The sequence below is a fragment of the Marmota flaviventris genome, chromosome 1 (assembly GCF_047511675.1).
Source record: "Marmota flaviventris isolate mMarFla1 chromosome 1, mMarFla1.hap1, whole genome shotgun sequence".
Taxonomy (NCBI): Eukaryota; Metazoa; Chordata; class Mammalia; order Rodentia; family Sciuridae; genus Marmota; species Marmota flaviventris.
In genome coordinates, this window is record NC_092498.1 from 19,950,095 (window position 1) to 20,022,183 (window position 72,089).

A 72,089-nucleotide genomic window follows, 5' to 3' on the forward strand; every position below is an offset into this window, starting at 1 on the left:
CAGGAACCAAACCTGCAAGGGCCTGTGGGTTCCTCTGCCTGTCCGCCATCTTGCTTCATGACATCGCCGTTTACCCTGCTGAAAAGCCTGGCAGTCCTGCTGGGCTTCTCCCTCTTCCTCACTGCCCTTCCCTTGTCACTAGGTTGCCTTCATTGTTTTGGATGTGGTTCTTACAACCATATCCTAGGCCACAAGATTCCTTCCCCCACCACCTGTTTGAGACCACCTGTGTCATCTGTAGCTGGATGTCTACACTGTCCCTTTGGTGTATCTCCCAGCCAGGGTACCCCAATCCAATCCACCCACTGCCCTGGCTCCTCTGCAGTTGGGCCCAAGCCCTTCACACTGAGGCCAGACTTCTGGTTGGGCATCAGTGTCTGATCCCCTCCCCTCACAGAACCTTCCCTCCGGCCACACTGTGGATTTGCCATTTTCCCACTATACCTGGGTCTCTGAGTCCTGTGAACATTGCCTCATGCTGTACCTCTACCTGAGCTCGCCAAGCCTGGTCCTGGAATGGACCCCTTTTGTGTTCTGTTCTGCAGGTCATGGCAGGCTTTGGTAAGTGCTGGTCTGCCCACCTAGTCCCTGCCCACACATGACTCCCACAGGCCTGTGTTTGTACTGCTGGAACATGATGCGTTACACTAATAGCTAATCCTAGATGCTACACTCATTTCAAGTTTGAGAGTTTTCTTAGGGACATTTGTTCATCTGTGCATTTCTAGGGCCCAGCCTTGAGTGGAATCAAATCAATCATCCATGTGAAAAGCATCCATTCCAACATCCCAAAGGAAAAGCTGCATCTACCCCTCTATTGTGCACTCTCTACTCTGTCCCTCAGGCCAGAGCCCTCCAACCAGGTCCTGGACTGGCCTACTGGTGAAGGAGATGATCCCTTTCTTGTTCTTCATAAAGGTTAACCAAAGACAGCTTAACAAGAGAACAGCAGAACAAATTTATTTGGTCATGGTTTTATATGACGTAGGAACCTTCAAACTGAAGACCCAAAGACCCAGAGTGAACTATCTGTGTTAGTCAGCTTTCCGGTACTATAAAACTACCTCAGATGGGAGTTAGGAGACAGGAGTTTGCCTAGGGTTGAACCAGAGGAGCTACTCCTGTGAGTAAAGGGAGGCACTGAGGTCTTCGTCTCAGCAGTTGCTAAAGCTCCTTTTTCTTCGGGGAATTCCCACCTTCTCTCCCTGAATGGTACGGATTGCTCTTTCCTAGTTCACTTTGAGAAAAAGTAAACTGAACTCAGTAAATAGGGATACCTTTGGCCATCTGCATGATCCCTGCCCTATGTACGCCTTGTCCAGTCACCTGCCATCTGCCACTGTGGAAGTCTGGACTGCTCTGATGCTGAATACTCTCAATTGTCCACACCCCACCTGGTAGAGAGCAAGGACTTTAGGTTACACCCCCCCCCCCAACTTCACTCTTTCAGCAGGAAGAAGCTTGGAAATGTTGCCCATTTTCCCATAGAAATGGAATGTAGCAGTTGACAGTGGGGAAATGTAGCAGTGGTCCACTTTATGCTTTGAATATAACCCTTGCTTCTCTGCCACTGCCACTTATTTTTAAAATGGACAGTTTCTTTCTCTTCCTCTCTCTCTGCTCTTCCCTAGTCTCTCCTCCTCTCTAATCTCAGGGAAAACAGGATCACCTTTCTTCCCCATCCTAGGTAGATTTATCTGTCCCTGAGCGCACACCCACCATAGGGATGAAGTGATCCAGACCTTAGGGATGGCACCAGAAGATCTCAGAAATGAGAACACGTGGAATGTAGCCTTTGAATCACCTCTTTAACACCCCCCTGCTGAGGGGCAGAATCACAGCCTCTGGGACAGGAGTCCCCTGTGTTTCTCCTTAGCTAGCAAAGCGATAAACCTTCTTTTTCCTTTTTCTTGAAAACAAAACAGTGACAACAAACCGAATACCTCAGATGATCAATTTATAAAGAGGAAAGCTTTATTTCAGTTTATGGTTTTAGAGTTTCAGTCCATGAATGGTTAGTCCTGTCGCTTTGGCCTGTGACAAGGAGGCACATTGTGGAGGGATTGCATGGCAGAGCAAAACCACTCACATCATGTGGGAGCCAAAGAGAGAGGAAGAAACTCTCCCCTTCAAGGGCCTCCCCCAAATCCCTGAAGACCTCTCACTAGGCCCCACCTCCCCAGAGCCAATCTGAACACATGGGGAAGCCAGCTTGAACACATGGGTCTTTGGGGGGACATTTTGGATCCAAGCTCTGTTTTCATGCTTAGGTTCCATGAAGCATGGACAACCATATAGGAAAAAAAAATTGCGCAAAAAGAATGTGATCTAACAGCAATAGATTAAGGCAGGAAAATGCAGCAAGGCCTGCCTGTTGGGATTCCTCTTGGCCCCTGAGTTGTGGCATCCCTTCCCTCGGGGTATGGGGCAGCATTCTTTCTGGAATGAGGGTTTAATAACCTGTAACCAAACAAAGTAAGGGACTTTCTTTATGGCCAGATCTTACACTGAAAGTTGGGGGAAAGTTACAGTCCTAAAGTTTTTAGGTTTTGTGGCTAGCTTTGAAGAAAGGGGTTCTGGTTTCTATGACCTGCCTTGGGGAAGAGGAATTCTAGTCTCCATGACTTGTGTTGGGCAGAATCAAGGGTTAGAGGCAGGAGAGCAGAAGGGTGGAGAGGCTGTACCAAGGCCTTAACCTTGGGCTATTTGTTTTCTAGCCCCCATAGCTAGACTGTTCTGGCTGGGAGCCAGGTCCTGCCCGATGGGGACCTCTGACTCAGAGGAAGCATATTTCTGCCAGGCCACCCAGATTGGTCCCAGAGGCACATCCTGCTCACTCCTATGAGGCCATGCCTCTTGACTCACAGTCAGTCTTCAGACACCAGCTGCTCATGGCCACAGACACCCATGACCTTTAGTGGGAGAAGTCTCCCTGAAAGGGCTCATTTTGCAGCATGGCTTGCCAGGAACCATCTTCCCTCAGCTATCCTGGATCCATCAAGCCTGCTTCAGGCCTATTGTTTGAAAGTTTCTTGAAAGGATTTCATGGACAACTGTTCCCAAGGCTCTAAGATCCTCTAATGGTCAGATTAGGTATGGCTTGGACTCTAATCAGGCTCCTGGGTTGAATATGCTTCTACCATTTTCGGTTGGAGTCTTAGGGAAGTTATTTAGACTCTCCATACCTCAGTTTCACCATCTACAAAAAGTAAAAAGTGAAAGTATTTGTATGTGTCTCAGGTTTATAATAAAATTTCCATCCCTTGGTATTTATCCCAAAGAATTGAAATCAGCATACTATAGTGATACAAGCACATCAGCGTTTATAGCCGTGCAATCCACAATCGTTAAATTATGGAACCAGCCCAGGTACCTGTCAACAGATGGATGGATAAAGAAAATGTGGTATATATGCACAATGGAGTTTTACTCGAGTCATAAAGAAGAACAACATTATGGCATTTGCTGGTAAATGGATGTATCATGCTAAGTGAAACAAGATGGACTCAGAAAGTTGAGGGTTGAATGTTTTCTTTCACGTGCAGAAGCTAAAGCAAAATAAGGGGGGAAAGTGGGGGGTTGGGGGAGAGCGATCCCATGGATGGAAGATCTGTGGAGCAGACAAAGGGAATTGAGGGGGTGGAAGGAGCGACAGGAAAACTGAGGAACTGCAGAATGAAATTGACCAAATTATGCTATGTACACATATGAATATACCATAGTGTATATCTATAAAGCACCACTTAAAAAAGCAATCAATAAAGAGAAGGAAGACCAGTAGAGGAGAGGAAGGAGAACAGGGAGAGGGAGAAGGGGAGGAAAAGAGAAAGTACTGGGGACTGAAATGGAGCAAATTATATTCCATGCATGTATGATTATGTCAAAACGAACCCCACTAATGTGTTTAACTATAATGCACTCATAAACGTATTTGAAAAGAAAGATTAAATAAGTCACTGCATGAACTGCCTCCAGCGCTACCTGACAGGTAGCAGGTTCCGGGGGACAGCCAGACGTGCTGATGGTCATCAGTTAGGATCATGACTCCTCCTCCAAGTCTCTGTTTCTCCTCTGCACAGACTGCCCATTGTGCTGGCCCCAGGGCCTTCTCTGATCTTCCCATGTTCTTCCCTGATAAAGGCAAGATGTTAACCAAGGAGTTGCTCCAGGACCAGGGTTTGCTGCAGATGGCCACAGCAGAGGCATTGTCTGGCCATGTGAATCACCACACTGGACATCTCCGGTTCAAGGACTGGCTCGTCCCCTCCACCTGTATCAGCCTTGCTCCCCTCCTCGGCTCCCTCCTCTCCTTGGGGGCCTCCTTTCTCACTGAGCTGGCCTCCTCATAACCCAGACCACAGCAGCCCCTCTATGCTTATGTTGCTCATGTCTGTATCGTCACCTAGCAACTGTGTGTAAAAAGGTAAATGAGACCGTCAAGACCCCGGCTACTAGCAGGTCTCGGGCTAAATCCAGGGATGAACCTCAAAAATCTCACAGTGGGATGAAGTAACATTAGGATTCAGAAGAGGCTTAGTGCTCAGGCATCTTGTATATCAAGAGCAGAGCTGAGCCTCAGGGCAGCTCTAAGGGAAGCTGGACTGTTCTGCTGTTCTGGCTGGGAGCCAGGTCCTGCCCGATGGGGACCTCTGACTCAGAGGAAGCACATTTCTGCCAGGCCACCCAGATCGGTCCCAGAGGCACTTCCTGCTCACTTCTATCAGGCCATGCCTCTGGACTCACAGTCAGTCCACAGACACCAGCTGCTCATGGCCACAGACACCCATGGTCTCTAGTGGGACAGGTCTTCCCGACAAGGCTCATTTTGCACAGTGGCTTGCCAGAGACCATCTCCTGCGGGTTTCCATCTTGCTCAGCTCTCCTGGCTCCTCCATGCCAACCTCTGCCCTGTGTGGTTTGGAAGACTCTGAAAAGGATTTCATGGACAGCTGTTCCCAAGGCTCCATGGTACTTAGGGGGTTCATATCCCTCCTCTTGACACTATAACCCCACCTTAGATTGATCTCCAACAGTTTTAATAAAGACTTTAGAGAAAAGTAACTACTGGGCTATTTCCTTGAGGCCCCCAGGTATTTGACCTGGGTCTGACACTGCTGGAGAGAGAACAGACCTCTCTCTCCGCCACCCTCCCTGCCCCACTCCTCGCCCTGAAGCCACTGTGGTGAGCCAGTCAGGGAGCTGCTTCTGCTGGGTTCCAGGTGGGGATCTGTGTGCTGCCTAATGCAGCATTGAGCTGTGTTCCTGTCCTGCATATCTAGCTGGACCCACCAACCACATGAAAAGAAGAAGAAAATAAAGCCCCAGGGAGGAAGACACTTCCATTACACTTTAAGAATGGGGGGGGAGGGTCCTGATAATTGGGTGACTCCAGACTGAGGTAAATTAAGAAAGCCCCTGAAAGAAACCAGAGAGTGCTTTCTGAGAGAGGGAGAGTGTGGTCTTTGTCCTGGGGAGCCAGACAGGGCACAGGGGAGTGCTGGACATCTTAGCCGCACTGTACCAACCTTGAGAGAAATGGTAGTTGTGTGTGTGTGTGTGTGTGTGTGTGTGTGTGTGTGTGTGTGAGAGAGAGAGAGAGAGAGAGAGAGAGAGAGAGAGAGAGAGAGAGAGACTGAGACACAGAGAGAGGCATCTGAAAAGTTGTACCAATGAGCACAGCAGCACCTGGGCCCAGGCTTGTACCCTGTCTTTCTCACAGGGCTATCCCCACAACAAGCCTGTGGAGTGTTGCCCTAAGGCCATGGGCATAGGCCCAGGTGGATGCACTCTTCTTGGGCCTGGGGCTTCCAGGGCTTGAGAAGTACAGGTAGCAGGTGGCCGTCAGGACTGAGTCCTGAACGCAGGTGAGCACCTTTGGCAAAAATCAGAGCTGTGTGGGGCAGGGCCACCCCAAGGAACACTGGGTTCCCTGCAGGCTGAGCTCGGGTAATGGGGATGTAAGGTCCACTTGGCTTGTCTGTGATTGAGGGCTGATAAAGGCCTAGGGGTGGCCTTCTATAGTTTTGGCCCTCTCTAGGCCCTCGGGCTCTTGGGTCCTGCTCCTTCTGGTCAGACCTTCCTAGAACAAATCAGCCTCCACCTCTTAGAACTTTCTCAAGGGGGCTCCAGGAGGGGCCTGATTCTGTGGTTCTTTATTTCCTTCTGCACTGGCTCCAGTTTCTTCTGCTCAGCAGGCAAATATGGTGAGCACCTCCCTCACCCCCCACCCAAAGCACTGCCATGCTCAAAGGAATCCTCTCAGAAGCCATTGAAGGGCCTGTCCAGCCTGGCTTCCAAGGCGCCCAATGCCTGCTGGTCAGCCCTAAGTCTACACACAAGCACCATCCAGCCAGGGCATCCTAGGTGATCTTGGCAAGACACCTCACCTCTCTGGGACTAAGTGTCTTTGTTTAAAGTGGGGAGTGGCAGGAGGGATGAGCTGGACCAGACTCTCGCTCTGATTTCCACCAATCTGTCCTTCAGTAATTCTGGGACTCGCTCAGTTAGCAGTACCATCAAAGGCCTGTTTAAGCTTTGGGGAGGTGGATTGTGAGACTCCCATCTCCAGTTACCCAGCCTTGGACATGGCTGCATGGAAGGCCCGGGACTGGATTCCTGCCCTACCCAAGGAGGGCCAGGGGGACCGTTGAAGAAGGGTCTTCATGAACAGGGACCCTGCTCAGATTTGAGATCAGAGAAGGGGCCCACCAGCTCTTCCCCCACCTTGGCCTGGGCTTTGATCACCATGGAAAGCTACACTCAGGTGAAATGTTTTTTTAGATTTTTATTTATTTATTTTCCAAGAACTGTATTTACTTTCCCCCTGGGTTTCTGAAGAAAAGTTCCTTTTGGAAAATTCCAACTCAGCCCCAGCTGAACAAAAAGAAAAGGGGATTTTTCCATAGGGTTGTGGGGGACCAGGGCCACTCATCCGAAAGCTGTGAGGAGCCAGGAGCTGGGTGGGTGGATGGGGCAGGCCTGCAGGACTGGCACTGTGGCCAGAGGCAGGGCCTCCCCCTCCTCTCTCACTGTCACTTTCCCAGCATGCAGACGGGGTTTGCGCTCTCTGACTAGGTCCTCTCTCAGGACCGGGCACTTGAGTCTCATCTGAAACCCAGTAATCCAAAATATGAAATCAACATTCAGTTCAAACTCACATCCCCCCAAAAGAAGCTCCCGCAGGACTTAGTACAGGGGACCTTGGCATTCTTTCCCCTCTCTACCCCTAGGAGCCTCTTCTCCTTCCCCCTGTCTTTTGAAAACTTTCTTTGGTAAGTATTCAAATGCTTTTAAAAACTGAAATATAATTCATCTAATTCACTTAACATAAAATTCACCATTTTAAAGTGGAATCATCTGTGGAATTTAGTAATTCACCATTCCCTGTGACTTCCTATCCCAGTGGCACCCCACCCCCACCCCCAGGAGAGAGCGGAAGGGCCCCAATAGCTGGAAGTTTCCCTGATGTATTTCCAAGGCAACTCCAGGTTGAGGTCCTACGGCCTGCCACACCCCTCTCTGGAATTTCTGGGGGGAAATCCTGCCCATGCAGCAGCTGGACTCTTGCCACAATGGGCAGCTGAGCTCCCCGGTAAATTTTCCACATTTCAGGGCCTCTCCGTCTTCAGGGCCACCAGTGACAGAAGTTCCCTTACATGTCCGTGAAGGCCTGGGGATCCCAGGCCCCACAGGAAGTCAAACTCTGAGAGTGAGTGAGCGAGCCTGGCCAGGGGAGCACCAGGGGAGGACCAAGAGAGGGCCTCCAAGCAGGAGGAAGATGGACCTGGAACGCTGTGGAGACTAGATGGCTCAACTCTCTCCTCCTATAGATGAGAAAACCAAGGCCCAGAGACGCCAAAGTTGCACAACCCAGTAATGACATGACACAGCCAAGACCAGAACCCAGTTTTTCTGCTCCTGGGCCAATTCGTTCTCTGTTCGGAGCTTTCACGGCCCCAACACTGGCCTTAGGTCTGTGTCAGAACATTTCTTGGGGCAAGCCGGTGGGGTGCCAGAGCTGGATCATACCAGCTCACGAGAGTTGATTATTGCAGTTTCAGGAACTTTGCAAAAAGGCATGACTTATTTTAAGAACTAAAGTATATACATTTTATAATTAAAAACTCTATCAGAAACAAAGACAACAAATATACAAAACTTACCACTGCATCTTTTACTACATCTCACTATAATCTATGCTCTGGGGGTTATTTACGATTACATCTTCTATGTTTGGGGACTTCACATTGTGGCTTGGAATAGGCCATAAGGGGAGCATTCTGACCGAAGAAATAGACAAATGCTGCAAACCAAGTTTCACTTTTTTGGTTTGTCAGTCATCAAAAGGTCCACATCACACATATCACCTCCACACTGTCAGACTGCATATAGCCACTAAGCTCTGTTCCTAGAGGCCCCACATGGGCCATAGTGCACAGGAATGAACCAGCTCAGATAGAGTGGCCAGTGCAGAGGTCACCTGGGAGGTGCTGACAGGAGGTGCATGTGTGCTTGCTCCTTCCTTCCTCCTATCCCTTCTGTGTTCTATTCATCAAATATTTGAAGACTCACTGTCAGACACCTTGCTGGTTCTGGGAGAAAATTGAATGGCAGAGAAAGCAGACCTTCCCTCCAGCACTGAATCCTCCCTCTCTGGAAATAAATGGAGTCTTTTGGGCCTGGGAGTCTGTTTTTGTCAGAGAGGGTGGGGAAGGTAGGTTTCTGTTTTATGTAGGGACACAAGGCCCCAGAAATGAACTGGGCTACTCCATACCAAAATGTGTTGGGAAGTGCTCGAGTTCAGCAATTTTTGATTTGACATAAAGGAAAAGTAGTTTAAAGTGCCACATTCCTCTAGTCGCACACGAGGTCATGAATGCTAAGGACTCCCTTGTCCTTCAAGCTTCTGTCTTTTTTAACCATGATGTTCCTCCCTCAGTCCATTGGATTCACTTTTTCATCTTTTAGAATGAATTGATCAGACTTTGGGGCTGTTCATTTAGTGGCTTCTGGTCACTTTCTATTCCCAGGTAATTCTGACGCAATTGGTACCAGAGCAGCATTTTGCAACTGACTAATATATTTATTGTTTGTCCTCTGCAGAAGATTCATTTCTGCTGCTCCGTCCCCACTGTCTTGCTGGCCACCCTCATTAGCACGCTGCTTGAGGTTTCCTCTGCATGTGCTCTCCCTATTAACCCAGTGCTCTAACAAGCCAGGCCTGGGAGCCTCCTTAACCCTGCCAGCAGTGGAAACTGTCATTCAAAATTACACCACTTGGTGGGGCCATTGCTCCACTTTCTTTCTCAGGTCTCTCCCTGGAGTACTGGAAGTTCTGACGTGCTGATGGTTGAGGGTGAGTTTTGTTTTGATTTGCTTTTATCCTTTGTTCCAATCTTTGATTCAGATAGTGAGAAAAAGTTGCCTGGAATAGAAGGTGGAATTTTTCTCCAACTGTCATCATAGATATGTTTTTATATTGGGTTAAAAAAGATGGTCCCAACATGAATGAAGACCAGTATTCGTGATTGGTTGGGAGAGGCTGACAGTGCCTGAGTCATAGGAAGTCACCCCTCTGCTGTCCCTGTAGCTCTAATGCTAAGTTTGCCTACATAGTGTAAGGAAGGAGGCCTAATATTTGTTGAGTACCTTTTGTGTGTGCTGAATACATCATATGCCATTGCATTTAATTCTTGCCATAATCCTTTATTTTCTTTCTCTCTGGGGTGTGGCTGGGTAGACTGCCGAACCAAAGAAAGTAAGATGGAAAGAGATATCTCAAAATCCCAAATTCTTTCTGCAGCACAGTACTGTCTCTGTTCGTTCACTAATCGTTGATATTGGTAACAAGGCCGATTGCAAGTGGTTCTCTCGGAAAAAAAAATTTTTCTCTCAGTCCTCTGCCTACACTCAGAAAGGAAAATACCTAAGCCCCCAGCTGATGAGCAGCACACCCAGAGTGATTCACATCCACCACCAAGGGGGACAGATGAAAAAAATAAATGAGAGGAAGGGAAATGAAGTGCTTTCTTTTTTTTTTTTAAAGAGAGAGTGAGAGAATTTTTAATATTTATTTTTTAGTTCTCGGCGGACACAACATCTTTGTATGTGGTGCTGAGGATCGAACCCGGGCTGCACGCATGCCAGGCGAGCGCGCTACCGCTTGAGCCACATCCCCAGCCCATGAAGTGCTTTCTAATGAGTGGGCAAACATAGCCCAGCCACAGCTCTAATCAATGAAGCAGAAGTAGATGGCATTGGAGCAAGCCAGACTGCAGGCCTCCTGGGCCGGGGAACCTCATCTCCCTCAGTTTCCCAAGGACATTTATGGTCCCTCTCACACCTGCAGACTTCTGCTGTAGCTCCAAAGGACACTGGAGGGGTGTCCTGCAGAAGCCACACAGGATACACAAAACACACAATGTCCCACTGTCTTGTCCTTTCTTATATTTCATGAGGGTGCAGGCAGGGCAGGGCTCCAGGTTAGTTAAGGAACAAAAAGAACTTAAAAGGCTAAATTTAGGAAATACCCAATGGCATTTAGGGAACAATTAAAACCAAGTAAGACATGAGAGGCTAAGGAACCGAGTCTAAGTAAAATAATGAGTAACACAAAAGAAGGTGGGAGTGGAGGAAGCACCCATATTGGTCCCGTTCATGTTGGCACCTGCTTTCTGATTTCAAATGCCTGCAGGTTCTCTCGCCTTACAGGTCTTCCTCCCATATGGTGAGCTAGACAGTTGCACCCATGGGCAGCCCCATTTATTCTCTGAGATCAACCTGCCTTATTTGCATCTCTTTCTACTGCCCTATGGCAGCCCCATCTCAGGACTCCAGACGCACCTAAACAAGACAAAAGGGTGAAAATTTCAACTAAACAACAACCCATTTGGATGGCATGCATCTGAGAGGCCCATTCATTTGGTTTGCTTGGTAGTAAACTGTGTTTGTCAAATCCCATCAATGCACTGGGGAGGGGTTGTGCTCCTGGGTCTCTCCCAGCCACTTGGGAGCTACCATTTGCCTTAAGGTCTTAGTTGTTGCCCAACCTAGATGAGTGGCCTGTGGCCCCAGCCTGTGTGTGTCAGCCATCACTCACACATTTGTTCGCACAAATGGTTATGGAGTGGCCCTCTGTTCCGTTGTCTTCTAGGCACTGGAGATCTCAGTGGTGGGGGCAGCAGGGAGGCATCTGTTCTCATGGAGCTGACATTCTACTGAAGAAGACCAACATATCAGGTGGTCATGAGGGTCAGGATGGGAGAAATGTGAAATGACTCAGGATGATCAAGGGCTTTTTTTATATTCTGTGTGCACCTCCAAGTACCATGCACCAGGTCACCTAGCAGTGGCTCCTGCAGCAGAGAAACCCATAAACAGGCCCAGGAAAAATAGGCAATGTCACTCATTCTTAGTCATGCTACAAGTCCAAGGGGGAGGATGAGAGATTCCTGGAGGACCCCACTCTGGCTATAGTTGGCATGCAAAGGAGGCTGGAAATCAGGAACTGGGAAGTTGTCTCACTGGTTGCAGAATGTTCCAGCTAAAGAGGGCCAAGCCCTCCTTTCACAGATGCAAGGACTAAAGCAAGACAATTGAGGTAGCTTCTCTGAGTCACATTGCCAGCCACCCAACATCTCTTCTCCATCCCCCTTATTTTCTATAAAAGAAATGGACAATAGCTTTGACTGACTTTCTAAATTCCCGGCTCATCCATTTATGATGGTGCTTGAATCAGTTTGGAAGAGAGGATTTCTGTAGTCCTTGTTCTATTGATTTCAAAGCAGTAAAAGTTGGCAGGATCATTGCTATGCAGCGGGAGATCTAGCAGGATCACTGTAGTCACAATAGTCACTATTTATCGACGATCACCTACCATGTGACAGAGCACTGTGCATGACTTGTCTGACACTTTTACAAGCACCTTTCAAGTTGGAGGTTGACTGGTGAGGAAACTGAGGTTCAGGGAGGTGAAGTCACTTACCCAACGTGGCACATTGAAAGTGCAGAGCTGAGATTTGAACACAGATCTTCTTGGCTCCAAGGCTTTATCTTTTTATGCATATCCTATCAAGGAGAGTCCTGGAAAAAAAAATGAGAATAGGGAATTAACTTGTAAACTTTGTTCAAGAAATTAAAGCTGAGACCTCTCGCCCCAGCCTCCTGCAAGTCATGTACTTGGGTGCTGGCACTAAGCAGTCTCCCAGCTATGAACCCTGGCTCAGCCTCTCATAGGATGATCTTGATGCCCTATGGGTGCCCAAGTCCTGTGAAGTGAGCCCAACAGGGGGAAGACATCAGCAAATGTGCCCTGGTAAGTGGTGGATGGCTAGGCGACCCTATTCTTGCTCACAGGCACTCCTGATGGGTGGGTAGGAGGGGTTGCGTTCCTATCTGGGGACAGCTTCATTAGACTGTGAGTAACTCCTTTTTGTGGCACCCATTCTGTGTTAGGTAACAGACACATGTGTCAATGGATTAACTGTGTCACCAGGAGCCATTTCTTATCCATCCTTGTGAGCCATTTCTTATTGGCACAGAATTTTATCCATAAACCACAGTAAATATTTGATGAATGAATAATAAATGCATCAGTGAGGGAAAGAGCAAAGACTGAAAAGGAGATAGGAACATGGGAAAGGAAAGAGCGAGAGGAACAAGATATTTCCCCCAAAGACCAAGTAAACCGTCAACCATTTGATTTTCCCCCACTCCTGAGCTCTTACTTTTTAAAAAAGGAAGGAAGAAAATGGAAAATTGACAATAACTTCCATTGACTTTCTAGATTCCTGCTTCCCCCAGATATAGATTTTCTCTTTTTTTCTCCCCACATATAGATCTTGAATCAAACTGAAAGATTTCTAAAGTCTCTCTACAGTCTATTAATTTTGATGCAGGCAACAAAGAGCTGTAGACTGGTCATTTAGATGTGTTCTGTGCTCTGGGCTGGCACAGGGTGTCTCCCCCACAATCGCCCTCCCTTCCTTGACCGTATGCTGTGGAGATTCCAATATTTATCTTTCCCCAAATTGATTTTATTTACACACTGTGTACATTGAATATTAAGGTATTTACCAACTTGAAGATAGTGGGAATCTTCTTCTATGGCTAATTTCAATAAACACAGCAGGTGGAAACATTTCATCATAATTTCAAGCAGGCAGGGCCCTTTAGGATCATGAATCATTTTAAAGTTGTGCAACTGAGAGCCAGAAAAATTAAACGACTTACCTAAGGACACTAGCAGATTAGTAGCAAGACCCAAATCAGACCCTAGCTTGTCTTCATTTCTTTGTTTTACCACATGGATTTACTTGGAGAAAAGGACTGAAATGGCCTGGTGTGGTGGCACATACCTGTAATCCCAGAGGCTCCGGAGGCTGAAACAGCAAGATTGAGAGTTCAAAGCCAGCCTCAGCAACAACAGCAAGGTGCTAAGCAACTCATGTGAGACCTGTCTCTAAATAAAATGCAAAATAGGGCTGGGGATGTGGCTCAGTGGTTGAGTGCCCCTGAGTTCAATCCCTGGTACACCTCTTCCCCTCCCTCCACAAAAAGGCCTGGAAGGAAATCAGTGGGTCAATCAACTAATCAAATATTAATGGATTACCACAATCCTTCCCTCTACCCATGAAAAAGCAGAGCCTAAATTGCCAGCTCGATTTCACAATTAGGGAAAGAAGATAGATAATATGCGGAAAGTACTAGCATATTGGAAGTGTGGGCTACCTAATTTATAATGCTCTTTTTTGTGTTCATATTATGACTTATAATGCTCTCACTATAATTTGTAACAATTTCCAATTCATGAAGTATAGTGACTTCATTATTAAATAATGAACTGGAGAATGACCTACAAACCAAAGGAAAGGTAACATACAGAAATATGGTCCGTGAGGGAGGCTTGGTATGATTGAAAACAACGGAAAGAGAGAAAGGGAGAGAGAATGTAAAAGTTGTCAACTACCAACCTGACCATGAAACTTTAGCTGAAGTATTTCAGCCAGAGATTTTTCTACAGACAAACCCCATCCCCTAAGGCTGGCCGTGGAAAGGTCCAAACACAGCTAGATCTTCAATTCATTTCAGCTGTGAAGGAGGAAAAGCATCTAAAAGGACAGCCAGCCTCAATGAAGGTGTATCCCAAAGCCTTGTTGTTCAGGAACGTGCTACCTAGTCAAAAGTTAGTATCCCAGAAAATGAAAGAAAATCAAAACCCATCGATTATGGGACTCCGATCTATAATTTAAAACCATTGACTTGATAAGATGTTGATGTCCATTTTTCAATGGGGTCCCCAGCTTTTAATTCTCTCTTAGGAGTTCCAATAGGTGAGGTGCCTCTTTGCTTACTAACTGATTTTTACTGAATTTTTGCTTCTGCTTTACAGTGGCTTCCATATTTGAGAATTAATTAGACATTAGCATAGTTCCACACCCGTATCATGACATGCATTTTGCAGATGAAGAAACAGATTGTTTTCGACACTCAACTCTGCAGGGACCTTCACGGTCAGCCCAGATCATTGCTGCACTCTCCTGACCATTGGTGTCCACCAAATGGTGGACATAGGGCCTGAGTAACTGAGGATGGCATGAAGAAACAGAATCAGGTCCTTAAAAAAGAAAGACACTAATAGGTGAACTGAAGAGAACATCTTTTCTAAAAAGGCCTCTCTGAACACTTGGACTAAATATCAAATCGGCACAAGCTCACGTAGAATAATTGAGGAGTTCCAAATGTGGGTAGGGAGCCGAGATCATGGATCTATATGGGGGAAAAAAGTTCTCTTCTCATAAACAGGACTAAAATAAGACAGAGACTAAAGCTCACCCCAGAAAGTCTCTCTCTTTGTCCTTTGGCTACTAGAAGGTCAACAGAGATGACTGTGACTTTTGTGGTTGATTATCAATTAATTGATCAGCGTCAGGTATATTTTGGAGTGATCATCTTCTTAGGGAGAAGGCAAAAAATTTTCCCTGAAGAGGATTTGCACGAAAAATAAGCCAAACTCCTTGGACCAATAAATAAGGCCTCTGGGAAAATTCTAGACACTATCTGGAAGTCATAGGCAGCAACCAAGAGCAAGATAGACAGATGGTTTGACACTAACCATGGGCAGATGAGAGTGGTGTCAGGGGACAACCCAGCTGGCCTTCACTGGGAGTCAAACTGTCAGCTGAAGGAGCTATGAGGTAACACTGGAGGGAAGCTGTGGCCCAGGTTGGGGTCACTGCACCTGGAAATATCCAAAGGCAGAAGAACATATGATCTGGGGTAAGGGGCCACACACAGTGTGCTGGGCTCTTCCACACCAAAGGTAATCAGACTGAATTTTCTTTTTCCATATACTAGAAAGTGGTTCCAGAGTTCAGGTAGAGCTTTGAGCCAAAGAGTTGGTCTTGTCTCAATATCTGCTCCACAGATGGTATATAGGCGGGTGAGGGTTCCTGGTGCTGTCCCCTGGCTCTCCTGCTGTGTGTCTTCGTTACCCTTTTCAGATGAAGGATGGTCCGTGGTGAAGGCAAGGCCATTACAAAGTCCATTTCCTTCTTCATCTAGTGATGTCAAAAAGTACTGAATGGATCTAGCAAAGGAATATTTGACAAAGCTTTTGACCCAGAAATGGAGTCATTCAAAATGTTTAGCAACTCTAGAGATCATATCACCAATTTTCTCACTTTATCAATAAGGAAACAAAGGAGCAGAGATGCTAAATAACTCATGGCACTAGAGGCAATGAGGGTAAAACTAGGACTCAATTCTAACCTGCAGCCCAGTGTAGCTCCTGGACCACAAGATACTTCAAGGATCCATTCTTCCCTATAAAGATGTCCGATTCCCCAAATGTACATGGGTTTTTTGCACATAATTCCCTGAAATGATCAAGTCTATGAACATATCCCATTTGCCAAAAATTATTGCATAATAGGTATGGTGGAACACTCCTATAATCCCAGCAATTTGGGAGACTCGGGCAGGAGGGTTGCAAATTCAAGGATAGCCTCAGGAACTTTGTGAGACCCTGTCTCAAAACAAATAAAAAAATAAACAGGGCTTGGATGTAGTTCAGAGGCAGAGCATCTCTGAGTTCAATCCACAGCACTACACACACATACAAATTGCATGAGGGCCTCTCATATTTATCCCAAATTACCATCTCCTTCCTTTCTCCTTCATGCCCCATCCCCATTCTTTCCAATTCCCAAATCCCCCAAGGTTTCAAATGACTAGAGTTTAGGCATCAATCCAACCAATCTACAACTTGTGAAAGATCTTCTTTCCTTTGTCTCTCTTGTTGGAAGAAATTTCATTTAAAAAATTCAGCAGTGAGCTCTTCACTAGTAGAGCAAAATGTAGCTTCAAAAGTCCACTTCAGACTAAAGAGAAAATTGCACAGTCCAGGCCAGGTGGAGGATCCTGTGTGATATGTCACCTGTATTATGGTTGGAGTATATTTCGGCTCCCAGGGGTCAGCACCTCCTCCTTCATCAGCACCCAGGGAGCCACTGGTGGCTGAAAAGCTCTGTGCAATCCTCCCCTCCTGGCAGCATGTGAGGTGGTCATTGAACAGTGGCCCCACATGACTCCACCTCTGCAAAGCTAGTAATGAATAGTATTCCCCCAAAATCTATATTTCAGTATTTAAATTTTTCATTTATTAATCCTATTAGGAATATTCCCTCTAGGAGAAAAATAAAGGTGGGGGAAAGAAAAAGCAAGACAAATAAATAAATAAATAAACAACCCATCTCATTCAAAGGCCCACTGTTTCCCTCAGGCGCTGCTTAAATACATCACCTGTGAGCAAATAGATGCTGACTTGGTGCAGATAGGAGAGCATCTGCTGTTCCAAGCATCTTTTGAATAATCCCAAAGACCCAGCTGGAGGAATCTCTTCCTTCAAGGAAAACTGTACCAAACCTTTTATTTGTTTGTTTTTAATCCCATCATATCAAAAATCAACAAAAGTTTTGCAAACACAAAACATGGTTAGAAAGCATGTTAATAGAAGAGCAAGTAGGCGTGGGCTTTTGAATTGGCTGACTGGTGGTTTTGAGCATTCAGTGGGTTAAACATTGGTCTGTGTGCACCAGCAGCACAGCAAATGCTATGGCCTTCATTTCAGCCCAGAGCCTGGCATGCAGTCAGCTCGGGATCCATGCTAAGCCACAAGGTCACCATTGCTGTTCCCATCACCTGCTTTAGGGATTGATGCTCATCCTCAGGGACCCGGTGTCATGCCACCTCTTCTGTTAGGACACCAGTACACTCCCTGAACTCCTGTCCAATTCGGTCATGCTTCTTTTCCCTAATGTTTGTGCCTATTTTATGTCCCTTAATGGACTGTTCATACCATGTGAACTCTGATTTGTATTCACCTTTTTTTACTATGTCACCATGGCACACTGCACACAGTGATTGCACCTAATAGGGATATAATAAATAAAAGATGAGGTCCCGGAAGTTGATGGTTCCCATGTTTTTGCCTGGTGGTTATTTACATCTATGTCCTAACTCTTGTATTGTCACTTCAGAGATGGGAGAATGATGTAATAATGTGGGGAGGGGAATTCTTTTCCTTGCTTGCCTTCATGTTTCATTTAGCTTTCTTGGATTTTGAGACAATAGAAAGGATCTCGGTCAATTAAAAAAAAGAGAGAGAGAGAGAGAGAAAAGAAACGTGTAAGGTGCAGACATAAGTTTCCAAAATTATAATTTTGTCACCCCCAAGATGAATAATAATTCCTATTACATGTACCCCACAGGACTATTGTGAGGCTCAAATAAGCTAATGTGCATATGAAAGCTCTTTGCTCGGAGGAAAGCATGATATGGGCGGAAGGTGTTATTATCCCTTTAATCTTTCTAGTCTCATAATGGAGAAAAATTTTCCAAAGACAAATTGGGAGCTCATTTCAGTCTCTCAGCTGCCTCGTGCTACATGATGTCCATGACAATTAAATGCTGCAGAAGAGTCTGGCTGCATCCAAATAAACAGCAGCGTGAAATAAATTTGTCAAGCCTCTAGCCCTGCTAAGGACAGGCGCTTCAGGCCTCAGGGACTCATCCCCTGGCTGAGATGCCAATTTGCATAAGAACACGGCCAGTGCCATTCTGGGCAGAAACTTGACTTCATGTATCTGAGTTTTCTGCTCTATGGTGGGCCACGCTGCAGGAGGGTGTGGTCCTTTGCTGTGATGGTAGAATACAACCCCTCCTGAAGAGGACACCAAGCCGCTCCATCCAGACCTCCACCTGTTGGGACTGGAGGACTCATTCCCCAAGCTGCCAGGGGTAAAGGTGACTGATGGTTCTCAGCTGAGTCAGTGCTCTCAGCCCCTAGCAAAGCAGAGCCTCACCCCATCTCATATCCAGTGACTGGCAATGATGGGCAAGGGGTGGCACAAAGACCTGGGCCTCTTGTCTCAAGGTGGGACAGCTCTGCAGGGCTCCAGAGCTCCCAGTAGGATAAGCTGAGATCTGCTGCAATTGTATTGCTGCTCAGCTTCTCCCTCCACTCAAGCGTGTTCCTTGGACCTCACAGGTGTTGTCCCTGAGAACACTACTTGATCAGCTCCTGTGTACTGATCTCTGAGGAGCTCTGCCAGACACCCCCACAGTTTTACTGTGAAGGGGTTACTGGTCTGCAGGGTGGTGATGCTCTCAGCTAAGTGAAAAACTAGGTAAGTTCAACCCCAATCCATGTCCCCAAGCCAACTGCCTTCTGCAATTACCCCAGAGATAGGGAGGGGACTCCTTGGCAAGTCTGGGACTAGGGCAGTCAGGGCTGGGACCAGGAAAGGACTAACAGAATCTTGGAGGGCAGCCGTGCACACATCTTGCTTTAACATTCTCGGGACACATTTTTCTGATTTCTTGCAATGTTGATTGACACTGTATTCTGCAAAATGAAGGGCACAGAAACACTGAGTGAGAAGGACTACAGTGGATGAATTGCTGGACAGTGATCCAAGGTCTTTCCTTCCCATCTCTTTGAGGGCACATCCCTGGCATTAGGCTTCATTTCTGGTAACTATCTCAGGGATGGCTAGCCAAACACTTTCTTTGTGCTATCTCCATGAAAGTCACACTCAAGGGTTCTCAGAGGATTATTCCAGGTACAAATAGGAAGGCCAGCCCTGAATGCCACTCTGCTGGCTTTGCTGTCTGTACAGATGGTTCCCAGAAATTCTATCACTCTTTCTGTATTTTCAAAGTTTATTCTACTAAATTAAATTTTCCAACCAACTGAAACTCTTCCTTCCTTCCTTCCTTCCTTCCTTCCTTCCTTCCTTCCTTCCTCCCTCCCTCCCTCCCTCTCCCTCTCTCTCTCTCTCTTTCTTTCTTTCTTTCTTTTTTTTCAAAAGAGACCTTTGAGGCTAGAATTGTGGGTCCAACCCTTTCCATCCTGTACCCAAGCAGGAGATACTTAAGATCCTATATCCAGCGTACCAAATCACCTTGGTTTTTTGTCCCTATATGATCTCAACAATTTTCCCCTGCCTTGTTCCATTTGGCCAAGTCCTTGCCACGTCCCTGAGTGCCAACTGGATCCTCACCTTGGCTGTAAGGACACCAGCAAGTGTCACACCATATCCTGCATCCCTCAGGAACCCAGGGCTCATTTTTCAACTCAAATTCCTAAAGGCAGACGTTGGCTTCTACTTGGTAAGATTCTTCCTCGGAGCCTACTTGCTTCCAGCCTGACCCATCCCCCTTGCCTCTGGAACTTTCCCCTGCTGGAAACTGTTCCAAGCTCAATAGAGGTGGCCTTTTGACCACACCTGAGAAACAGCTGGACAGGACTCAAACACGATCTGGTTCAACCATTCAATCATGCTTTGCCTGATAGTAAAATCAGGGACCTCAAATTCAGACTCCCTTTCTCCTGTTATATAAGAACAAATCAAAGTGGAACATTTCAAAGAATTTCTCCCAAATGATAATGGCCAGAGCATTTTTACAGGTTTAGGGAGATTTCTTTGGATTTTTAAAATAACTGTTGGCTAATGAGGTGATGAAGACTGACCGTCATGGTCAAACAGCAAGGAGGTGACAGAAGATAAGGAGGAACCCGTGTGTTCTCCGACTCCACTGCAATGCCGTCTTTCCCTCTGAGTCTCGGCATGGATGCCCCCCCACTGCCTCCTAATTCTGTGTCACCATGAGGTCTTCTCCTCAAATACTGTAGTTTTTTTTGTCTTGGCTAAGTAAAACTGAAAACAAGTTTCAGGGTTTTTTTTTTTTTTTTCAATTCTGGAATGATCTAGTTGACCATTTAAAACACACACACACACACACACACACACACACACACACACACACACGTCCTTCCAGGCTAGCATGGAAACTAAGCTGCTCTGGACCAATCATGGAAACAGGGCTTCACTCTCTATCTAAAACTTTGGAGTTTCTTTGCAAAGCAACTGCTTTCCTTAGGTATTCCTGGTAGACGCATCCCTGACCCATCATATTGCTGACCACAGATCCTGGATCCAGTCCTACTCTATATTTTCCTGCAATTGTACTTTTATAAACCAGTTAGCCCATGGGATGCTGCTATGGTTTTAATGGTCCCTCCAAGACTCATGTTGAAATTTAATTGCTATCATGACAGTATTAAGAGGTGGGAAATTTGGGCTGTGATTGTATCATAAGGGCAAAGCCATTATCTTGGAAGTGGGTTAATTAGTGCAGGAGTGGGTTCCTGATGGAAGGATAAGGTTGATCCCTATACACAAACCCCATATAATGCCTCCCACCATGCAATGACATAGCTAGAAGACCCTCTCCAGATGTGCCCCTCAATCTTGGATGTCCCAGCCTGCAAGAACTGTGAGTCAAGCAAACTTCTATTATTGGTTTTGTATAGTAGTACTGGAGTTTGAACCCAGGGATGGTTTACCACTAAGCTATATCTCCCAGCCCATTTATTTATTTATTTATTTTTAATTTTTGAGGCAGAGTTTTGCTAAATTGCTGAGGCTGGCCTCAAACTTGCCAAAGCTAGCCTCAAATTTGTGATCCTCCTGCCTTCAGCCTCCAGAGTTGCTTGAATTACAGGCATGTACCACCATGCACAAGCTAAGCTATTTATATATATATAATCACCCAGTCTGAAGTAGCATTATAAAACAGTGAGACAAAACACCCTACTAGGCTAGGTGCCCAAACATGCTGGAGGAGACTGAGGCTGCCACTTGTAGACTGGAGAAGGTCCACCCTAAAAAATCTGGGAAGCCCACGAGGTGTGACAGATTTGGAGCAACACGGAATCAGCAGGGATGAAAATAATTCTAAAGGTGCCCTGCTGAGAGCTCCAAAGCCACTAACTAGTAGCACCAAAAGCAGCTGCAAGCTCATGGTACACTAGTAAGAGTGATGCAGTGGCAGGGGAAGAAAGGGCAGAAGCTGAGTCGGGTGCTTTGGTTGAGCCACTTCTTGAATATTGATTGAAGCAGGTACTTTGGAGGTGTCTTTCTAAATAGCATCAACAAATCAAGTGCTCTACTTTGCCATTTAGCTAAATATATGTGAATACCTGGGAAGGGATGGGGCTCACCTAAGGCTTTTGGAGGGGCTTGGCAAGAGGGCCAGGGAATCCTGCCAGTCCTAGCCAATGTGTCATCCATTGTCACAGACAGTGCTGGTATCTGGGGGCCAGAAAATGCTAGTGGGACCCCCAACATAGGGAAGGCTCCCAGGGGCTCTGAGAGCCACAGACAGAGCACCTTCCTCCCCACACTGGCCAGGGCAGCTGCGTGGAATTAATCGGGCGCTCAGACACGCAGAACTTTTAAGTGGAAAAGGCACTTCCAGGAGAGGACTGATTAATGCCCTGCAGCATTGGAGGAGATTAACGTCCGGACAAAGGGGAACCAGTCCGTGTAATTTATTTAGACTTTCAAAAAGGAGCCTCCCCAAAGGCTATTTCCACGAGTCACCATGGAACGTGGGTTTTAAAGGACCCACTCTTGGAGGTTAATGCTGGTGAAGATGCCTACATTTTCCTGGTGCCAGTGACACACGCCGTGGATGACGCGTGAGTTCTACCCTGTAGAGCAATTTCTGTAGCTCTGAAGAGGTGAACTCTTGTTCTTCTCCTTCTGAAGTTCCATCTTGTTCCACAGTCGACTTGATGTGGAATCATATGTAATAATTATGCATGTATCGTATCCCCCTAGTAGGCGGGCAGCTTGCCTTGGACAGGGACAATGTCTTGTTTATTTTTGTATCCTACTTCTGGCCAAGGTTTCCTAACCCTAAGTCAGGGAAGGCACGTGACCTCAGACCCTTGCAGCTAATATCTGCATTCTAAGGCTGTAGATGTTGCACGCATGCGCCAGATGCAGCACCTCCCGCTCCCATCCCATCGCAGGGGCTGCTCTTCCTAAGTCCCTCTTATGGGTGGCCCTACTTTGCTGTCACCTCGCTGCTTCCTGCTTGCTGATTTCTCTGTCATTCAGCTGGTTGGTCCGGTCCACTCACCTGAGATGAGCGTGCTCCTCTTTCTCCCCATGGCATCCTGAGCCTCACTGTGCCAACACCTCCCGTCACTCAGACTCTCCGAGGCCAGACCAGTGTGCAGAGGTCTTCGTGACTCCTGCTTTCCCAGCTGCTCAGCTTCACCCTTTGGGCCACCCTCTGACCCACTCTTCCAGCATTGCTGCTCTTTAGACCCATCTTGGGAGTTGCCGCTCTTTTTTTGGGGGGGGGGAGGGGATTGAATTCAGGGGCACTCCACCGCTGAGCCACATCCCAGCCCTACTTTGTATTTTATCTAGAGACAGGGTCTCACTCAGTTGCTTAGCACCTCGCCTTGCTGAGGCTGGCTTTGAACTCGCGATCCTCCTGTGTTAGCCTTTCCAGCACCTGGGATTACAGGCATGAGCAACTACGCCCGGTGAGAGCTGTCGCTCTTGCCCCTATGACCTCCAGTCACCTTTCCTCCTGGGATGAAGTCTTACTTGTTCTTTGTATCTCAACTCAGATGCTGACTCCTCTAAGAAAATTTGTCTGAACCCCCAGTCTGGTTCGTTGCCTTTCCTGTGTGCTTATTAACCTATGCATTCAACAAATGCTTTTCTTTGGGGGTGGGGGGAGTATTGATTCTTTTTATTTATATATGACATTAGGATACATTTTGACATAATCACAAAAGCATGGAATATAATTTGTTCCAATTCAGTCCCCAAAATTTCCCTGTTCTGCTCCCCTTCCTCTACTGATCTATCAGAAGTTTACACACACACACACACACATACACATTTTAATTAGTCTGTGGATGTCCTTGATGTTGGGATTCACTGTGGCATGTGCATGTACGTTCATAGGAATGTGTGGTCAGATTCACTCGCTGGCTGTTCTTCCCTTTTGGCATCCCTCCTACCTCCTCCTCAATCCCTGTGTCTACTCTACTGACCTTTCCTCTATTTTGATAAATTTCCCTTTCCCTTTCTCTCTCTCCTTCTTTCTCACCCTCCTTTATTTTGGATTAGCTTCTGCATATTAGAGAGAAAACTTTGATATTTGACTTTTGGAGGCTGGCTTATTTCACTTAGAATTATCATCTTCAGTTCCATCCATTTACTGGCAAATGCCATGATTTCATTTTCTTTATTGTGTATAAATACCACTTTTTAAAATTCATTCATCTACTGAAGGACACCTAGGTTGGTTCCGTAGTTTGGCTATTCTGAATTGTGCTGCTATAAACATTGATGTGGTGCGCATCATTGTAGTATTCTGATTTTAAATCTTTTGGATATAAAAATGAGTGAGGTAGCTTGGGTCATATAATGTTTCCATTCCTAGTTTTTTGAGAAATATCCATACTGTTTTCCACTGTGGTTGCACTAATATACAGTCCCACCAACAATATTTGAGTGTAACTTTCCCCCCACATCCTCACCAACATTATTATTTGTATCCTTGATAATTGCCATTCTGACTGAAGTGAGATGAAATCCCAATGTAGTTTTGATTTGCATTTCCCTAATTGCTAGAGATGCTGAACATTTTTCACATATTTATATTTCTTCTTTTTAAAACTGTTTAGTTTTTTTGCCCATTTATTGATTTGTGTGTGTGTAGTTTTTGTAATTCTTTGTAGATTCTGTATATTAATGCCCTGAGGAGCAGGTGGCAAAGATATTCTCACATTCTGTAGGATTTCTCTTTACACTATTAATTGTTTCCTTTGCTGTACAGAACATATTTAATTTGATGCTATCCCATTTATTGTTTTTTTTTAAATATATTTTTAGTTATAGATGGACACAATACCTTTATTTTATTTGTTTATTTTTATGTGGTGGTGGGGATCAAACCCAGTGCCTCATGCATGCTAGGCAAGCACTCTGCCACTAAGCCACAACCCCAGCTATCTATTTATTGATTTTTTTTTTAAAAAAAATTATTTCTTGTGCTTTAAGAGTCTTGTTAAGGAAGTCAGTTCCTGTGCCAACATGCTGGGGTGTTTGGCTGTGTATTCTTCTAGTGGTTGCATAGTCTCTGGTCTCTTTCCTGGTTTTGATCCACTTTGAGTTAACTTTTGTTCAGGCTGAGAGATGGGGTCAAATTTTATCCTTCTCCATATGAATTTCCAGTTTTCCCAGCATCATTTATTAAAAGGCTATCTTTTCTCCAAATTGTGATTTGGGCAACTTTGTCTAGTCTCAGACAACCGTGTTTATGTGAGTTTGTCTCTGTGTCTTCTCTTGAATTCCATTGGTCTTTGTGTCTGTGTTGGTGCCAGTACCATCCTGTATTTGTTACTATAGCTCTGTGGTATAATTTGAGGTCCTGTTTTGTGATACCTCCTGCTTCACTCTTCTCGTTGATTGCTTTGGCTATTCTGGGTCTCTTTTTTTCCCAAATGAATTTCAGCACTGTTTTTTCTAGTTCTGTGAAGAATATCATTGGTATTTTTGATAAGGATTGCATTCTCATTCAACAAATGCTTATTAAGCAGCTACTATGTGCAGGCATTTTATTAGGCTAGTGAATACAATAGTGAACAAGACAGGCAAAGTCTCCACACTCATAGAGCTGTTCATCTAAGGAGAAGTGCAGATGCTTTTATGAAGAATTATAAAAAGTATTGTAATTATTAAAATAAATGATCCTTCTTTGCCCTGAAAGGTGGATGGTGTATCCCAAATGAAATATGATGGATACTATAATATCTCCATCAACAATTATCTATAGTATAACAAATACCGTTTTAGTTCTCAACCTGATAACTAAGGCTAAATTATACACAATATTTACATGTATTAGTTTCTTGCGGATTTGTTTACAACCTTCAGACAATTCTCTAAAAGTCTATGTCTTAGTAAATGTTCAGAACCATTGATTTAACTAATGGTTCATTTCTCCCAACTAAGCTGTGTTCCTTGTTGTCCAAGGCTCTCATCTTTATGATCATTGTTGAAAGGAAGCCTCAATAACCATTGAAGGAATGAATGGTTCATATTTTATTGCTTCTTCTTGTGGCCTTGAAAGGCAATGGAAGCAGGAAATCAAAACACACTCATCCAAAAGTTGATTCTCTTTCATGTACAGAGTTGGATTCATTCAACCTACACTTTGTAGCTCTCACTACATACCAGACTGAGTTTTTCAGCCCTCCTGAGAAATCTGGGAGGTAGGTGCTGTGATTGCAGGTGGTGGAGCTGAGGTACAGGGAAGTTAAGCAGCTTGATAAGGTCATAGGGCTGTGAGGTGGCAGAGGCAGGAGTCACCCACTACCAGTCTGCTGAATCTGTGCCTGTAATCACTACGTGGTGGTGAGACCTGTGTCAGCCGGCAGGACTAAGGGGGCCGGTGTCATCAGAAGATACTTAGTGTGCCCGACAGCAAAGATTTCCACCATAACCTCTCTCTCTCTCCTTGGTGGAGAATGTCCTTCAAAAACAAAGCAAGGGCAAGCCGAGTGAAATCCAGAAGGCTTGTTTTTCACACTGCTACAAATGAGAGGGCTCAAGTGTCTGCTTTATAAGACAGGAAACTGCTCACAAAGCCAGGAGATTAGATTAAAATGTTATTGTCACAATTCTCATATTAAAAATGGAGAGAAAAATGTAGTAACCCTACAGCAATCATCAATGCATGGCTGATCTTTGACACTGCTGTCCTACTCCCCCATTTTATCACCTGATGTCATGTGATTTCATCCTGGCATTTAAAAAGTATTGTATTACCCACTTAGAAACTGGCTAGAATTGAAATCACAACACCTTGACTATAGACTTGTCCCTACTTTTCCAGCTCTGTGTCCTTGGGCAATTCCTCTCTGAGCCTCCAGTATAATAGGCATGAAATATGGATGGTAACACTCTCTTACCACATGGTTTTGAGGATTAGATAAGCCAACACATGTGAGAGCAACAGTTAAACTGTAAGGTCCTGAATGAACCTTGATATAACCCTACTTCCATTGTGTCCCATCACGAGGGTGGTGACAATTCATTTTGTGGGTCAAGTGGGCGAGACTATGGTGACCAGTTGTTTGGTCAACACCAATCTAGATACTGCTGCAAAGTATGCCCTTAGGTGTGATCAACATTTACTATCTGTTGAATTTAAGTAAAGCAAATGCCCCTCCATATATGAGTATGCCTTACCCCCCAGATGAAGGTCCTCAAGGCAGAAATTTCATGAAGAAGGAACTCTGCCTCTAGACTACAACATCTTCCCGTGTCTCTAGCCTTTGGACTCAACACTGCAACATCAACCCACTCCATCTATCTCCAGGCCTCCCGTTGGTCCTGGGGATTCGGATTTGCCAGCTCCACAGTGGTGTCTGGTTTCAAGTTGGGACTGATTGGCCAGTGGGAGACAGAGGTGATGGGAGTGGTGGGTATTCCTTCCCCTTCAGAGGCAGGTGGTCCTCTCTCCTCCCAGGTCCCGCTCTCCCCACCAAGCCCCCAGTACTGGGGTGACAAGACTCTCCCTACCTTGTCCCAGCTTGGGTACTGTCCCATTGGCACCTCACTCCCTGTGGTGGCCACATCTTGGCAAAGAGTCCTTTCATTAAAATTTCCTCAATTACCCAGTTTGAGGGTGCCATCTGTTTCCACTGGGACCCTGACTGATGCACATGCTAGAGAAAGCATTTTAACAGAGGGTCCGTACTAGGTGGATCCGACACACTCCCCAAGAATTCCATGAGGAAAACCCCAGTGCTCATCAATATCCGTCTTCCTGAGATCCCACATTCTCATGTTCCCAGCTCTCCGGGAAACTCAGCGAATGCCCTCTGCCTCCTCCCCTTCCAGAGGTACTAGACTCTCTGAGATCCTCAAGCCTGCCCTTGACCTTCGCTGCATCCTGACAAGGGTGAACCAGCTTCTCCCCTGGCCCATCCTCTCACATCCATTTCCGTCTTTCTGTGTCACCCACCAGCCTCCTCTTTCCGGGTCCTTGCGCCTCAGCCAGCAGTTCCCAGAATGCCCCTTGCCAGCCCACCTGCCCTCACACCTGCAAAAATACTTCCCTTGTTTCAATTGCCGTTATCGCTTATTTTAGATGTGCTGTTCCACCCGTTCAGCCATTTCTGTGTCACTACACGGTTGTTTCTCCCCGAGCGAACTGGATGTCCTTTCATTTCCTACTGTACCCACCGCAGAGCATGGCTCCCACCACCCTTCATCCCATAAATATTTATAACACCACTCCAAATATTAGCAGTGCGTCTTGAGAAACGTGTCCAGTTTTACCAGGAACCTGATATTATATTCAAAACCAGTCCCTGCCTTTCCTTCTTTGGCAGCTTACTTTGGAAGCTAGAAAACATCCCTTGTTCCTAAAAATAACCTAATTAATTAAATTAAAAATTTGACCTCTATTCACCACCACCACACTGTGTGGAAATTTTGCTTTAAATAGTTAAGAACACTAATAAACTACAAAGCAGCCCTTCTACCTTGCTGTAGCAACCGATGTCCATTTTAATGAGACGTTGATACAGTGTAGTGATTTTGATGTTCCCCTGATTTCATTGAATTTGGATCGCCCGTGTGTGTGTGTGTGTGTGTGTGTGTGTGGCCATAAATACAGACTCAAAGACCAAAAAGTACAAATGCTATTTGAACGCTAATTAAAGTGGCCTTCAGGATATGCGGGACGGCGAGAAACTAAACAATATCTCCCTGCTGGCCTCTTTCTCCATCCAAGCAGTTCAGAGTCAGCATTTCTGTTTTGGGAATTTGTAACAGCTGGTTAACGGCCTGGGAACAGGAATATGACCCACCCCGGAGGCATCCATCAGCTGGGCCCCTTTGACATCCTCCCCCACCCGAACTCCACTAGTCCCTGGCACCTTGGAATGAGGGACCCTCCTTGGATAAATCCATTTCATTTATGTGACCTGAAGGAGGATTTTCTACTCAGCAGTGGTGAGAATTACCTGGGGCCAGGCAGAGTCTTGGGGACTAGGCCTGCTGGGGACCTGGGCATCCTGGCCAGCTAGATCCCACTGCCACCACTGGTCTGGGCTTCCACCTGGTTCGATAACCCATCTGGCCTGACATCTCCACCTGGCCTCACTGCCCCTCTGTAACCTAGAAGAGGTGACAAAAGAACTTTAGATTAGGTAATGAATGTAAAGAAATTCTGGCATTATATCTTGGCATATAGCAGGTCTTCAATCACACAGAAAGATATGTTATCTGCCTAAATCATTACAAGGGCCCTTTACATTTTCTTTGGAAACTCACATGTAAGTATACACGGTGAATACAGAAGTCATGAGACTCAACAAGGGGAAGACTCTTGCCATTGAGAAGTGGTTGAAATCACTTCATTGTAAAACCCTCTACCTCCTAGTTTCCTAAAAACTCTGGGGTGCACAGTATTCTCCCTAGCGTTTCAGATCCCCCCGCTGCACAGGGAACCGACCTCCTTTTAAAAATGGACCAGAATCTCAGATGAGGACGCTAACCTGTGCTGTGCTAACTCTGCAGTTTCCCCTCCAGTTCCACAGGACTTAGATCCGTCTCCTGGTTCCACTCTTGCCCAGACCAGACAGTCCATTCTCATAATATTGAGAAGGATCTTTTAAAATAATAAGTCAGATGGAGTCACTCCCTGGATTGAGAGCCTCGGGAGCTCCCCATCTCAGGATAGAATCATGGCTACTCACAAAGCCCTCCGTGACATGTTCCCACTGCTGGCTCTTCAAACATATGCTATATGCATGACTTTCTCTGTCACTTACTTTACAACTCTTTTGAGCTATATCCCCAAGCCTTTTTGTTTTGAGACAGGGCCTTGCTAAGTTGCTGAGGCTTGCTTTGAACTTGTTATCCTGTCCCAGCCTCCTGAGTCTCTTGGTTTATAGGTGTGCACCATCACACACCTATGCTTTTTTTTTTTTTTTAAAGGTAAGATTCTTTATTTTTGGAGCAGTTTTAGGTTTACTGAAAAAAAAAATTAGTATTAACACCTTGCCTTAGAGTGGTACACTTGTCACAACTGATGAACCAATATTGACATATTCTCTGAAGTCCATAGTTTACAGTGGGTGCACTCTGTGTTGTATGTTCTGAGTTTTAACAAATGCATAAAGTCACATATGTGTCATTAAACTATCATACATACATAGTTGCACTGCCCTAAAACTTCTTGGGCTCCACTATACATCCTTCTTTTCTCCCCCTAAACCCTTGGCAACCATTGATCTTTTTACTACTGTTCTAGTTTTGCTTTTTCCAGAATGTCATATAGTCAGAGTTGTACAGTATGTAAACTGTACAACTTCAGTTTTCAGACTGACTTCCCTTAACAGGATGCGTTGAAGCCTCCTCCATGTCTTTTTGTGACTTGATAGCTCATTTCTTTTCACTTTCCATTGTATCATTGTATGGATGTGCCACAGTTCGTCTATTAAATGATATCTTGGTTCTTTCCAGTTTTACAAAGTAATGTAATGAACATTCACGTGTGCAAGGTTTGTGAGAACATGTTTTTAACTTATTTAGGTAAACACCAGGGGGAATGCTTGCTGGAGCATATGGTAAAAATATAGATTTGTATGACATCGTTCAACCGTCTTCCAAAGTGGCTGTACCATCAGCAATGAATGAGAATTTCTGATGCCCCACATCTTCACCAACATTTGATATTGTCCGTGTTTTGGGTTTTAGCTGCTCTGACAGGTGTGTGGCAGTGTCTTGTTTTTGTCTTAATGTGTTTTTTCTGTGAATGTTCAGGGCCTGGTGAAATATTAGGCAGAGAGTACATCTCAGTGGATATATGTGAAATGGAGGGGAGTGGCATGGAGTGGGGTGCAACGGACAGAAGTAGAGCTCCCCCAGAAACTACACAGCTTTGGTGACTGTCAGCTGACCATGTGCCAAGGTTCTTCTGCTCCTGGAGAGGCCCCTTCTTGAAGAGAAAAGGCAATGGCATTGCAAAGGTCATAGGTAGATCCTGAAGTTCATTTTACTTCCATAACAGTAGCTCCTGAGCAGTTGTATAGTTCCCAAGCTATGTGCACCCTGGGCTACTGGACCTATCTGAGTTTATTCTGGACCTCATGGGACACATTCCCTTGGAATCAATTTGCATAACCAAAGACTAGGTGGCTTGCACAAGTGTGATTCAAAAACCAGAGATCTCGTCCAGCCATATTGATTGCAATTGGGGTCTCTGTCTCTCCTTTATCTGTGTCTGGAACATCCATTTTGTCCAGAGCCTGCTTATACCCAAAGCCAGCTCCCATTCACTGTTATCCATAAGAAAGCCAATCCAAAACATTTATGATTTTTAATGATATTGGTGAAGATGCATAACACCGCACAACACATAACCTCCTACCACCTTGCTAGCTTGTTCTTCTTCCTTTTTACTCTTGTGCCCCAAGACAAAATAAAAACATAAATAAAGCTCTTCTTTTCTTACACAAAATAACATTGGTTCTTTCTCAGAAATGTTAGTCCCAGAAAACAGCCATGCTTCAAAGGAACTGACTGCAAAAGTGAGCTTTTCAAGGCATTTTCTCAAAAAAGGCAAGTCTCTTCCTAAGATGATTTTTTTTTCATCTCATCATGCCTGAGAACTGCAGCTGAGTAGAGTAAGGCATCTGTCACAGAGACCATCTCCTGACCTGAACACAAGTGCTCATGGCTGAGTTCTGCAATAAAAGAGAAAGTCAGTCTTAGAGAGTGTTTTCATCATTATCTCTGCAGGGCCCTGAGAACACGAGGCACCCACCATATTGGTCCCATCAGTTCTGCATTGATGGGTGATAATGTCAGAGGATTTCAGAAGGGCCTGATAGTTCTCATACCCAGATACTAGTCCTTCAGATCAGACATTGGCTGGTGGCTGCTGCACTGGTGGCCCAGGTGAAGAGTCTGTGCCTCTATGATGCTTTTGGAGTTGGTCTGATCTAGTGTCATCCAATGAACAGATAGGAAACCTGCAGGCCCCAGTGCATGGCCAAGAGAACTAATGCAAAGAATTCACATGAGACACCCTGACCCCCAGGCTGCCTCAATGCTTTGGGAAGAATTTTAGCATTAAAAATATTAACAACCTTACAATCTCAGCAAGGATAGCAAGGCGACCCAATGAGGGTCTTTGTGTCAGATTTCTATAAAGAGTGAGAGACAATCCATACAATGAAGTTCGTGCTGGGACATTTGCCTTTCACAGCACATAGCAAGGTGGCTTGTCTAGCTCAAGATTATTTACAAATAACTTCAAAGTGTGGTGGAAACAGAATGCAACTAACCTTCTCTTCTCTACTATTCCCCCATCTCTCTTTTCTCCTTCCTTTCTGGGGGACACAGACAAAGGGACAGTGTTACAAAGATTCTTCTTCCTGATCAGGAAGGGGCAGAGACTGCTCCACCTCCAAGCCAAGACACTTCTGAGTTTCCATGGCGGCTTCTCCATCCCTCCATCATTCCTAGAACTCCCAAGCAACTTGGTTGACGCATGTGAGTTAAGATCGTGGTACCTCTGGGTAAGTCATGCCAGAAGTTACCTGAGAAAGGTTAAAAGTCTTGTTCCTATAAATCTCAGAGCAAGCCCATTGGCTTTACAGCCTGCCAGAGGAGTTCAATCAGTTTCACAATGTGGAAGCCACCATCTATTCTTCTGTCTGTTCCACACTCGCCATGTTGTCATCAATATCCTTTCAACCTCCTCAAGCTGTAAAAAGATGGGGCACAAATTAAGAGAAGAAAGAGAATTGAGAGTTCAATGCTGTTGTAAGTTTTACTCCATGTCAATACTTGTTTGTTTCATCTAATAATTGGCAATGGGGCAGGCGTAAAGAGTAAAGAAAAGGAAAGTTTGTGTTAATGGTGATAACTCTTGTGCTGGAGTCTTCCAAGGAGATCCTCGTGTTACGCTGGCCTCTCTCCCAGGACTCAGGTTGTTTAAGGTTCTCCCAACCAGCCTTACCTGCAGCCAAGTTACAGCCAGGTACAGAAGACTCCCTGACCTTGTACCATCTCCTCTCTCATCCTGGTACCTGCTGCTTCTTCCCTAGCATGCAGGAATGGGGTTCTAATCAGTTACTCAAAGGCTGCATGCTTTGACCTCAGGGTCTCTTCTTTCTTCCAAAAAAACTGCAATGAAGCACCTCTTTGGACCCTCTAGTCTACTTGGTTGCTTTTATTTTTACACAAAAATTCCATGACTTTGCTCTTCTGTGGGTTCTTCTGTATTTTTAACTGGCATCAATGTCTGTAGCTTTCCTTCACACTGTGTGCCACATAATGTTTAATATTTTCTATTATATTCTCTCTCTCTCTCGTACAAACACACACACACACACAAATACCACAGTAAAAACATTTCTCCCTGTAATGCCAGATTCGTGGGACCCCAGTAGACCTCCAGGAGCCGAATCTGATGCAATCATACAAGAGTCTTTATTGCAAGCTCGAGCCTGGACTCACAACCATTCCCGATGCAGCGGTCCCAGGGAGTGAGTCCCGGTCTTTTGTCCAGTGAGATTTTATAGGTTTTGAGGGGATACTCTATGCGTCACAACATCACACAGCAAATCATTCCATACCACGGGAAGGTCAAACAATGACTCTTAACATTGATTAGCACATTCACTGGAGGGAACAAGTTGGGTAGGGGTGATTGGTTAGTACAATAGGGGGATTCGTTTGAACTGATTGGTTTAAGCCACGAGAGGTGTACGTGCTAAACTACATGGTTTCCCAACATGTTATCAACCACCATAAACTACTGGGGGATCATTTGGCATCCCAGGTATTTTCACTGTCTCATGCTGATTGGTGGTTGCAAGGGGGTTGCTATGGGTCTTCACCTAGCCTAACTGAGTCAGGGACACCTGATGTGGCAGATCTCTCCTGTTATTTGTAGATAAACAACTCAGCAGGATGAGAATGTGCCTAGGAGTGCTCTGTGGGTTTTTCCAAGGACAAGGGTCACACCCCCTTCCTTGGACAGGCTTTGCTCTGAGGTAGAGGTTGGTTTCTCAAAAATGGAGTCACATCAGTTTATCACTCCCCAAGACTCACCTCTCAGCATTTCTTTTACTTACACAGTTATCCACTTCCCATCTCATTTTCTTCTATTCTGTGGTGGAAACTTTAGACTTACAGTGCCCATATGCTCTAAGGCAAGTAATACTGGGACTTTGTTTATGGTCCTTTGACTCCAGAGCATGGTCTCTTCATCCAAGGCCAGGTGTGGTAGTGAGAACCTGGAATCTGTCTTGACGCCAGCACCTGGTTGCTATACTTTTCCTCCTGCACATCCAGACCTCCCATCCTTCTGTGTGCTGTGTTTTTTGTTTGGGGAGCTTCGTATGCTCCCTTCCACCTTACTGTGCTAGCCTCAGGCATCCTGGCCTAACCAGCCCCAGGCCACATTCCCCACCATAATAACTCTTTTTCCTTCCTTCAGATGCCAGAGGGAGGCAATATGTTTTATTTTTAGACCCAACTTATAAAATGAACCTATATTTAGAATCATTCCAGCAGTTATTTTGGATAATATTTAGAGTAGCAGGGTTTGTCCTTGAGCAACAAAGCTAAAATTTGAACATGACCTTCCCAACCTCAAACCTGAATATGAGGAAAAACCCATGAATTGAAAAAAAATGAAAAGGATTTATAATGCATGCCAAATTCCTTTTGGGGACAAAAATGAGTATTTTGAAAGAAATTTTAAAACTTGGTAAATAACACAGGATTCCACTCGAATAAGAGTCAAAGATTTTTTTGTTTTAGAGTTCTGTTGTTTTTCTAGGTTCGTGTGGAGGGCCACACAAGCGATTTATTCTCAACCTACTTTTCTGTTATTTGATTTAGAGGACTGCACATGCAAGAGGAAGAAATATCTAGAGCTGAGGCTGAGTAGGTGTGAATCTGAGATGTTTAGTATTTCCATAAGGTATCAGGTTGCTTAAGGTTCTTTTTATGTTGATGTCAGTCTGTTCTCAAAATAACTTTTCTTCTGAATCTAGACTGTTCAAATTAATTTAATATTATTAGAATATTTTCAGAATGTTCTTAGCTATTCTCACCTGTTCTCCAGATGAACCTTATAATTATATTGCCAAGTGCCAAAAAACATAGTCCCATCAGAATATTGATTGAATTTTTTAAATATGAAAAAACTATTTTGGGAAGAATTTAACAATTTCACAGTAGTCAATCTTGTTACTAGACACGTGTCACATGTCTCTGTTTTTAAAGCTTACACGTACAAGTAGTGGGTGTATTTGGCTATTTTCCTCCCAAATTATGTTAATTTTCTGCTTTTTATATTTATATTTTTCTTTATATTTTGTTATTTGTATTTTTATTTTAAATTTTGTATTGGTGCATTGTAATTATACATAATTATGGGATTCGTTATGCCATATTTGGACTTGTACATAATTAGTGCATCTTGTTCCCCAGTTCCTTTCCTTTCCCTCTCCTCCTTCCTGGTAGTCCACTTGCTCTACTCTATTCTATTATTTTTATTTTAATTAGTGTGTTATAATTATATACATTTGCTTCTTTTTAAAAATATGATATCTGTTGTTACCTCTGCCATTATATTCCATTTTCCTAAGACTTGCTCTATTCTATTCTTCCTCCCGCCCCCCAAACTAAGAACATGGTTTAAGTCCATGAATTTGCCTCTTAATAGAGCATTGGCTGCCCCCATTGGACTTTGAATGAGGTGATTTGTTTTGTTTTTCCCCTTGTAGTTGTAATAGTCCATTTGATTCAACAGCAGATTAAACTTCGTTTTATTTTAACTGACTGGATGTTTAGCTTTATTCCTTTGAGATTTTGTTATTTGGGGGATAGAGAATGTGTTCAAGAAATAATAATTATAATAATAATAATGCCAATAGACAACAAGCATTGAGCCTTGATAAGCTCTGCAAATACTCCTTTCCTCTGTACGAAACCCATAGAAGTTAGCTATTCTTAAACATTCACATTTACAGATTAAGAGACCAAGGTTCTGTTAGGGAGCCAGAATGTCTCATTCTGCATTCTTTTTCAGTGCGTGTAGTGATCTCAACTCATCTGAACACGTGGAGGTCATCGCTGGGCCTGGTATTTATGATCAGCTTTGGTAAAACTCCACAGATGCTTGATAAGAGCTCTGTTTACAGTGACTGACTTTGAAGCCGACCTATTCTTTAGCATTCTTTGCCCTTATCTGCACTGCCTACTCTAACACAGAGAGCTTTCTTAAAATTGCAGGGAGTGCGCTTCTATCACCTTCTACTGCAGGTGCCCGGAGCAACCCTCTCCTCACTGCCTCCACTGTCATCTCGTCTGTTGCCCGAACCTCTCCGCTGTCTCTCTCCTGGTTTGATTCTGTTTCATAGCAGAGGCTTGCCTTCCTACATACTGCCAGCATGTGGTTGTAGTAAAATTCTCCTCTCATTTCAGAGATCTGCTTTCTCACTGAGCTGGGGAAATTAGGTCCTTCTCTCTCCCTCAGTTCTCTTTCTGTTTCTTCCAGTTTTGGTGGCTGCAGGAAGATGAGGAGTAACTTTGCTGGGTGCTGGTCAGACTTCCTCTTCAGCTCTGTGTGTGGCTTGTAAGTCAGTGTGTGAAGCTCCTCCCCTGATGCCTTGTTCAATCAGGTGTCTGTATTCAATCTTTCTGGATTGAGAGAAGGCCTTTGCTCTCACCTCCCCTGGCTTTCTGAGATGGTGGCTCTTGTGGCCAGTAAAAGACCAACCGCACTGGCACAGCAATAGAGCTCTTCCCGTCTCTACTTTGGTTCTCAACAACTTTTTGTCAAATGTGGATCCAGGAACCCACAGATTCTATGAGAATTTTTAATTCCTGTACTTCTGTTTTTGTAATAATCTAAAAAATATTATTATAGAGGTTAATCTCATTTTAGTGATAATCTTCAGTTGAAAGATGTTTGCATAGAATCAGATGTCCTTTTAAGTCACGTGTCTTAAAAATATTATTAGTTTAACTTGCAAAATTGGATTATTATAGTATTGTATTAGTGTTACATTTTCTGATTTTCATGTTTATTGTTGTTATATAAGGAAGTTCTTGTTCTTAGGATTTAGATACTGGAATGTTTATGCATATGAATAAAGCCATGATATCTGCAAATTACATTCAGATAGTTCACTGAACAAGTGTGTGTCTATGTACCCAGGTGTAGATAGATAGTTGAGCAAATGGGATAAAATGTCAACAACTGTGTTAACAATTGGGGAATCGGGGTGAAGGTTACACTGGTGTTCTTTGAATTTATTGCAACTTTTTTGAAAGTCTAAAATTGTATCAAAATAAAAAGGTTATATAAATGTCATGATTTTGATAGTGCACAAAGCATTCTCAAAATGTGAAAAAGGATTTTTATTTCTTCATTTAAAAGTTGAGAAAAACATCAATAACTCTTCTACTGTGCCATCAGATTAATCACCAGATGGACCTATTTTAAAAATCCCAAGCATTTTCCTTTTCCACTTGGAATTTTCCACTGGCTCCTGAACACTGTGTTCAAAGTGCCTAGCCTGGCCTGCAAGTTGCTCTGTGACATAGCCCTTGGTCAGTTCCAGCTTCAGCTACTCCTTGCCTTTCATGTTACAACACCAACTGCTTGTGGCTTCCTATGAGCACCTCATTGCTTTATTCTCCTGTGGCTTTGGCTGGTTTAGTACAAAATGCAAACTCCCAGATTCCCCTTCTTCATACACCCTTCTCTCTCTCTGAGTAACTGTTAACCATTTGTTAAAACCCAAATTAGGTCCTCCTTCAGGAAGGCTTCCTGAATCCTCACAGGCTAAGTGTGTCCCCTCTGGGCTCTGGTAGCTCCCTCTGATCCCCTACATCATGACCTCTTAGAGATGTCTGTGTCTCCTTTGGACTGTCAGCTCCAAGAAGGCAGAGAAGTTGCCCTTGCTCTGTGTCCTGCACACCTAGCACGGTGACCAGGAACAGAGAAGACATATGTTATCTGGGGAGCAGAGAAACCTAGCAGATGGTTCTGTTCATGGGGTCCTGTGAGGTGTGCAGGCAGAGAACATGGCAGGGGTGAGTTAAAAAGCTTCAGAAGAATCTGTCTCCCTCATATATCTCCCAAGCCCCTTTGCCATAAGTTTGAAATTTTCCCATTAATGTCCTTTGTTTAAAGTGCTGGTTCTAGAAGGAGAAAGTTTAATGGCATTATGGTTTCTGGTGTGGTTACCTACTAACATATATTATTATAATGACACAGATTATTATCACTAATGCGTGTCCTGTTTGTAGAGTTCTTTATGTTTTCTAATTGATAACATTTTTTTGAGAGTCTCAACAGCCTTTACAGGTGTCTAAATCTTTACATATTTTTTCCAGCCCAGCAAAGTTGCTGAATATAATAAATTGCCAATAAAATGATATTGATTAAATAATGAACAAGTATTATACTCCTGATATCATTAAATGCTCACATCCAAAACCTAAAGCCAAGAGAGACCCTGGCTGTAAGTCTCCTGATGTCAACTACTAAGGGGTAGGCTGGGTGGAGTCTAAACAGGGACTCCCTCTAGCTGATGTGCTGCTCCCATAGATGTTTGGGGTCACTTACAATTTGGGGCTGGTAAGCATAAACTTTTTGAAGAAAGAGGACAAAGATGGATTTACCTGAGCCCCAAATAGGTGAATACCTCTTCTTAGTCCCACTGATTCAGCAAGGGGTTAATGGAAGCTTTCAAGCAGGCTAGATAATTAACGGGATTAAATCTCTACCTGTCAATTAAGCCAATATATTTGAGCATAATGCTATTTAATTCTGTACCAGGAACAGTGCAATAAATCAAAGTTTACAGATGTCTTCAGCAAGCCCTTGATGGATGAAACACTGTAACTCAGAGGTGCATAAAAAATCTCAAATAAGATAACCTCCCATGTGATTAATATAGCTGTCTGCATTAGCATTGGCTCCAGAAGGTTCCAATCCAAACATGTTTAACATCACATACTTTATTGTGACAGATTTAGACACCTGAACTAACTAACCAGGCAAATGGTGTTTAATTATAGTGACTCATTATGGACCTCAGCAATAAAGCAGGGACACAGAATCATATGTTAATTCCTATCACACACACATGACATAAGCAGTCCAGCATCCAGAGGGTCGGGGCCTGGTGCACAAAACCCAGAACAGCACTGATTCCTGTAGGGGCGGTCTTCTTTCTGTCTGTTCAATTGTGCTTGTCCCCAAGTCTAGTTGAAACTTATTAGCCACAATGAATGTCTTTATTGACATTTTCTCATTAAAAAAAAAAAGAATTGAGAGTTAAGTCTTTATTTTCATATATGAAGAACAGTGCCTCCATAAGAACATATGGATGGCTGGAACTCTGTGGTTTAAGAATCCAAACAAAATATTTGTCAACCTCCTGCATGTATTCTGGAATGCAATTCCAAAAACATGGCCTTCTAAGCAGATATACAGATTTGCATTTTTAGAAGTGGGCTAGAAATGTTCAGAAAAAAAAAAATTCAACTCCCAGTCTTGAATTTACTCATGGGAGATTTTTCTTAGTGTCATCTGAGTGTCAGGAGGTGCACAGCTAGTGAAAACTTTACCAGCAGGATCAAGGGATTTGACTTCATCTGTGCTTGAAGTCACCAAGTGTGACCGTGAGGAGTGGGACTTCGTGATTGACTAAAAAATCAAAAAGGAGTGCCAAAGACTGTGGTAAGGATGGTGTGGGACAGAAACGAGTTGTAATCCATACTCTACTCTCAAGCCACGTCCCATGTATTTGGGGAGATCAGCTAACACATGCTAAGGATCACAGTTGTGCTATTGTCTAAACCAGATATAAGAATTCAAGGAGGAGAGAAGCCAGCACTGGGGCAGTTAGAAATCCTCCACAGAGAAGGTGCATTAGCTAAATGTTTAAGAAAGGGAAGGGTTTGGTCAGGCAGAGAAGATGGACCAGCACCTTTGAAATGGGAGAGACAATAGGAATGAATGTGTGAGGGAGGGAGAATGGAGAGCAATTTGAAGGGTGTGGGTTGCTTACCTATGATAGATCAGATCAGAGTGATAAAACCCCACCTAGAAAAAGAGCCAGAACCTAAAATCAAAAGCAAGAGAAAGGTATTTAACATAAATAGGTTGCACATGTTACACAAGAAGTGAGTTTTAAGAATCCTGGTCTAGAAGTGGACAGAGTGGTCTTCACAAAGACATGGGAGCCAGAGCAGGTAGACAGGATATTACCACAAGACCAAGGAATAAATGCATGAGCATCCTGACTATGTCAAGTGGAAGTGGAGATGAAGTCTGGGAGATATTCCCCAACATTCTCTCCACACAAACACTTGTCTTACCCCTGGACTGGTGTTTCCAAACCAGTCACAACCATGTTATTTTTCTCCCCAGAAATCACTTTGGAATTGGGCATGAGACCCCTTCTGGCTAATGACAAGTGGCTTCTGGGAAAGAATTCTTTTTTTATGTGGGAAACACAAGATTTCTCACTTCTTTCTCTGGACATTGTCCCATCTGGAAGGGATGTCTGGCACTGTACACCATGTCATTCTCAGCCTTGAAAATAATCTTGAGATGAGCCAACCCCAACCCCAAGAAACCCCCAGATCTTTCAACAATGCAAGATCATACATGTTCTTATTATTTTAACTACTTTGGGTAGTGGAGTTTTGCTACTTGCAGCCAAAATATACTAAGTGGTCCACAATCCTATTTTCTTGAGTTGAGGTTAGAAAATCTTGGTAATATGCTGCAGAATGAGAAGACAGGAGAAACAGAAGTGGGGGGACTGATTCAGAAATTATAGCATGCTTTAAGTTATGACATGTAGCTTTTAGTTATCGGCGGACACAACATCTTTGTATGTGGTGCTGAGGATCGAACCCGGGCCGCACGCATGCCAGGCGAGTGAACTACTGCTTGAGCCACATCCCCAGCCCGACATGTAGCTTTTAAAGGCTTATTTCATGAGTCTATTGCTAAACAAATAAAAAAAATTGTTATTTATTTATTTTGGTACTGGGGATTGAACCCAGGGGCACTTTACCACTAAGCTACATCACCACTCCATTTTATCTTTTATTTTGATACAGGGTCTCACTAAGTTGCTGAGGCTGCCCTTAAATTTGTGTTCCTCCTGCCTCATCCTCCTGAGTTTCTGGGATGACAGGCAGGTGTCCCAGTGCCTGACAAAGCCAACTTTTAAAGTTATGGCACAACAAACTAAAGTTCTTTGTTCCTCAGATTTGCTAAAATTGGTATTTCCTTTTATTTACATCAACAAAGATGGCACTAACTCAAGTGGGAATTAGTGTCTTTCTCTTACCTGTCTGAAGAGTTGTAAGTGATGGCAATAGAAATTTTGGTTATTCCTTTAGAATGCTGTGAGATGGTGGCTGAGCTTTTAACTCTTAGTATTTACAGGTGACTCTGGCTCATTTGAGAGAGGAGTGGCCAGCTGAATGCATACACTGGGCCAGCCAGGATAATCCAGATGTGCCATAATAGCAACACAAATATCCCAGGGGATCAGCAATAAGCATTTACTTGTCACTCACCAAAGTGGAATTCGAATGCTCCAACAGCTGTCCTCCATGAGGACATAGTCCCAATACTTCTCTGTCTCTCTCAACACCGGCTTCTCTGATCACCATGACAAGAACAGAAAGGGTTGAAGGTTCTCAGCCCAACAAATAGATATTCAATCCTAATATGGCCCCCCACCCCGCAGCTCATTGGCTGGAACCAATCACGTGATCTGTCTAACTGCAAGAAGATCAGGCCTTGCGTCCTCCCTAGCTCAGATATGTGCAGAAATGGCCAAGATGAGGCAGGTAGGGAGATTTCTCTGCCCTCTTCATTTCTGCCTCCCAATGTCTCTCTGATGCATATACCAACATGTGAGCCCCCACCTGATTTTCAGTGGTAACATTCTGAAGGGTATTACCAGGTCCTGAAAGTTTAACTCTGAAGAGAGCTCTGAGGTCCTTAATAAAATGAATATGGATTGAGAATTAGAATCAATCAATAATGACTCTTGTCTCGGTGGACTTTCACAGGGCTGCTTTTCACTTACTAAGTATCCTAGTTTCGAAAATTATCCATCCTGATCTTGCCTTCCCTGTGACTCCTAATCCCCTGAGCTCAATACCTTGCAGGGAAACAGTTAAGATAGAATGGAACTGGATATAGCTCAAGTGGGTGAGTGAGGTATTGACAATAGCACACAAGGAAATCAGATATACCAGACTTCAATAAGAGGGATAAGTGAGGTTTTTCTAGGGAAGATTCTAGATAGTCAGGTGCTACTTCAGATCCTCTTTTTGACAAACTGTGGAGTGCTTTGACTTGTTTTGTGAATTGATGTTGGTACATTTCTCCTAAACTTCTCAAAATTTATTTGCTTTTTTTGAGCAGAGATGTATTAGCAAAAGTCACCTCCAGTCCAGTGGGCTTCACACAAATAGAAGAGCTGCTTCTATAAGCAAACTGACCAAAATCAAGCCTGAGAAAGATCCCTTGAAATATCAGTTAGATTCAGCTGCGGGTGTAGCTCAGTACCAGAGTGTTTGCCTAGCATGCATGCATGCACAAAGCCCTGGGTTTGATCCCCAGCACCACCACCCCAAAATCATTTAGATTCAATACTTAACAACATCACATTTTTACCAAAAGCTTTTAGTTGCCCTGGAAATTCATCTTTCGGATTGTTAGTAAAAATGTAAATTGACATACCCGTGCTTTCACTGAGATTTGGGGGATTTCTCTGTATAATCTCCCCTCCGAGAGTCCAAAGAAAGTGTTGCTCAGATATGTGCATAAATGGCCAAGATGGGGTGGTTAGGGAGATTCCTCTGCCCTCCTCATTTCCACCTCTAATCTCTTTTGCTCCTCCTCTCCCAGGTTTGATTGATCAGAATATAGGACACTCATAGAGCTACATATGAGCAGTGGTTGGGATACCTGCACCTAGAGCCAGTACTCTAGTGTCTACATTCCTTCCTCCTTATTCTCAGTGGTCTTAAGTAGCCATCAATAAGGTGAAAACTTATCACACTACAAGCTGCTAGATTTTCCACCACCTTTACAGAAGAGCAAGTAGAAAACTCCTGAAACAAACCCTAAATGGCAGCCATTCTATACTTAAGTCAATCTGCTGGATGTGTGGCAAGGTTGTAATGTATAACTTGCTGCTTGATAGATATTCACCTAACATTTTTTGAACAAATAGCTGAGTAGGATAGTTTAAATTTGCATCTGATAGTTTTAATTTGCATTTTTTTTCCTCTCTCTCTTAATCAAACAGGCCTGATTTTGGATCCCCGGAGCAGTTCCAACTTGCTCTGTGGCCTGGGGAAATTATTTAGCTTCTCTGAGATTAGTTTTCTCATTAAATGGAGAAGATGATGATGATATAATAATATTGCACAATTTTGTTAGGAGGACTTAATGAGATAAACTACAGCCGTCCCTCTTTATCCAAGATTTTACTTTCTATAGTTTTAGGTGCCCAAAGCCAGGAAAGATCCAAAAATACTAAATGGAAAAATCCAGATATAAATAATTCATATAAACTTTATATCATTCTGAGTAGCTTGACAAAATCTCACACATCCTACTCTGTCCTGCTCAGGACATGAATCATCCTCTGTCCAGCATATCCACACTTTATATGCTGTCCACCCAATAGTCACTTAGTAGTTTCTTCAGTTATCTCATCAAATGTCACAGTATTGTAATGCTGATGTTTAAATGATCCTTGCATAGCAGCATCGTGTTACCCCTATGTCACTCACCTCATTCATCTTATCATTTTTTCATTTTATCATCTCACATGACCACAAGAAAAAGGGTGAGAATAGTATAGTAAAATATTCTGAGTGATAGATCACACCCACTTAACTTTTGTTATAGCATGATGTTATACTTATTCTAGCTTATAATTAGGTATTGTTTTTATTTGTTACTTTGTCCAATTTATAAATTAAATTTTATCATAGATATGTATACATAGTATCTATACATAGGAAAACAGAGTAAATATAGGGTTAAGTACCATCCACAATCCCAGGCATTCACCAGGAGTCTTGGGACATATTCCCTATGGGTAAGCAAAGACTACTAGATACAAAAGATCCTGATAATAATAATACAATGACAGGGCTGAGGTTGTGGCTCAAGTGGTAGAGTGCTCACCTAGCACATGTGGTGCACTGGGTTGGATCCTCAGCACCACATAACAATAAAATAAAGATATTGTGTCCACCTAAAACTAAAAAATAAATATTTAAAAAAATACTGACAATATTGTTAATAAACTTTTATATATCTTCTCATTCTCTGCATTATTAATGCAATATGATTGGAGTGCTTTTGGGTTACTTGTTTCAAAGTTCCTAATAACAGCAGGGCACTCAGGTCATATGATGATCCTGACTTTCTCCAAGCCCTTTACTAGAATTTCAGTTCTGCCATCAGTCATCTGGTCAACCAGCTCCTATCTCCTAGCTCTATTTTCCAGTTTTCATTTAACAAATGAATTCCAGGAACAGGATCATTCTTGATTATTCCTTTTTCATTATTATTTGGGAGCTGGCAATACATTGGGTCAGATATCGAAATAAATAATAAAAAGTCATACATTGAACAGGCTCACTCTTATCCCTGAACTTGACCACCCCATTGGTCAGCTTCCAGCTCTCACTGATAATCATTTTTATTATAGTCTTACATATTTGGGTTTTTTTTTCCATTTCATAGGCAAAACTAAGCATTGTTTACTTAGTGCTTTACACATTGCTGTTATCACCTAGTGAAAAATATCCTCAGGCTCTTTATATATTAGAACATCCTGAGTCTAGATTTGTGTTGCTGTTACGGCTACATGGGATTCCACAGGGTGGATATACCATGATTTACTTGGCAAATACTTTATTGTAAACATTTATACTTTTCACATCTTCCATTATTACAAACAAAACTAATAAATAATTTCATACTCAAGTATTTCACGTATATTCGGATAATCAGAAGAATAAGTTTCTCAGAAGTGGTTTTGCTGACCCAAAGGATAAATACACTCATTTTGATAGATATTGCCAACTTGGTTCTTATATTAATTCCACCATTTTATATTCCCAATAGCAATGTCTAAGAGGATTAAACAACACGTTTAAAGCAATTGAACAAACGACAGATAAAGATTAATAATGAGATTAAGAACCATAGATATGTTGTAGGTTAAAATTATTTATTAGAAATGGAAAAGTTCTGTGTTGGTTGTAGTGAAAGTAAGGATCTGAGATTTACAGCTCAAGCAGCACTGATCCCACCTTCTCTAAAAATAATGGCAACTCACCTCTGCTTAGCACATCTCATCCTACCAAACCCTTTGTTCACTAGCTCAATTGAGCTTCACAATATCACATGAAGAATGTGAAAAAACTTCAATCACTTTTCCTACTCACAGAAAGGTCAAGAGACTTATCTTTGGTGAAATAGCTAGACCCCATGAAGCACTGGGACTTGAGCCTCAATCTGCTGACTCCAGATCTGGGGCTGTTTGTTGGAAGAGAACCTAGTTGGAAGCCAAATGTTCCTATGACCTCTCATCTCTTTGCCCTCCCCTGCCACCCTCAAGCTTCTTCTCACCCATCTACTCACTCCTGGTCATTCCCACTTTTCATGTCATTTTTTTAAAAATCTCCAACTCCCTTAAGGATAGTGAGATGGACACTTTGATGCCCAGGTGCCGACTCTTCAGCCCACCTGATTTCAGCCACACCACACTGGGCAGTTCCATACACACTGACTCCACAGTTCCCACCTCAAGCATCCACCATATCTCTTCACATTTTCTTCTTTGGGGCATCTTCTAAAGCCAAAGGATCTCACTCAAGCTGGAAGTGCTTATGGAGGGGTATGAAACTCTTGTGGGTGATCTTCAACCAGTGGAGGGCAGAACAGAAGTTAGAGGATAAGTGACCCAGCCACCATTTTTAAAAGGGAAATCATTCTACCAGGGTCTTCAGAGGATGCCCAATGAGATTAAGCATCTATTGTCACAGTTATAATCAGCTGCACACACATCCTAATCAGCTCTTCCTCCTCCATGTCTCACTCTCCCTACTCCTTTATTCCTGCTTCCTGGGACCTCCCAAGACAATGCACACTGAAGTCCTCATCCAGTTCTGCTTTCCACACATCAGTATGTATAGGTTAAAATAATTCCTGGGTTGGGGGAGCATGGGAGATTTGAGAAGGGATATGTAGAAACTGAAAGTCTGGGACAATGAAGAGTATGATCAGGGGTCAGGCAAGTTGAGCTATTCATGGAATTGCCTCTGAATTATCACATGACCTTGGTAAATCACTTTCCCTCTCTGGACCTCAGTTTCCTCATACGTAGAATGGAGATAGTACTCCTGCTGCCTCACATGGCTCTGAATCCTGTTTGTGTGCCATTTAACCTCTATCACTCCTACCACACCTGACCAGCTCCTGAGAGGCAGCATTAACCCATCCATAAGGTTGGAGCCCCATTACCTAATTACCTTCTACTAGATCCCCATCTTACAGGTTCCTCCACCTCAACACTACCACATGGTGGACCAAATCTCCAGCACTTGAATTTGTGAGGGACAGACCATATCCACACCATCAAACTGCCGCAACAACATTCCAGCTTGCAGACATTTAGGAAAAGTAATTTTCATTTAAATAACTAATGCAAATCTTGGGGGAACAACTTGCAGTTGGCTCCTCCCTCCCTGGTCCATGACCCCCTCTTCGCTTCTTCATTATTCCATCCAGGGCCAAGGCCTTCATTCAGGAATAGCAGGAACCCAGAGTGTTGGGGCAGAGAGAGGATCATAAATACAGAGGGTGGCACTTGTGGTACCCAGCTGTTCTCAGCATGCCAGTGAGAACAGAATATAAAGCATGGACTTAAAATTCAGCAGGAAACATGCACAACTAGTAGAAGAGGCAGTTGTGTTGGAGGGGTTAAAACACGTAAACTGGGATATTGAAAAAGACCGTGGATCATTCTTCCTGCAGGCTCTTCCAGAACTCCAATGTCACTTATCACGGCTGCCTGGAAACAAGAAGCTGAGCAAGGTGGTTGCTTGAGACTCATGATTTTTATTATTCTTGTCTCTTTACAGTCTTGTTATCCCCCCATACAAAAAAAAACCCATAAAAATCATCTATATAAATAGAAATGGTACCTCAAGAAAAAAAATCAATTCCTGGATAATTTTACTTTTGTGTTAAAAGATTTTCTTCCTTTTATTTTCTGACTTAGACTATTTGCATAGAAACGGAATCACTCATGCCATTTCTCTTTGTGTTAGTGCTCTTGTCTGCTCTGTGACATGACAATCACTGTGGAGATGACTGCATGTGTCAAGAACAGACAATTTCATAATTTCAGATAGAGGATGATTTACTCCATCCTGGGCTGAGAGTTAATGTGATCCTTTGGACTCTTTTCACCACTTTTGTAAGAATAAGAAAAAAAGAATTCTGCAGATTAATATTTTTAAAACTTATTTCATACTTATTCTCAATTCTTAGAGTAGGTGCCCATCAAAGGTCATTGTCACCTTACAATTGTAGTAATTCTAAATGCCAACAGAATATCTCCTGGTTTGGGGTCTTGCAGAAACTAGGTCCTAGGCATTCAGGAACAAGAACACCACAGTGTCACAGGACTGAGTTAATTAACATCTGACAGAATCCTGAAGGGTTTGCTGTTCCAAGGCTCTGGGTTGACCTCTGCCTCCCCCTAAACATATTACTCAAGCAGCTGAAATTTCATAATGAATATTCTTGCTTGGCCACCTGCTGAGAGGCCCGAGCTTCCTTCCTCTGAGCCTGCACTGCCCCTACTCAATTAACTGGAAAGATGTAGGAAGCAGGATGGAAAGGGAAACCCATTGGGCACAAAAAGAGGGAGAAAAGGGTTGCCAGGGATACCAGAAAAACCCTCTTTAAACTTTCCCCTAAAGTCAAGAAGAATGTACAGTGGAAGCTAACGGGGGCCCACCCATCGTCTCTGCCTACCTGGAAGTCACCCACCTCTTGGTGGACAGCTCCCATCGAGGGGGATGGTAGCAGCCTCCAGCACCTCATGCAGAGCATACTCAGCCCATTCATGGGGAGGCAGAAGCTCCAGTGAGTTAAAGCCCCCAAAACCTCAGCTTCCTCTCATCTCAGTCCTGAGGAGTATTCGTCGTGTCTCTCAAAGGACCCCGGTAGGGCTAAGTCCCAGTTACCCACAGGGACAGCCCTCCCTTCCTGCCCCAGTTGGTTTTTTCACTGTGCCACTGTTCACCATCCTTCCTGGGATTGCCCCCACCCATGAACATGGGCACACAACTCATTACTCAAGGTTTGCTTGGTCACCTGCCACCCTAGATCAGTTCTCCTCAGTCCCCTCAGGGCTGCTCTGCCTGAGTCACACTCTACCCCTATTTGTTCTCTGCTCCCCCAGTCGGACCCACTTCTACATCTTAAGTGACAATCCTCCCTTCCCAAAAGAGTTTCCTAGCCTCTCTCCCTGCCCAAGTCCTTCAAGACTCCCAAGGCCCGTCCTTGACATTTTTGACAAATCCGATGACTTACTAACATTGCAGACTCATAGTGGAGTCACGCCAGGGCATTCTCCATGTTTAATTGCCTCATTAAACAAAAGGCCGGAACAATCATCTTATCAGAAGATGCAAAAATGAAATCCACCTGTGAATTAACCTGACGGCCAGTGGCTTCTCATAGACAGCAAATGACAAACGTTAACAGCAAAAAATGCCTGTTCAGACAGCGTGATTTAAACTAGGGGGAAGGGGCCAGGGGGAGGGAGGTGTGACTCTTGGAGGAAGCAGTGGTGGGTCCTTATTTTCTATCTTAATGAAACATTGCAAGTTTTATACTTTTGCAGAACAAATAGAACTGTGACTTATGCTTCACAATTTGTGTAATTGATTTCTTGGATTTTTGACAGTTCTATCATGTTTCCAATAAATATCTTCCTCTCCACAGGAAGTTGGTCATATGGTGTTGGGAATGGGTTTTTCCCAGAGCCTTGATTATTTTCCTTTCTTTCAATTCCAAGGCAATTACCCCCTAAATCATTCATTTGGCACTTCGCAGAAGGAAGCCACCTTGCATTTTAAAATCCTTTTTCTACCTACAAGAGCCCAGCTTCCCCAGGTAGACGTCTTGCCTTACATTTCTCCCAAGTCCTGATAATTGCCAGTCATATAAAAATAGAAAAATAATTTTTCCTTGTTACTGATGAGAATGTTGACAGTTTTCTGAAATATAGTCTAAAATTCTCTTCCTTCTTCCACAGAGGAGTTGGCAGAACTGCATCTCAGTGATGGCACTGACCATAGTACAGTTCTGCACTGCGTTTGGATTGTCAGACGCATAGCCAGCTCTTCCTGTCCTGTCCTGTGATGCACTCCTCACACCCCTTCCCAGCTTTTAGAGGATAATCTAAGGTATGCTAGGAATCCAATATCCCAGAAGTGATTTGGCCTGAAATGTAAAAGGCACCAAGTGTCTGCAGCTGGAAATATCCTGTGCTCACAGACAGTCTCCCTCATATTTCCAGATTGGGCGGGCACTACCAGGTGCAGAAGGTCCCCACGCATGCAGGATCTTGAGCAAATCTGGCCAATGTTAAATGCTGCCAAGAATGGAATCTGTCGACCCATGAAAACTTCCTGTGTTGCTCTGACTCACGCAACATCACTCCCAAGCCCTGGTTTGCATGCTTCCAGAACTGTAAAAAAATAAGTCAATTCCCTTCCTCAGAATTCAGAAATACCTATTAAGCAACATCAGCTTTCTCCACAGAGAACAACCTTCCTCATAGTAGAAAACCTCATCAGATGACTATCTCTAGCCACTATGGAAAATACCAGCCAACCTTTGCTCTAGTTGTAATAGAATAGTGTTAAAGTGCACATTCTGATTCTTTAAATTAACATAAGATGCATTTTGAAGTGTTTGCTGTCTTTTTTCTTCAAATGAATATATCAATATAAGTTGCCCTTGCACACACACATAAAAGAGCTCTAACTGAAAAACCGATGTTATGTGCAATACAAGATCTTGGGAAATTCGAGCCAGATCATTAGTGAGCTATGGAATTCTCAGTTTTAATGGATTCGGTCATTACACCACTTTATGTACATGCTCCCTCCTGCAATATTAAGCCCTAACAGAAAAACTTTCTCTGGCTGAAAGAGAACCAAGATTTATCTTCAGTTCCACTTTAGTGGAAAAATCCCAGGAAAGTTCTGCTTTCATAGATATCTAGGTGTTGCCCATGCCCCATCAGAAACAACCTGAGACATCCATGCTGTAGAAGTGGTGATAGTGAGCACTGGTGGAAATTTCTGTAGCAGAGTGAGGTCAGCTGAAGAATGTCCCATGTCAACAATGGCCCAGTTCAGGAGAACCATGGAAAACAACAGTGAAACCAGCAATTCTTGGAGAAATATTCACCAGATTTTTGATAGCTGGAAGGGTACAGAAACTTAACGGGTACTTTGTGAATTCAATGTTAAGCCAAGGTCTGCTTGGAAATTTTATTACTACAAGACTAGCCATCAACCAGGAACATGGCGCCTCTGAAACACTTAAAGAAGAGGCCATTGAGTGCTTGTGAGGGACAGAGGCTTTGATTTCCTGCTTTATTCTCACAAGCACCTTGCATAGGTTCTGGGTTAGGCATTTCTTATTCTCATTTTATAGATGAGTCTTGGAAAGATTAAATAATCTGCCCAAGAGTAATAATCAGGGCCAGCATTAAAATCCATGACTTTTCCACAGAAACTACACAAGCATTTCAAGAAAGATGCCTATTTGGAAATGAAGCTTCTGGTGATACAAATTTTCCAGGGATGATGTTTAAAATATTTAGCCACCATTATGTTATAGCATAGGCCAATCAGAAGGGAGACAGCAGTTAACACCATATTGGCATATTTACTGAATAACCCTTCTTCAATCCATGAATGAAATCTGAAACTCTCTGAGTGATTGTGGAAGGGTTCATGGCTGGTCACTGTCATCAAAATATTTTGCATTACAAATAACATTTTCAATGATAAAAGAAATGTATGTTCATTGTCAAAATTACAAATATTAAAAAAAGGGAAATAAGAATTAGAGTGTAATTCACATATATACACACAAGCATAAAAGCTCTTGTTATAAGTAAGAACTTGCCTTTTTCACTTGCGACATAAACATCTTCCCTTGTCTTTAAAAGAATCCCTGTGACTTTATATCAATGGCTCCTTGATATTTCACTTAGGGGTATAATATAATTGATTTAATCCTCCTCTTCTTTTTCCAAAATTTGAATATGTGTAGGTAAATAATGTTTTGATAAATATCTTTGTGCCTGAAGCTCTATTTGCCTTTTGTCCTTGGAAAAATTCCTAGAACAGTTACTGTTCTTGGATGATCTCAAAACTACCTAATATTGTAAACCTGGATTCTAAGATGGCTCTGTTGTCTCCACTCACCTCCACCATGAGGAAAAATTTCCTTCCAGTCAGTCAGGGACCACCAAGATTATTATGGCTGTTACCTTTATATGACCTCTCACCTGGGACTCTGCTAACATCACACCACATCCCTGTTGGCATACCATTGGTTTCCCCCATGGTTGTTGACAAAATTTACTTTGCTGCAGGTGGTTTTCAAGATCATGCATGCACTCACCTTGTTTGTCTCACTCTGGCTCTTTTTTTTTCCCTTTTACCCTTGAACTTCATACTTTATCAACTTTAGATGATACATAATCTGCCTAAGGTCAGCCAACAGATAAGAATCAGAACAGATAAGAATCATCTTAACTATAAAACTTTTACCCTTGAACTTCATACTTTATCAACTTTAGATAAAACATAATCTGCCTAAGGGCAGCCAACAGATAAGAATCAGAACAGATGTGAACATCCAGAAGAGTATGTGCCTCTTCCTCATTGTCAGATGGATAGGCAGCTTGCCCACTCTGTGGCACGCACCTCAAATGCCTCCTCTTCCACACCACAAACCTCTTCCCTATCCCCATATGATACTCTATGGCAGGCTGGGAATCCAATATCACAGAAGTGATTTGGCTTGAAACACAATACACAGGAAGGTCTCCAAAAGTGTGTGATGCAGCTTCTCCTGCCTGGACCACTTTCTTCACCACTCACCTCCAACTTTGCTGAGAGCCATTGCCAAGTAGGAATGTCGCATGGCAATTTCTTCATCAGCCTACCCCATGTTGCTTAGAGGAAGGACTCTCCATTGTGGACCCAGATCATTTGCAGTGACTTTGCATGAAAGGTGACCTTGCTCAAGGACCAGGGCGGATCCAGGTTTAGGGTGTATCCTGCTGGGAATAGGGAGTATCCCGCTCCTTGGGTTTAGGGCGGATCCAGGTTTAAGTTGGACCCTGCTGGGAATAGGACGTATCCTGCTGCCTCAGGCACACCCACTCCTTGAGTTCCCATTGAGTTCTCGCAGGATTCAGAGAGTATTTTGGGATACAGAGCCCAGTGGAGGTGTGGATTGGCCCAGAACGTGTTTGTAGAGTGCCGGTGTGAGTTCAGGAATAAAGAATTGCTGTTTGAATCTACAAGGCTGTGAGTGGCTCGTGATTTTGTGCCCAGCCAGACTGCGGCACAACTTCACCTGCTTAACTCCTACTCATCTTCCCAGTTTCTGCCTTGATATTATTTTCTCAAGAAATGCCTAGGCAGTCTGACTACAATAGTACACCCATCCCAAGATGGGACCCCTGCCCTCCTGATGCCCCCCTTGCCTTCCATAGTGCTGGCCCTGTCATTCATCACACTATAGTGTAGGCCTCTCTTCCCTACTGGATTCTAAGCTCCTTGATGGCAGAGATGGTGTCATTCTGACTGTATCCCCTGTGACTTTTGCAGGGCTGGCATATGGTAAACAATGAGTAGACACTTGTTGAATGAGCAGAACACAACCTGTGTTTAAAGTCTGTGATTTGCTGCTCCAATCTGAATGGACCAGAGAAAGTACCCAGGAGCTAAGTAGTTGTGAGTCTAGAAGAAACTGCCGTTTTCTTGAGGAATTTTTTCCTGATTAGGAAATGATAAACCTCAACAGAAATGGCAATAAAGTCAAAGTCAAATGTGTGAGGCACTCGTTAACAGGCAGCCACAGAGAGAGGAGAGAAGTTCACCCCACGTCAAACAGTGGATCTTAATGTTGACTTTAAGCAGGACATCCTCAATCTCAGGGGTTAGCAGTGCAGGAATAGGTGGATAATGCCTGCTCTTAAGGGTCAGCCACAGTATGGAGCTTGGATCCTTTCATAGCTTGGGAGTAAAAGGAGCTGGGTTCAGGGAGGTGACATCCCAGACCTTCTATACTTGCACTCCAGACACCAAAGGGAAATGTCTTCATAGAGTTATGTGGATTGGTTTCCTGACTTGGCCCATCATATTCCAGAATCTTCAGAGAAGACTAGCTCAAGATATTCATTCCTTCCAAGAGCCACCCATATCATCTCTTACTGTCTGAGCTAATATGAAGGTACAAATACCTCAGGACCAGCCAGCTTTCAAACTATCAGAGGGCTTTATAGTCCCACGGAAGATTACAAAATTGGATACCAGATTACCTGGATTCCAGTGCAAGTTTTATAGTTAAAGTGATTGTGTCTGTTTCTTTCATTTGGAAATGGAGGTGTTTGGGGCCAGGCTGTTTCTGAGATCTTTTTCTAAAGCTTTACTCATATGTAAAATTATAAAGCCTTTAGCTTAGCATTGTTGAAAATTATTTAAATAAAAGACATGGAGTTGGGGACGGTGGCGCACGCCTATAATCCCAGCAGCTCTGGAGGCTGAGGCAGGAGGATCATGAGTTCAAAGCCAACCTCAGCAAAAGCAAGGCACTAAGCAACTCAGTCAGACCTTATCTCTAAATAAATAAAGAATAGGGCTGGGGATGTGGCTCAGTGGTTGAGTGTCTCTTAGTTCAATTCCTGGTACCAAAAAAAGAAAAAGAAAAAAAAAAAAAAAGACATGGTTTTAGTCCTTAGGCAAATTTGTGGAGGAGTAACGTCTACAACCTGGAGTGCTTCATTCATTCCTGCATAGACATGAATGCAAAATAAAGGGCTGTAAGCACATCTGGTCAAAGAAAAGGGAATGAATTCTGGGAAGAAGTGAGGTTTCAGCTTGTTCTAACAAAGACTGTTGGCAAGTCCCATAGCCACAGTAAAGCTATTGGAAGGAGATAGGATGAGACCAGATATATCATATTCATGTCTAATGTGCCCTTCACCACCATCCTTGGCTGTAATTTCTTATTCAAAAACTAATTGGACTAGTACTTTTCTCTGTGATGTCACTATTAATAATACTTTTTAAAAATCATTTTAAGCTTCCGTACACATGGAATACCTATGTTTGCAAAAGTTGTCATTTGTTCAAAAAATGGAGTCTTAGTTGCTGACCTTCACCTTGCAGGAAAGAGGGAGAGTGCACTAAAGCCAGGCAGGTACTGAACCAGAACTGGACCACACAGCCTCTCTGGGACTGGCCCCTCTCTCCGTCCTTCTCCCCTTTGACGCTGGCTCCCTGTTGTCGACGTGAGTCATCTGTCTGTGCTGACTTCATCTGGTAGGTTAGCTGCTCAGTGAACCTCTGGGCTTTAATGACTAAGAAATTTTCCAATATTTCACTATGTCTACTTTCCACACAAGGTCGGCCCTCCCCCTTCCATGGTTCCCTTGGCTTTCAGGAGGGAAAAGGAAGAGGGGAGCATTGACATGGAAGAAAGGACGTGAAAAGAAAGAAAGGGGCAGAGGAGTGTTCTGAATTACCTGGCTTCAAGTAGATGATTGAATGACACCAATGGAAGACTCCCTATGGGTCACTCCTGAGGTCCCCATGTCCAATCTCAGCAGGCTTCACCTCTCCTTTGTGCACCTGGTGGCTGGGGGCAATAGCAAGATCAGTCATTAATCACCTAATCCCCATTAATCACCTAATCCCCATTAACTTTCTTGACTGCATTTTTCATATGCTACTGACATGACTTTGGACTTGGCATTATTAAACAACAAGAAATGATTACAGGTTCTTCCCAGAGAAGTGACTTGAAGATAGCAGCTGCCATTCTCTATCAATCAGAATTGTGGCAGGAAACAGATGGCACAGCCAAGGGGGTATTCAAAGAAGGTTCTTTAAAAGGACGACACCCAGTGATATGTGCAAAGTAGAGGGACACCAGCAAGGGAGGCTCTAGGGGAGCTGGCACTGGGGAGACCCTACTGTCCCAGACCTGAAGTGGTCATGGCAACCAGGATGGAGATCAAGCACTAGAAGAGAGATGGCTGCTGGCCAGAGGTTGTGGCCTTCAGTGGGAGAATGGACAGTGGCAGAAACAGAGGGAGCTGATGGAACACCCCGACCTCTCCTTCCTCACTCTCCACTCTCCCGTGGAAGCCTCCATGGGCTGAACCCAACCAGAAGTGAGAGGGCACAAGTATTGCAGGTGCTGTCCATGTCCCTCTCAGTCAGGTTCTAGTGTCAGGGCAGGACAGGGAAGTGCTGTCCTGAGGCCCTGGATCTGGAGGGGCAAACAGAGAAGACCTGGTCTTCATTATGCATATTATGTGTTATCTAGAGAACCAATATCTTCCCCCCAAAATAGCAGAGAGAGAGAGAGAGAGAGAGAGAGAGAGAGTATGTGGTAGATTTTTAATCTCATTTAATGCGCACAACAACCTTGCAGGGTTTTCATGTTGTTCAAATGAGACATCTTAGGCTTTTAGAGGTCAAACCACTGACTCCCCTAGAAGAGGAGGTACAGTAAGGACATCAATTCAGGATTTTGACACATACTGATATCACTCCTTGCCCATCTTTCTTCATACCTGCCCACCATCCCCTTTCTCCTCATTCACCCAGGCTTGACCTAGCCTTCATGTCTAGTTCAACCTTATCCAAATGAAGCAACTCCATTGACCACACCCCTTACGGCGGCCTAGGGCCCACAGTGGTGTCTGACGCTGTACCACTTAGCAACTATCCATTTATTGACTTTGTATTGTTCTGTGGGTGTTGGTTCCTGAACTTCAGAGTCTGTTTTCCTAAGACAAGATCAATAGAAGGGTCCTTTGAATGGCAACACCCGACAGCACTTAACATGTTCTGTCATTCAGTAGATGGTCAATAAGAACTTCCCAGATTTAAATAAACAGTGAGGACGGTGGGCAAAAATACACTGGGCCAGGCGAGAAGGTGTGTGTGTGTGATGTGAGTTGCACGTGCACTGGTGTCAGCCAGGGTCCAACACAGGAACCAGAACCACTTTAGCTGAAAGGGGCTGATTATAGAGAATCAGGCGCTCCTGCAATCACTGGATGGGCACACATGCGGGGTCATCTCTAGACTCTTGGTTTCAACACCAAATTACTCTAGCTTGACCCGTAGGTTGGAAAGCTGTTATTATTAATGGTGCACACAACTCCCTCACACCTCCGAAGTAAGGACCAGATAGACTATGGGATGCAGAGTTGAGCCACGGCAGAGATTTTCCTCTCACCCACTTTGCTTCCCTCTGCTGCAATGCAGGAAGATGGCTTCTGTCTGCTTCTGTGCTCTGCATGCAAATTTAGCTCATCCACACAATCTATCTAAACTGCATCTAGAACACTGGCTCTAAGGAAGTATAGGAAAGCAGTTTGGGGCTTCTCCTCCTTGCACAATTAAGGGGATTCCAGAAAGGGGTGGGAATGGACTCTGAGTGCCAAAGGAGCTTGGGCAGCATGAGTGAGTGTGGACACAGAGCATCTGGGGGCTGCCACATTCTGAATCAGGACCGAGCAGCCATGGCGAGGTATCTAGGAGCATCACTAGGCTCAGGGAGGTGGAGGCAAATTCTTTTGAGGTATTTTAGATGGATCATTTTTATTCCGATTGGTTAAATTTTCTGGTGGTCTTTGAAATCAATCTTGAAGGAAGCAGATGTCACAGAAAGACAATCCATAACATGAAATGAGTGTGTAGAAAGGAAGCCAATCAGTCTCCTAAATGGATATGGTGCCCTCATGAGTGTGGTGGGCAGGCGCTGGGGGACCTGGTGTTTTTAGGTACTGAGTCTTTGGAGCAGCAATTGACACCCCCTCAAGTCTGCTAAACACACACACACACACACACACACACACACACACACACACACCTTTAGCCTTTCTTGATCAACAGTGTCCCCTAGTGGCACAGCACAAACACTCCAGTTTTCTATAGTGTGACAACAAAAGAGCTCAGTGTGAGCTCAACTAAGTGACAAGGAAAACATAAATAACTAAACTGAGGTAAGTTGAAACTGGACCTCATAAGGCTTAGCTCCCAGTAACTCAGGCAGCCTCTCCTCCCCATCTTATGTGTCAGGTTGACTCTGGCTAGCCATGACTTAGGATAGTGGTTTTTCACGGGGCACTGTTTTATACCCCAAGGCACATTTGGCAATGTCTGGAGACATCTTTGGCTGTGTGACTAGGAAGGGGATACTAATGACATATAGCAGGTAGAGCCCAGGGAAGCTGGGAACCATCCTATAATGCACAGTACAAGAAAGAACTATCCAGTTGAAATGTCAGTAGGGCCACAGCTGAGAAATTCTACATTAGAGGAGGACAATTCTTCCCTTGGGGATGCTTCTTATGCTGTCAAGGTCTCCAGATCATCAGGACTCAAGCCATCTGCATTGATCCTTCTCCTCAAACTTGAGACACAAAGAGGGAAAAAGGAAAGGACAAAATCCTACAAATGGCACACTCATTAGGATGGCTATTATAAAACAAAAAAGAAAATAAATAAATATTGGTGAGGATGTGAAGAAATTGGAACTTGTGCTCTGCTGGTGGAAGTGGACATTGGTGCCACCTCTATGGAAAACAGGGTCTGAGCTCCTCAGAGAGTTAAGCACAGAATTACCATAAGATCCAGCAATCCATTTATACCCACACCACATAAAAGCAAGCACTCAAACAGATAGTTATACACTCACGTTCATAGCAGCATTATTCTCATGGCCAAAAGATGGAAGCAAACCAAATGTCTCTGAATAGAAGAATGGATAAACAAAATGTGGCCCATACATGCAACAGGATTCTATTTGGCTTTAGTAAGTAATTGTTATGGTTTAGATGTGGTGTCCCCCAAAAGCTCACTGTGACAACACGAGGTTTGGAGGAGAAATGATTGGGTTAGAGCCTTAACCTAGTGAATTAATCCCTGATGGGATTAACTGAGTGGTAGCTGGAGGCAAGTGAGGTGTGGCTGGAGGAAGTGGTTCATTGGGGGTGTGGCTTTGGGGTGTATATTTTGTATCTGGAGAGTGAAATCTCTCTGTTTCCTGATCATCATGTGAGCCCCTTCCCTCTGCCTCACCTTGAGCCCCGAAGAATGGAGCCAGCATTCTTGGACTAAGACCTCTGAAACCATGATCCCGCAAATAAAATTTTTCTCCCCTAAAATTGTTCATGTCAGATCTTTTAGTCATAGCAGCAAAATAGCTGACTAAAACAGTAATGAAATTCTAATACATGCTACAACATGGATGATACTTGAAAATGTTATGCTAAGTAAAATAAGCCAATCATCACAAAACTACTAGTATTGCATGACTCTGCTTAATGTGGCACCTAGAATAGGCAAAGTCGCAGACGCAGAGAGCAGAATGGTGGTCGCCAGGGGCTGGGACCAGAAACACCCCACAGCCCACACAGGAATGGGGAATTAGTATTTAATGGTCTAGATCTTCAATTTTGGAAGTTAAAATTGCTCTGGAAATGGACAGTGGTGATGACTACACATTGGTAAATATTATGTGATGTAGAATTTTACCACCACCACCACAACAAAAAATCCCCACAAACCTGTAGTTCTTGGCTCTTTAAGGCCAAACAGCAGCTGAGTTCAGAAGGGGCTCCCGCTTGACAAGATCCTTTGAAAGTGACCTACAGAGGTCCCAAAAGTGCCTTCACCAGGACTTTTGTCAGGCCGTGACACATTAAGTGAGAATTCAACTCCCATGGCCTTGATTACTCCAGGCTTGGTTTGGCTTTAATGTGACCAAGGACAGCTGGCAGCCCACGTGGTCACCTCTTCAGAGCACCAAAAAGGGCATCACTGAAGAGTCTGAAGTGTCTGTGCAGGAGAGAGCTCTCTGAAGCCTGGGGCTTCTGTCACAGAGCTGAGAGGACTGTCCTTCTGTGGTAAAGAAGATAAGAGAAAGGGGCTGGACCTCACAGGAGGAGCAAGGAGGTTGACACGTCCTTCCGGCTGTCCCTGGTTCTCTGCCGTGCCCAGCACCCGCCAGCTCTGCTCTCATTAAGATAATGCTACTTTATTTAGCTCAGTGCATTGTTCTGCGGCATCCCAGCATTCTTTGTGTGCGTGCACATGTGCGTGGACCCTTGCACGTGCAAAGGTATCTAGTTAACATTTTCCTCTAAGCTCATGATCTCAGTCTTCAGAACACAGGACATTGATTCAGTTCCAGTTAGGATCACTGCGCACCACACAGCAAGCACTCTTTAGGGCCCAGAGAGCACCCTCCCCTCCACTAGCCAGTTGGCACAGGAATTCAGTAAAGGAAGGGAGAAGACTCCAGAAAAACATCCACTCCAGCCATGCCTGAGCCTCCCCCTGCCCCAGAAATAGTAAAGCAGAGAGTAGTGCAAAAAGACCTGCGTGAATGGTACATGGTTCAAACCATCTTTTACCTAGAGATGGCTGCAGAGCCCAGAAACACCCCATAGCTGTATTAGTCAAATCCCATGGACCAGACCCCCAAGAAGGGTGATTTCATGATTCTGTCTGAAGTTACAGGTGGTATCCACTGTGTACACCTTAAACTTTTCCCGGTGACCACTGGGTTTCCATGGAGCTGTGTTGGTGACCATCCTATAGCCAGTAAAGACAGGAGTGTCTGCATGTGTTTATTCAGTTATCAGGTCTGGAGTTACATACATGGCCATCCCACACCTGCTGAACCCACAGCCCATCACATCAGGACCTTCTCCCGGTGGAGGGCTTGGCCACCAGAGCTAGAATTGCTGTAGCACTGGACAACCCCAGAAAAGCACTTTCTATGTGGAACTAGATGTAGGGTCAGAAGACCTATAGATTTCTAAAGCCTGGGTGTGGGGGTAGTGTCATACAAGGCCATGGGTTAAGCAGTGTCCCTGTACATTGACTGCTTGAGCAGTGTTTATTACGAGATGAGGAACACCAAATCTCTTGTCTCCTTACTGTACACCCCAATATGAAATTCAGCATAATAGTTCCAATCTCTGTGTTTTTTAAAATCATATTCCCCTTGCATAGAATGTCTCCCCCCCATCCTTATCTTTTTTATTTAATCTTTCCAATTTATATCCATCTTTATACCTGTTTTATTCCTTTGGGAGTATTTGCTTGCAATTCCAAATTCTACCACCAGATAGCAGTGGCATATTAAGCTCCAGTTTCCAAGCCAAGAACTAACATTTTATTAGGCATCTGCCATGTGTGTCCAGGTACCGCACTGAGATCCATCTCCACCAGATCTCATTTTATTTTACAATGACCCGACCATTACCATCCCCATTTTATCAATGAGGATACTTAAGTTCCAGAGGTTAAATAACCAGTCCAACACCACACTCTCATAAGAAGTAGCACAAGAGTTTGGAACCCCAGTGTGGCTGCTTTCAAAGGCCACATTGTATCCATTGGACTTTGCTGTGGGGAGAGTTTCCTGAAGAGTCCTGTTCCTATATGCTGCCTTTAATATGTTGTTCAGTCTGCCCTCCAACCAAGGCCCTGCCTGGTCCTCGTCCAGCTTTCTCACTCTGGGAACTGGATTGCCAGTTTCCATGTTCTGAACCTCCTCTACATTCCAGGCTCAATTGGACGCAGCATGAGGTTTCAGTGCATTTTGAGGGCTCTGGTACGAGTTCTCCTGGCACGAGTGCTTATTAAACTTTAACTGTGGTGACAGGACTTGACAGCTGTCACCCTAGTAAGGTGAAGATGAGGTGGGGCCCTGTGATGAGTCCAAGTTCCAGTGCTGACGTGAATTCTAGCCAGGAGCCCCACCTTCCCTTTGGCTTCCACAGCTCTTTCCATGGATGGGGACCATGCTTGTTTTAGAAAGAGAGTACCTCAGGAGAGTGGTGGACTTCCCTGGAAGAGAGAGAGACAGAACTATGGGGCCAAAGACGTGGTGGGAGAAACACAGGTGGAGGGAGCAGGGAAGGAGAGGGTGGGCAGGGAAGACTCCGAGTTCTCAGGGTGGGGTGCTTACGTTGGATACAAGGAAGGGAACATAACGGGGAGAACCCAGGAAGAGAGGGAAAAAAACAAGAGATATGGGGAAGAATAAACCAGGGGTGTGTGGGAAAGTGAGGGAGATTCCAGTCAGGAAAGGGGTGTGAATGCAAGTGAGACCACTTCCTGTTCCCAGGCCAGAGCCTCTTGGGCCCTCAAGGCCTCTTTCTGGGTTCAGGTCATTGGTCCAGCCATCACATCCCCACAGGGATGGACCCGAACAAGCGCCACTTGCTCAAGTGTTGCCTGTCTCCAGAGGAGGAGCAGAGAGTCTCCAGGCTGGTGGGCGCCCTGCAAGGAGTGGGTTAGAGCCAAACGCCAAGTTCCAAGAAGGACATAAAAATCCAGGAGCTGAAAAGGGGGAACTTGCAGGACCCCTCCAAACTCAAAGGGCAGAGGCAGAAGGAGAAGACAGAGTAAGGGCAGGATCCATCACCAAGGAGGCAGGAGAAGGACTCAGTAAAGAGGGAGGGTCCAGCTCTGCCTCCCCCAAGTGCTGCTGCCTCGCCTCCTTTTAACACGGCTCCTGGCCTGTTGTGGGAGGACCAGCTGAATGCAAAGGGAAGTGAGGCCCAGGAGGTTAGCTCTCAACGGTCTCCAGTCCTAGAAAGAACCCTGGAGGGGTGACAGACCATCAGTTCTAGCTGAGACAAACCATAACTCACGATCCACCTTTGTTAAGATATGGGACATGCAACATATATATGCCTCTGCACTAGGGAAATAAAACAAAAGCCACTGGTCTTTTTGGAGGGGCTGGACTGGGATTTAGCTGGATTTGATGTGTCAACATAAAAGTAACAGGTCTGCCTTAGAGGAAATAAGAAAATAATTTTATTCTGAGTCAAACATGAGTGACTGTGGCCTGGGATGTGTTCTGTCATGGAAGAGGTTTCATGGACTTTTATAGCCACAGAACAAGCAAATGCATAAATCAGTACATTCAGTAAATGCTGTGGTGGGGACATTGGTAATCAGGCTATGGCAAAGCAGGGGCCATTTTTTCTATAGGTTTCAGATGTTATTTTACAACACTTTTTCAATTTTTGTTTTCTTTTTGCAGTGCTGGTGATGGAACTCAGCCTTGAACATGCTAGGCAAGTGCTCCACCCCTGAGCTACACCCCAGCCCTCTTATGGCATTCTTAGTTTTAGGGTTGATGAAGATGAAAGATCTGCTAAACTTAACAATGCTTTCCAAGAGTTTTACCTTGGAAATGCTAGGTCAGCTGCCTAGGCTGGAAGTGAACGGCTATTAAAGGAACTAGATGATTTGGGCTCTAGACGCGCACATGTCCTGCTCAGCCAAGGTCAAGCAGTCTGCGGCATCTGCATTCAGATGCAGCTTCTTCAGAGAACTTCAGCTCCACAGATGCTGGTGTAGATGGCCATTCCTTCCCTCTCTTGTGAAGTAACTGAGCCTCAGCGACCAGAAGCAAAAGGAGGAGGACATGGGTGAGTCTGGGAGTGCTGGGCAACCTCTTGAGGACACTTCTGCAGGAATACTCTGGAGACGCAGTTCCGGGGAGGCAGGCAGCCAATGCTGTAAGACAGGCAGCTGTGGATGGCTCTCTACAGAGTTCAGGTCAGCAAGTCAAGAGCAGGACAATAGGAAGGGAGGACGTGCATTGTTACCAGACTCTCAGCCCCCAGCTCACTCCTGCCTGGATCCATGCCATCTCCAAAAGAGACTTTCCTCAGTGATCCCCAGAACCAGGTGACCTGCTCCAAGACTCCATCCTGTTGGCTGCCAGACCATGCTGTTGGTAGAGAAAGAGTACTCATCCCTCTAAGAGGAATCTCTAAGAAACCAAACTCTGAGCAGCTGAAGTTGAACCATCTGTCTTGCCTCCATGCTACCGGGCAAGGAAGGGACTGAAATCACCAGGCAGCCTTGTGTGGCCTTGGGATTATGTTCTGTCCCTGGGCTCCAGAGTCAGAGGTTAGATGTGGTGAGACTCTTTCCCATATGGAGTCTCACCTCAGTCCCACAGCTGTCGCAGCTAAAAGGTGGGATTTTCATCCCCATTTTATGATTGAGAAGACGGAGGCTGAGCGATCCCAGTAACTCACAGAACCAACGGGTCAGTTAGGACTTGAACCTCGGTCTTTCATTCTGAATATTTCACCTTTTCTTCCCCCACTTCCCTAGCATATGCCTCTGAGTTAGGCCATGGTGAAGTTTGTTTGTTTGTGGGAGTTACAGTGCTGGGGAGTGAACCCAGGGCCTTGTGTGTGCCAGACAAGTGCTCTACCACTGAGCTACACCTCCTGGCTCCATGATGAAGTTTTTACAAATAGATTCAAATAATAAAGAGTAAGGTCTGTCTGGAAAGTGTTTCAAAAGATAGGAGGTTCTGAGAGCCTGTCCTTTATTCTGTGATTATTTTCCCTTCCTGCCTTTTTTTTTTTTTTTTTTTTTTTTGCATTAAAGCGTCTTTTCTTTATGAAAAGATGCTGATTGTGAGAGGCTGATTAACATTTTTTATTTAAGGCCTACTTGGCAAGCTAAAAATATGACAATCCTATTTTAGTCCTAAAAAAGTTATACTAGGAAATTCTCTGGTGTTTGACATCTCCAAGCCTGGGATCCAGGAGCCCCCATTACACCGGATTCACAGGCACAGGCGAGGACACAATGAGACGGCAGCCATCTGCCAACCAGGAAGGAGGCCAGAGCTGGACCATGCTGGCTCCCACATCTCAGACTTCACCCTCCATAACTGTGAGGAAATAAATTCATTGTAAGCCACTCAGTCTGTGGTATTTTGTAATGACAGCCCAAGTTGGCCAACCCAAACATCTTACCTGGAGTGAAGCCAATTCAAGGTCAAGGGCACAGTCTTCCAGGATGCTCAAGTTTTCCCAAGACTTCTCACGTCAACTCCAACTTTAGGGCTTTCTCAAAACCAGCCTCAGATTCAATAATTCACTAGGATGGCTTGCAAAACTCAGGAGAGCAATGTATTTTTCATTGCTGTTTTATCACAGCCAAAAGATACAGACAGACACAGCCAAAGGAAGAGATGCACAGGGCAACTCCAGGGGGTTTCCAAATGGGAAGCTTCCCTGTTTTCAGGTACAATTTGCCCTTTAATCACTGACGTATCATGATACACACAGATTAGTGTCAACCCACAAAGCTCAGGAAAGCTCCAGTGGCCATAGTTATTTTTTTTGGAGGGGGTGTCTTTGCTTCATAAGTATGATTGATTAAATCATTGCCCACATAGCTTGGTCCTCTAATCACATGGTTGGTCTTTTTTGTCATGGCTGACCTCAACTCAAGAGCCGTGAGAGAGTCCACACCTCTGTTCTATTAGAGGCAATCCTTCCCTACACACATCTCTGTGGCAAAAGATGGTCTCCTGGGGCCGCTTGATTTAACAGTCCACAGTCTCACAGACCAAGAGCATAACACCAAGCATAGTTCAGAAAAATCAAAACAGCAAGCATATCCCAAAATAGTGTGGTGAAGCTGGGTGCTCTTCTGATTTGCCTCAATCAAGGGCTAAATGTATTTACTGGAAAATCTCCAATGCACGCCCTGGAGTGGAGTGAAAACTGCCGGAATAGTATTTTTCTCAGTTCAGACTTCTTGAGTGCTGTTGAGTCCATTTACAGCCCCTAATGACCTTGGAGAACAGTCAAATGTCCACTGCCTTAAGGGTCAAACCAGCTCCATGTAGGATATGAAAGGAACCCTCCGCCTCTGACACACAGCCAGGCGCTGGTGTACCTCTGACACCTGAGTAGATTAAAAATAGGCTTTTCTCTCAAAACTGAAGGGTATCAGTTGAATGAGCAGCATTATTGTTACTGCCATAACTTTCCAGACCTTTTTAAAAGTTGTGACACTTTGGCGATTTATTCAAAACTCTTTAAGCTCTTGGGAAACCATAAAACAAGAAGTGTTACCGTGTTGAAGTTTTTCAAGTTTCAACAATCTAAACCTAATACATGTTAAAGAATCTCTAAAAGCATCTCTGTGAAGGTGGAAATGGAAAGACATAATCACCATTGGATCCATTTTGTACGGTTGTGTCTGCCCCTGGCTGTGTGTGATAATTGTTCAAGGGCACCACTGGGGGTGTGCCGTCTAAGTGGGCCCATGGAAAGCAGCATGTAAGTATCTGTCGGCGCGTTAATGACGTGCCCAGCGGGGACCTAAAGGCCTTGGTCTGTCACACCAAGTCTACACACCCATATTCCAGAAGCTTCTACCAGCTTCACTGATGATATCAATTTCTCCATTTAATACAGGAAAAGAGCACATCCATTTGGTAACATCACTTCTGAGAATAAATACTATGTAATAGGTGGTAGTTGGTGGCAATAAAACTGGAAGCATTAACATCCTTTGGCGGAGGACTTTATCAAGACAACGACTGCTCAGGCACCCCATAGAAGCCCCACCCTGGGATCTTCGCTCTCCCATTCTTCCTGCCTGTGCCAACAGCTCCAGCAGGAAGTCAACCAAGTGCCCTCTGAGCCAGTTGACCTCTCCTAAGTGTCGTTAAACCCAAGGGTTGGTTCATCATCTGCCAGAATTGCTATGCCTTTAAGTTTCCATGGTCAAAAAGAAATGCTCAGGCAAACTCCTTTATGACAAATAAAGAAAAATATGTCCACACAAGAAATCTTTTTGGATTCTGAGCTGCTTCTGTGTTCAGGTGGATAATGTGGCATTGTGATGTTTAGCAACACTATTGTGCCACCTGCCAAACCACACTGGGCATATGACTGGCAAAATTACAAGATTCTTTTAATAAATAACCCTTGGTTCACTTTGGGTTACTATGTACATGTATCCAGTACTTGGAAGAGGGTAATTCCGTGTGTTCTACATCCCATAGGACCTAACACTGTGCCTTACACAACACAAACAGGTGCATAATAAATGTTGCATTAAATCGCAGATGGGTTCTAAGTCTGCACACACTACATTACTGAATGTGCCTTGATTATAAAATCTCCCATGGGGCGGACTCCCTGAGAAAATTTCTTATGATGTGAAAGGTGGATGTACTGTATAGGAAATCTGATGTAGTGCCCTTGAATTAGCAGCCCTCTATTTAAGCATGCAAAAGGAATTTGGAGGTGATCCGAGGAGATTCATAGTGGTGAAAGAAATCAAATCATTTGAATTCTACTTGGCAATTCCAGAAATATACTACCAGGCACATGGACATGGATAGTGCTAGAAGTTTCTGGCCCTAGCACATGCTGGAATAAGTGGACAGATTCTGGCTTCTGCTGAATCCCGAGAAACCAACAGAGCAGCTTCAGCTTCCAGGAAGTAAATATTGACTATCATGTCCCTGTAGGGGGCTGTGCAAACAGCAGGAACTCAGAGAGAAGACCTCCAACGCTCCCCTGTCAGTTCCTGTGGTCAATACTGAGATGCGCCACTCAGATGAAGGGAACGCTTACAGCCCAGCTGTGGGGTGTGGTCAGCTGAAAGCCTCCAGCTGTCAACAATTTCAGTCTCAGCCACAGAGAGCTGCAGCCTGGTCAGTGGTCCCAGCTTCCTGGAGCCACACACACCTGCTGACGGAGCGAGGCAGGTGCTGGATTGGAGCCGAACTGGCTTCATCCACTCTCCCCCGAGTTGCCTGAGCTTCGTGAGGCCAGCATCTTTCTCTGCTGAGCCCTCCTTTTCTTTTGATTCCTAATAAACATGCAGCCCAGGCTCCATCTCAGCATTTACTTCCAGACAGCACAGCCTAGAGCAGTCATATTCCCTGCCACCAGCAACCAGAGGACCCTGCAATGGCACCTCCCCTTGACAGCACTCCAAGGGATTGAGACTTGACTGCTGAGATGTGAAGAGAACGCAGATTTGTATCACAATCCACCCCTTTTAGATAGTCCTGTTGGGGGCACCATCCCCAGTTTCATGTGGATGGACCCTTAAAGTAGAGGGGAAAAAATACCCACAGTTTACAGACCCAAATTTTAAAAACCATCCTTCATCATTTAGAAACACTGCACTGCAGATAAGAAAAGGGAGAGTGGCTTACCACCAGTTCTTTTCCATCAAAATGACCAGCTTACAGGAGTCACATCTAAGGTCCTCTCCAGGGCTGTCCTAAGGTGAGCATAGAGAAGGGCTCACCAAGTCCTGATAGGGAGCACCTAGTGACATTGTAAGGAGACATTCTAGCAAGTTCCAAAAATTTTCAAAAGCCATTTGAAAAGAGTGTTGATTACATATAGTTGAAAAGGGTCATGGTATTTGTCCAGCAAAATATTTAAGATTTATAAAGGAGTAAAAATGTTGGAATGGGGTAAAACTGACAATTCTTTGCCAGTTGATATTTTAAACGTATCTACCTGTTGACATGAGATTATTAGGGAGGGACTGAACTATTCCTTAGCCCCTGGACTTAGTCAGGAGACTGAGATCAAAGATCTTGTTGTGTGTCACTTCAGTAGCTCACAGCAATTTATCTGAGCCTGATTTGGCATTCATTCCATTTTATCTTGCATCCTAATTAGTTGTTTATATAGATGCCTCCTTCACTAGACCTCTTTGAGGAGAGATGTTTTGACTTATTTTTATAACCACCTTCCTCCTCCATCCCTGACTCCATGCACAACACTTTGTGCCCATTAGATTTGCAATGGTTGAAGGAAAAGGTAAAAAAAAAAAAAAAGAACAAGGAAAACTGGACCAATAATAGGGACTTGGGTTATAGGAAAATACTTTGGCAGCTGTGCAAACACTAGAGCTTGGAACAAGTGACCAAAGGAGCCATGGCCACCCAGTTAGTCAAGTCCCTTTAACACCAACTTTACTTACCAAAGGGTTGAAATGTTTCTGCAGGTCTGCAGATGGTGCTGCCACAGGTATTTGAAACAAGAAGAACTTGCTCAGCTTGTCTACTGAGTTCTTATTGTCCAGAAAGGTTCTGGGTCACTGGGCACTAGCCAGTCTGTGGTCCTGGCAGAGGATGGAGGGGTGAGGTGGGGGAGAACATGTTGTCCCCAAACGTCCACATGGTTTCCCAACTCTGACTCTCAGGTTGGGGAATGTGCTTGAGCCTCCAAGTGTCTGAGACCAGAGGGAACTCAGGGCTGATTTTCCAATGAAGCATCTTCCATTAGCCTATCTACCTGCCAATATACCCCATCCCTCAATGGCCTCCAAGTTTTCTAGGTGTTGAGGCTCAGAAAAATGATATCCTGAAATGAAGATCGCAGTAGCAACCTCAGAAGAAAGGTTTTTCTCTGCCCTTCTCCTGCCTCCCTGTCTCTCACCCCCTCAGAATCCCTAAAACACTTCATAGAAACCAGAACCCCCTTTCCCCAAAGCCGGCCATAAAACCTAAAAATACTACTCCACCTTTCCCCAAATTTTATGCATTAAAAATTACCCATAAACAAATTATCTGACCTGCCTTGTTTGGGTGTATGCCATAAGACCCTTGTTCCAGAGAGGGTCCTGCCCCATACCCAAGGGGAAAAGGAACCTACAACTAAGGAGTGGGAAGAATCTGAACACACAGGCCTGGCTGGGCTCCCCCAGCCCTCAGTTTATTTCCTTTAGATCAAACCCTTCCTGTGTGATCATGTTTCTGTGCAGCTTTATTAAACTCGAGCATAAAAATATGTGGTTCACGCTGAGTTTTTGGATCTTCAATCTGAGGCTCTGTGTCATGTTAAATGATGATCAAATAAATTGTTCTGCTTTTCTCTTCTTAACTTTTGTTATAGGTGTGTAAGCTTTAACCCTTTATGATGGGCAGGAAAGGGGTGACCCTTTTCCATAAAAATAATTCCATTACTCTTTTTAAAAATGAGTACATCTAAATTCCAAGCCATGTTTTCCCTATTATTATAAATATCTATATCAATATCTATAGAGATATTACTATATCTCTCTCTATATATGAATAGATATATTTTATTACTAATGTGTTATTCTAGAAAATAACATTCCAGACATCTTTTAATATGCACTTGGTTAATATTGTCTTATTTTAGAAAAGATATACTTTTTACTTACTAATGCATCTTAAATGCTAGTTTCCCCCAGCAACTGTCCTTGTCAATAGATGCACATTGCCACCATTTTTAATGCTTTAAGTTAGTTCTATCCTATTAGTGGAGCATAATTTGCTTAGCAAGCTTTGTTGTTGACATTTAACCCATTTCCAATTTTTCACTGTTTTGTTCAGCCACTGCTGAAAACCATGGCTACCAGAATAAAAGTAAAGTCTCTTCATGGCTCATAGTTTACATCCACCTTAACATAGGTCACGTCATATCTTTCTAAACACCGGGTGTGGTAGATGTTTTTAGGATAGAGAGATTTAGAAATGTTACAACGTGCCCAGGCTGGGTAGGGAAATTGTGTCTCCAATTTCAAGATTTCTAACTCCCAACTCATGCAGACAATATGGGTGCAAAACATAATTTGACTGAAAATTATCTTGCTTGTTGGTGGTTTTATCAGATTGTAGGATTATTTCATGAACTTTTCCAGTTTTAGGGAATGCTGTCAATTTCAGAGTTCTTCCACATTTTCACCCTTTACTTATAATTTATTCCCTATGATTCCCGAATTGTCTTATTTGTACTTGGAAAATGTTGTAACAAACAAAATGCCCAACCCCAGAGGATGTGTTGGATCCGCTTCACCACCATGGCCTCCCTGATAGAGTGGCTGTTCACTCCCTGAACATTCTGGAAGGTGAGTTCCCACGCTGCCGTCAGTCTTCAGCCTCTCATCCAGCTGGGCAGAGTCCACGGGCCACATGACATGGAGTGACCAACCCTCTGCTGGGAACTGCTCCTCCTCAGGGACCCATGGGGGAGCAGCCACTTGGTAGCATGTGTCACTTACACCAAATCCTGAGGTCCACATGATGTGCTAATAATAAAATTATAAAATAACAAAAGCATCCATCGCCTTCCCATTCCTAACTTCAGATGTAGACCAAGGTGATCTTCTTTATCCTAAGCCTGGGTGTGATTCAATGGATCCTTCCTCCTCTCCTCTCCTATCCCTGCCCTATTTTATGTATGTGTTTCATGAACGCACATGTGATCTCTCTCTCTGCCTCTCTCTTACACACACACACACACACCACACACACACATCTTCACATAGTCAAATGGGTTTAAAATGAAAAAAAGATGGGGATGGAAATTAAAGAATAAGAAACAAGCTAGCTGGATGGATGTACCTCCAAATCTCAGAGGTACTGGCGGGTATTAGTGTGGCTTGGAGACCGCCTAGTCATTTAATGAAACAGAGAAGAGAGAGAAGCTTTTGCTATTCTGAAAAACCACAAGTCAGTGAATGCAAATGTGCCCTATTCAGAAAACCAAATTAAAGGAACTTCTGGGAATTCTCTGCATAGTAAGCAGAACCCCCCTCCCTCCACCTTTAAGGCCATGTTTACCCTTCAGAAATCACAGACCCTTAAGCTTGAAGCCTACAAATACATCATTTCCAGGAGGGATGTGTTGCATTAGCCGGGACCTGTCCTTCAGATGAAGAAGAGCAAAATCCATCATTGCTCTAGACAGTTACTGTCACGGTGTTGCAGCCGCAAAGAGAAAACAGGATCCAGGGCTTACACCTCACTGCAGCGAGGTGGCAGGTGTCTGGGGCAGTCAGAGCCTAGACCTTGCTCTAGCCCACAGGGTACTCCAGCATAAAGGCAGTTCAAGAGATGGTAGACTGGGGAAAAGCCTTACAAAGCCAAGGAGAGGTAACAGGCAAATGATCATCACAGGAAGCCTGCATGGTCTGGTTCCTAAATTTGTCAATGGGTTAAATGCCAGCAGTTATTCAGGATGTATAGCCTTGAATTGCTGAAGAAAATCCTTCCCATTGTTCTACCTGCAACGAGGCCCTTGGTTCTCCCTCCAGCAGGGCCATATTGGTTTCAGGTTATAGAAATGAAACTGCCTTTTCCAAACTAAAGAAGGGGTTTGTATGAGAAATCTGAGACCTCATAAGGAGGAAAAAAAAATGAGAGTGGGCAAGGAAGGCTAGGTCTGCTCCTCGGGCTCTCGTCCCTGTAACCTCCTCTGCCTCTCCAGCTCTGGTTTGTGTCTCTCCCCGTGTGGGTTTCTCCTCTTGCCTTCTCCATTCTCTGCTCTGGCAGGAGACCCCACAGCTCTGGGTGGGACTTGTCTTCAATACAGCCTCAATCAGCAGAGACCGACTCATCCCGATTCTCAATTCCTGATTCCAAGACAATAGAAACTTGTCAATGAAAGAACACCCCTTCTGCTTTTATGGAATGATAATTGAGTATAGAGAAAAGGACACTACCACAAATAGACACGTAAATAGAAAAATCACAAAATGAGGGCTGGTTCCAAGAGGCCCAAGGAGACTGCTGAATAACAGTGTGTGTTGAGGGGCGAGGGAAATGTAGATTGGGGGTGCCAGGGAGTGCCATTCATAGGGAGTGGCACTTTAAGGTGAACCCTGACCCAAGGAGTAGGACTTAGCCATTCAGAGGGAGGGAGAAGATCATTCCAGACTGGAAACGCTATGAACAAAGCCCCAGGGAGGGAAAGAGCTGAGCTCATCTGAGACTTCTGTACCAGCGTGGCCGAGCGTGTGAAGGAGGCAGAGGGTGAACTGGGTTGAGTTGGAAAGGCTGTCAGGAGCCAGACCTTGCTGGATCTTGTAGACAGGTTAGAGGTTTGTGGTTTTATTGGGCTCGTATTGGGAAGCTAGGAAAAATTTTTAAGCAAGTCCATCATTTTTTGTTTGTTTGCTTTAAAAAATCATTCTATCCATAGAGTGAGCTGGTGTCACTGGGAAACAATGATGGACATAGAGAGGCCAGTTGGAGCCCATTTGGGGGTGCAGAGAGGAACCCACACTGGCTTCTTTGTCCATGGTTACATGTCACAGTAGTGGGGAATGAAAAAAAAAGAAGTAGAAGAAGAAGGATTCAAGATAAATTTGGGAAATTGAAATGACCAGTGATGGGGATGGATTCGGTAGACGTGTGTGGATGTGGGTGATGGCTGCAGGTGCCAGCCAGGCAGGGGAGGCCCTGGAGCAGAAGCAGATGGGGCAGAGGGGGAAACTGCTCTCTTTGGGATACATTACGCTTCAACCACCTCGGAGACATCAAAGCAGAATTCAAGAGCTGGAAATTGTACAGAAGACTTAAGCTCTCAGCAGAGAGGTCTGGCCAAGAATAATAAATCTGAGAGCCACGGGATAGAGTTTTTAAATCATGGGGATGGATGAGAT

General features: G+C 44.2%; 1 long non-coding RNA gene across 1 annotated transcript; it reads right to left on the reverse strand.

Annotated features, from left to right (window-relative positions):
* Nucleotides 1-30,760: 30,760 nt before the first annotated feature.
* On the reverse strand, nt 30,761-58,714 carry LOC114104118 (uncharacterized). Its single transcript, XR_003584789.2, has 4 exons — nt 58,418-58,714; nt 54,356-54,468; nt 32,000-32,166; nt 30,761-31,141 (listed from the first exon to the last, which is right to left on the reverse strand). It is a non-coding gene; the product is annotated as an uncharacterized lncRNA (long non-coding RNA).
* Between the last annotated feature and the right edge of the window lie 13,375 nt (nt 58,715-72,089).